The 72,089-nt window shown below is 33.3% G+C and overlaps 2 protein-coding genes and 2 pseudogenes across 3 annotated transcripts; all 4 read right to left on the bottom strand.

Moving 5' to 3' along the window:
* Positions 1-9,691: 9,691 nt before the first annotated feature.
* LOC144551412 (beta-1,6-galactosyltransferase GALT29A-like) lies at positions 9,692-15,674 on the bottom strand. The gene is made up of 2 exons (XM_078299369.1): positions 14,565-15,674; positions 9,692-10,226 (listed from the first exon to the last, which is right to left on the bottom strand). Exons 1-2 carry the CDS (start codon positions 15,398-15,400, stop codon positions 9,875-9,877), a joined length of 1,188 nt encoding a protein of 395 aa, XP_078155495.1. The 5' UTR covers positions 15,401-15,674; the 3' UTR covers positions 9,692-9,874.
* Positions 15,675-19,596: 3,922 nt separating this feature from the next.
* LOC144547618 (uncharacterized) lies at positions 19,597-29,547 on the bottom strand (annotated as a pseudogene).
* Positions 29,548-31,253: 1,706 nt separating this feature from the next.
* Positions 31,254-36,528, bottom strand: LOC144551398 (putative purple acid phosphatase 20). The gene is made up of 4 exons (XM_078299346.1): positions 36,231-36,528; positions 32,821-33,112; positions 32,002-32,399; positions 31,254-31,906 (listed from the first exon to the last, which is right to left on the bottom strand). The coding sequence occupies exons 1-4, from the start codon at positions 36,378-36,380 to the stop codon at positions 31,466-31,468; spliced, it is 1,281 nt and encodes a 426-aa protein (XP_078155472.1). The 5' UTR covers positions 36,381-36,528; the 3' UTR covers positions 31,254-31,465.
* Positions 36,529-41,570: 5,042 nt separating this feature from the next.
* On the bottom strand, positions 41,571-46,919 carry LOC144551390 (purple acid phosphatase 22-like; annotated as a pseudogene). The gene is made up of 6 exons (XR_013510816.1): positions 46,685-46,919; positions 46,067-46,359; positions 43,441-43,684; positions 43,018-43,345; positions 42,012-42,100; positions 41,571-41,918 (listed from the first exon to the last, which is right to left on the bottom strand). The product of XR_013510816.1 is annotated as a purple acid phosphatase 22-like (transcript).
* Between the last annotated feature and the right edge of the window lie 25,170 nt (positions 46,920-72,089).

Here is a 72,089-nt window from a genome sequence, read left to right on the forward strand (position 1 = left end):
CACTGGAAGCAAAATAAAATGTATCACTTCATACCATAGTATCCCCTACCACACTTTTTCAAAATTCATAAGAGAAATATAACCTACATTACACGATCTGATCATCCCAACATTACAAGAAACACAAACCTCTTCACTATCCATTGTAACCTCTATCAGCACATGTACGTACGCATTTCTATGGTTCTAGGAGTTATTTCTTTGCACCGTTCGTGGCGTTTGCCTGGGCCCCACTTGTATTACCACCAGATGCAGCTTGATGTTTCTGTTGCAGTTGCCTCAGTTTCATCTGATCAAACAGGACTTGGTTCTCTTCGCTTAGAATCTGCGTCATCTTCCTCAGCCTCTCGTTTTCTTTTATCATGTACAAGTTTTCCTTGTACAGCTTCTTTGCTCTTTCCACTGCTTCCAATCCTGGTAAACAGACAAATATGATAAATAATATATATAGTGGTGTAAAAGTGAGTCGAAAAAAGTAAAAGAACAAAATATTAAATATGGAAAATTGATCAATATCTTATCACCTACTTTCCATTGATATATATGTTGACCTCCACAGATGGTTTATCAACGAGTGAATAGAGAGAACGAGAGAGAGAGAGATTATATAGAAATACTTTGCTTTGAGTGTGGTGGGTCTGAGAAGCTATTTATAGCTGCAAATAATTTGAATCACAGCAGCTCTCTCACGTTCTCTCTCCTTCTCCTTCTCTCTCTTGAAAAATCAAATGATGAGGTTGGCAGGGGGCGTCACGCTATGGTCGTGCCTAGCAGGGTTTTTTCGGTATTCAACAGTGTCATGTTATATCTCTGTGTTAAATAGGTGTCATGATTAGCCGCTGGGCTCTAAGATACGCAATGATATTCACAATTTTTTTCATTTATTGTTTCTAAAATTTTCAAAGCTTTATTGATTTTGTATTGAACCGTTGGTAAATTTAATATTAAAAAATCAATTAATTGAACAATGGACCTAATATCTGACCACTTGCCCAGCAAACGATCAGAGAACAGGTGCCAAGTGTTTGACTTTTTAGCTCCCTCTTTTGCCAATTTCTTCTTTTCGAAAATGGAATTAACGGAATTTATAATTTGATATTTACAAAGTACTAAGCTGCAAATTTATTAAACAATAAAAAAATCATAAAACCCTGTTAAATTAAATTACGGAGCATCGTTAGAGACCGGTTATAGATGAAATAAATGAATTATGTCATATTTTATTTGGGAAAACCTGATCCATCAAATCAGTTACTACTGATAGAAGTAATATAGGATAAATAATATAAGCAAATAGCTAACAAATATTATTGTTTTCATATGACAATTATTGAATAAATTTGAATCATTTAAAAGCAATATTATGAATCTATCTATCTTAAATCACGAGTAAGGTTATGATAATGTATATCACAGAGAAGTTCGTGCTATGAATTCATATCGATCTAAACTATTCAACATAGGATTCTCTTTTACTGATTTTTTATATTGATAGAAAATAGTAAAAATAGTTCTACAAAATGTACCATTTGGTTTCCAGCTATATTCTATCACTAATTAATTCGTATTAATGTATGAAATTCAGTAAAATTCAGATTAAATCTGCGAAGTCGGCCATGGTAATTTTGATTTTCTTTTTAAAAAATAGCTCTTGTATACTAGTTTAGTTTTTTTTTTTAAGTTGGTGAAAAAAAATCGGCTAGCGTGATGTAATTCAAGATATTTATTTTATGACAAAATTTTAAATCTACTTGTAGCATAGTAGGCAATGAATTAGTTTATGGAGTTAGTTTCAACTTTCAAGGTGATAATTCGTGAGCGGGGCCATGTCTCGGCCTGGTTGGATTTTGTAGCCGTTTCTGAGACAGGGAGAGGTTTGTCAGAGAACAATCAAAGCATATCATTACTCCTTTACCAAAACAAGCATTTGATGAGGTACTGACCGGTGGCTATTTCGGTCTTTCTCCATATTTCAAAACGAGATTTTCTGTAAAATTTGAGTGCTTGTTTGTGCTTTGTACCAATGTAACTCAAGTAGTCAAGTGCTATGATAATTTGTAAAACTAAGTACCGAATAATATTTTTTCGCTTGAAATTATAATAGCAACATCCACCGTCTCGTACGGAAGTCATGAAAGTTTAAAAAAAAAAATAGATTCTGCTAGTTTGAACCTTTTAATATTCTGTTAGCTTAGAATTAGATCACATATTTTATTTTATGTAGAGTACCTCACAAAAATAATACTTAAAACATCATCATTTCTCATTTATTCTTCGAAATTTCCAAATTTCACTAGTTGTCTTAATATTCTTTTTCTATATTGTATCAAATTAATTAAACCATTAATTAGTATGCGGCAAAAAAGAAATGATTTTTTTAATTATGCCGGAAACATATAGTAATAAAATGCCAACGATGTATTTGATATGGATGACATGAAAACATTCATAACAGCAATATTAATTATTTGAGTGCTAATTTTGTCAATTAGCAACGTAGAATGAAGAAATATGAATTAATATTACAAGCACAAAATATCAATTATAAGGGGCATATTTGGTTGATAATGGAGCTTAATCGACCTCATTTTTGCATTAAGTTGTTATTATTATTTATTTATTTTCTTGAGTAGAAAAGTGAAGGTAAGTTTTACATTTTGTTTTTATTTTTTATTCAGGAAACATTTATTAATTATTATATATCAATTTGAGCATTACTTTTGTATTAAATTCTCTACTTCGATCTCAATACTTATATAATTATAAATATTATTAAATTAATAACTATATAACTTTAATTTAGAAAAACAATTGACCATTGAATAAATTTATGCATAAGCTCATGCCATTTATATTTAGAAACATCATCCCATGTTTTATTTTGTTTTGTCAAATTATGTTCACGGGTACAAGTAAATAATTAAAAGATTAAATTGAAAATTGGAAGACTTTATTTTTATTTTTATTTTTATTTTTATCTAAAATAATTTGGATTTGATTCAAGTACAAAAAATTCACGCATTTATTTTATTTGAGATACAATTAACAACCTCAGTACATATTGTGCACGCAAAATGCAAAAAGTAATTTACTCTATGCAAACTATATTGTACCGCAAGAAAAAAAATGTCCACTTGATATGTTTGCATAAATTTACAATATTAGTAGCTTTCTTCTTCAACTCTATAAAAGATAAGATTTTGTAGATAAATCAAATAAGGTTTTGTAGATAAATCCAATGGGCAAAGATTCATTATCCTAATAAACAACTCATATGTCACTAATGCAGAGAAAATTAATTTACCAGTAAATAAAGAACTTTATTAACAGCCGTTAAAATTTAAAAATCCTTGACAAGCTATTGAGTGGACGGAATAAAAGAAACACAAAAGACAATTAAAGAATGTAAGAAAGTAAGAAACTGAGTGCATAGTGACAAATGAATTATTCGGGTTCGGTTCGGCGAGATTAAAAATTCGTGATTCGGGTGTAATTCGGGTATAATTCGGAAATGATTCAGAATTATCCGGATCAGAAATCTCAGTCCTGCAAGAGAGCAAAAAAACAAAAAAATAAAAAAATAATTGTTCTTGGAAAAATTCAACAAAAATTCGTGAATAATTCGTAAAATTCGGGAAAAGTTTGTAAAATTCGGGAATTATTCGGGTTTAATTCGGCGTTCGGTTCGGCATCACCCCAAAAAAGAATTAAACGGATATAATTCGGGTATCTTGTCACTATGACTGAGTGCGCCGAATACACAACTTTAATTGGTGCACGGTTTTGGACACAAAGGATCCGAAGTATTGAAGTGTACAGAGTTTTCTCTAGGTCTCTGCCCTGACGAAAATGAGTGAATGGGGTCACATGATCAGGGATTGAACTGCAGATGGTACATTGGGATTTATGCGGCGTCAGAGCAGGTACATCCCGGAGATATTCTGATGTTTCCGAGAAGAACAAATGATGAGCCGGATGTACCGGTTTGAATAAAATTTACAAGCACGACATTTATTATTGACTCGAAATTCAAATAAGTCAAAGTTGCTATCTCATCATCATCATTCCTTTTGAGTTGCTGACGTCTATTTGTCTCCTATGACATCTCATCATCATCATTCCTTTTCTAGCTGTATCTTGTATCCACGATTTTCGTTTCGCTTTTTTATTTTATTTTATTGAGCGAGGCCATGTAATCTGTAAAGTGTATACTGTGTACGTGGCACACGTCAATATCAGCTTTTTTACTTGCAAACCAGTATCAGAAATAAAACCCAAAACCTACATTAACAGGTGGATTGTAATCTAATTTGTAAAGCTAAATACATAATTAAATACGAGGTAAAAAAATAAAATAAATAAGATATAAGGAGAAAATTTTCCAATTCATGGTTCATCAGTAGCTTTTGTTTTTGTGTGAGGGCGAAGATGAATGTCCAAATTTCAAGCATGGGCCGTCGTTAACTAGGTTTTTTCTTTTATTTTTGCTCTCTAAACTCAAGCAAAGAGCAGAAGGAAGGGACGAAGGGTTAAGTTTTTTTGCTCTTTGACTTTTTCTTTTCTCTAGACATTACAAAGTCATTTTTTTTCTTCCGAATCGAACCAATTACTCTCTGACTCAGCTTAATTCTAAAGTTCTATGTTTTTTTTTTCCTCACCGCACGAATTTTTTTTTTTTTTTTTTAAAGTTCCTGCTGAGAAACGCTAGGTAAAAAAACTCGAACTCGTAACTCACTCATTTACAGCTCGTTTAACTCGGTTCATTTACAACTCGTTTAATAAATGAGCTGAGTTCGAATTGGCCCCAACTCGCTCATTTATAACTCGAATTACATAAAGTTACATAGTATTGGTCACAATAAATCTCAAAATAATCAAACACTAATCTCTAGACTGTTATTTGTGCTTTGAGATTCGTGTAAAATATGTTTGAACTTGTATTGTAATACTATCACTGGTTAAACGAGTTGTGAGCCAACTCGAGTTGATAACGAGTTGAGTTTGAATTTGTGTTGTAATACTATCACTGATTAAACGAGTTGTGAACCAACTCGAGTTGATAACGAGCTGAGTTCGAGTTGGCTCTACAACTCGTTATTATCATCTCAACTCGAGTTGGCTCGCTCGTTTATTAAACGAGCCGAATTTGAGTTAGAGGTAACTCGCTCAAACTCAGCTCATTTACAGCCCTAACTCCGTGTAACGAACTAGGGATCAACTAATATTTTGTATTTTATCGAAGCAAAGTAAAGGATGTCTATGCTTCTATTTGCACTGGGCCAATTACTTTTAATGGGCAGACATGCATCTATTTTATTATTTTTCTGGATCAGAGTTGGACACAGTTTTAAGTCAAGAGTAGACACACTTGAAAATTTACACTGAACTAAAATATTTTTTCAAATTCAGAAGTAGACAGATGTCTACCCTGAATCTTAGTAGATCTGTCGATGTGTATGAAATAACATTTGACCTTACACGTAACGCGTCGCTAATATAAGTTTCGTGCACCAAAATTATATAGGCACGCGCAGGACAATCATCTGCAAACTGTGCTGCATGGATACGGGTATAGATATTGTATCGGATACGATACGAATACGGCGATACGGCAATTTTCAAAAATTAAAGATACAATACGTCTATTATATATATTATTTTTTATTTTAATTATATTATTAAAACACTTATATACATTTAATATAATTTTGGAGTTCAAGAATAAAATTAAATATAATAAAATTTTGGATAAATACAATAGCCTAAGTATACAATAAATATAGAGGAGGGTTCAAATGCCTCCATTTTTTAAAACTTTAATAACTCAAAATTTAAAACTTAAAAGTCAAAATAAAACCGTTGGATATGATCTACGTCATTTTATTTATGCACTTGTAAAATATTATGTCATTTCAATTTTATTTTGATTGTCATCAAGAGCTTGTAAAAAATGCATTAATATGGATGATTTCTAGACGTTGATTTTTGAACTTATTGATTCACATAAAAACAAAATTAAAATGTGATAGTTTTTTATGAGCACATAGAGAAAATAACATAGATCACATCTAACGGTTTTATTTTGACTTTTAAGTTTTAAATTTTGAGTTATTAAAGTTTTAAAAAACGGAGGCATGGTGGAGACACAAAAAATGGAGGCATTTGAACCCTCCTCATAAATATAATAGCTACTAATTTCTAACAACAAATGTGAATTGGCCTAGTGGTCAAGAGGCATGTTGTTTGGGTCACAGGACCTTGGTTCAATATCGTGGTCGTATTGGACGCGTATCGGTATCCGATACGTGTTCGATATGGGTACAAGCCCTTGTATGGCGTATCTGGATAACATAGACTGCAAATAAGAAACCGAATTATAAAATAATGTTAACGGGAGCTCCTTATTGCAACAAAACAGAGCCCATAATCACCGAGGTATACCCATGTAAAACTAGTATATTACATCAGAACCAGTGTTGTAAAAAACGTTTGTTTAGGCTGATTAATCGACCGATTAGTTGTTGGTCATACCTAAACCGTCACGGAATTTTTTCCACTAATCGGCTGATTATTTTCAATTATAACTGATTATTCCTGATTACTTTTTATTAATTATTTGACAGTACTTGTCCGTCCAACGACCGCATACCATTATTTACAACATTGATCAGAACAACCGAACGACTTACGGTATTATCATATCATACCAAAAGTCAAAAGATATACCAAAGAAGAATGCAATGTCCAAATAAAAAATTCTATTATATTATGCAAACTTTTACACGAACTGAGTAATTGAAAATTTGAAATCCTCTGAGTCTCTCAGAGAAACGGGTAATTTATCTTTAGAACTTGAATTTTGTCCTTCAGAAGTTGGAATCGTGCAAAACAGGACTCTATTCATAGCTTATAGGAACGTCAGACAGGCCCGTAAGCGCTTTCTTTGAGAAGCCCATCGGATAAGGGGGGTAAACCACCTATGAATTGGAGAATGAGAGGCCCATTGGATAATTGAAGGTAAACCGTAAACCACCAAGGAATTAGAAGTCACATTTATGATTTATCATAGAGAAAAGGTTTCTGTCCACTGGGTTTTGTCCACCATCTGTCCACAACACTATCCATTTCCGGTTTAACTGCCTTCAACTGTCTCCCCGCTATCTAATTTATAACGGCCTATTTAAACATCGACAGACGATGGGACCTTTCTTTTTTTGAATTTCATTTCCGATATTTTCAAATCCGATCTGATTTTCTCCACATTTGGTGATTGCCTTCCTCTTTCACGCGACGCCAGTTTCAAACCAATCCGGCCTTCGCTTCTTGGAGGATGCAAGATCGATTTCTTCTCGGATGGCTTCGTTCGACCATTTCTGGCTATTCGTTCTGACTCAGTACGTCATCTCCGATGGTTCCATTCAATGGATTTCTAATCAGATATGGACTGTATGAGTGACGGGCTTGATCTGCTTTTAAGTTCTTATTTTGTCCAGGCGATTTCTAATCAGATATGGATTTCTAATCAGTACGTCATCTCCGATTGGACCATTTCTTCTCGGATGGTTCCATTCAATCGCCTGAGGAAATATCGCCATGGAAGAGTGTTATTCAAACAGAGTGTTATTCAAATTTCTTTGCTCAGGTTTAATTAGATCAATCGTGCAGATCTGAACGGCCTCCTCTCCTACAGTCCATTTTATACATAATCGCAATGGAACCTTCAATCGTGGAGCGCAATCGAATAGAAGTTATTTTTGTTGAAGAGCACGACAAAATTCAAATCTAGTAAGTTATTTATGTTGAATTTGTTGTTTTCGTTGTATATAGTAACAGATCTAGCATTTCAAATGAAATCTGGAGGAAAGAGATGATAGAGAGGCAATATGGAGTATTGATCTGTTAATTTTACTGTATTGCCCCGTTAATTTTACAGTGTTCATCTTGTCATTTTACAGTATTCATCTTGTGAAAATCTGGAGGAAATAGATGATAGAGAGGCGATATGGAGTATTAATATGTTAATTTTACAATATTTATCTTGTAATTTTACAGTATTCATCTTGTGAAAATCTGGAAGAAAGAGATGATAGAGAGGTGATATGGAGTATTAATCTGTTAATTTTATAGTATTGTCCCGTTAATTTTACAGTATTCATCTTGTCATTTTACAGTATTCATCTTGTGGAAATCCGGAGGAAAGAGATGATAGAAAGGCGATATGGAGTTTTGATTTGTTAATTTTACATTATTTATCTTGTAATTTTACAGTATTCATCTTGTGAAAATCTGAAAGAAAGAAATGATAGAGAGGCTTCTTATTCATCCGAACAATATTCAATTGAAAATTCTACTGTATATAAGATTCAATTTTACAGTTCTGCTGATTCAATTTTACAGTATACAAGATTCAATTGTAAATTTTATTGTGTAGAAGATTCAATTTTACAGTATACAAGATTCAATTGAAAATTTTACTGTATACAAGATTTAATTTTACAGTATACAATATTCAACCCAGTGCGGACGCTAATAACTAACTCTAACTGCAAATAACTTCCTATAACTGTAATTTTCGAAAGTACAGTTTGAAAGTACATTTATTTTGTCCTGTTGTGCAAGTTGCTAACTTTTTCTAACTATCATGGGACCACTTCAAATAGTTGCTGGATGTTTTGTGATTAACTGATATATTTTATGTGATATATTGTATAATTATACAGCATGTAGAAGTAATTTTACAGTATTCGCACAAGTCAAAGCTGTGGACAAATGGTGGACAATTAGACGCTTCCTTTATCATATATTTCCAAATAAAAAATGTAGTCCGTAACTTCCGTTTTAGCACATCATTTATTGGATTTTTTTTATTTATTTTTTGGTTTAGCACGTCGTTGTTTTCATCATTTCAAATTAGGTCGAGAAAGCATAGGTAACCTTCGTAATAATGTCCCTGCTGTTCATGAACCACCATTTTCTTCTAAAACCGGTCTACTTTTCCCATTTCCACCTATTAAGTTTTCTCATAGAACTGTGTCATATCCTAAGTTGAATTTAGGATATAACTAGAAGAGAGAGAATAGAAAGAAGGGAAGAGAAGAAGAGAAGAGGGCAGAGAGAGAGAGAGAGAGAGATGCAGAGAAGAGGAGAGGAAGAATTGAGAGAAAGAACGAATTTCTGATTAATTGCTTATCATTCTTACAATGACAGCTTCTTTTTATAGCTGTTATAAACCATAGGGAAATTACATAAGTATCACTCCCTATAACAACTATTCTAAGACATTACAAACTGGAACCAGGTCAACCAAAAAACAGCACGGATATGAACTAAAATAACTTCTCTTTCCTATCAATTCAAGCTAGAACATCGACACTTCAGCAAGACAACGCTACATATTATGTAGCTGAAATAGCTCTCATGTTATATTATAAACCTGGTTACAATTTTTTTGGAAGAGAAAAATTCATTACAATCCCTTCATCCTATTCTTTTTATTACTTTTTTTTTCAGAAAAAGAAAACTTATTTTGTTATGGTCAAGAAAAATAAAGAAATAGCAAATTAATGGTAAATAACCTAGCACAAAAACCTGAATACCAGTGAATGATCCATATTAGGCCAATCGATCAAACTGCAATAAAGCATACTTAAAGCCTCTAAAAATGATAATTCAGCTTCAGAAAAACAAGGACAACAAAACTTGACACAAGTATTATTAAATTTGAATCGTGTCCTATCTGAACAATACTCTAGTCTAAACTATTTACAGAACTACCCTTCAAGGAATCTAAAATCATGCTCCAAGAAATTTCTCCCACCCCATTTTCATTTACTTTTGGAGAAGCAAAGTAACCTGATCAACACTCGTAAGATACTTAATGGTAAAAAACTAAAGGGGGAGCGCGAAATCCAGCAAGGAAAGGGATTGTCTTGGGCTGTTTAATTAAATGCTGATAAATCATATACTCAGCCTCATAATCATGCAAATCCAGTTCAGCTTTCTGATTGGTGTGGTAATGGTGCTTCGCACTCTTTATTTTACCGAACCCAAAAGCGCTGACACGTTTGCAAATCCCAAGAGCAAGCATGACAGCTTGGAACCCAGATGAGTAGTGGAATGTAGTCTCATCATGCATCTCATTCCACCGTGTTGGGCTCAGGCCAGTTGAATATGCAAACCGCTTCAAGGAGTAGTACTTGGTGATCCGTGCACAGAGGTTGTCAAACCTGTTGTTAGTAATGAACAATTTAAAAATCAATAAAAAAATTATTACTAATCAACCAACATGAATTTCAGAAGAGGCAATTTTTTACATCTTGTGTAATGTGTTCCTAATCAAGAATTTGGCACAGGATATTAATGGTTCATTCCTTCCTTTCTTTCCCTTCTATTAAAGGTCCTGAAAGGTGCTGGTATAATGCAAAGACATCCTGGATTGTTGATACCAACTTGTTACCAGCAGGACACTACCAGCAGAACACCAGTGTGGTTCATTCCCTCCTTCCCTTCTTTTAACTTTCTGGCTTCTTACATTTGACTTCATTTTTTTAGGCTTAATAGTTTTGTAGTTCTCATTTTTCACAGGTGTATCCTTCCCCCTATTACCCCCAGTAAGCACAGCACTACAGCAGTGTGGATCCATACAAGCAAATGCAAACCAGTATTGGTGCTTGGGCAAAATTACACTGCCTGCACTATTACCCCCAAAATCGTTTGAGGTTGCAAATGACAAGCCGTATTCTGTTCCTTCTCAATTGGAGGATGAACACAAAACATTAACCCCTTTTGAAAAAAATATGTCTCAATCCAAAAGGCTGGCCAATAGCATTATCTAGTGACTTGATGATCAATTGGATGATACTTTGGTCACTGCTTAAATTAAAATAAACAAGTCTTTACTTCTATTTAGACATGAAAAACGACCGGCCAAAAATTTGTTGTTTTTACTTTGCATTATCACTAAAATGGAGTTTCTATTACCATCCCCAATTTTTCTTTTTCTTACAAACATTGGAAGCACATTTTCTTTAGAGAAAAGGACAAGACAGGGAATATTAATCTTCACGTCCAGCCGCAGTTACCCATCATAACTTATATATATCCCCATAAAAACATCAAGATTTAGATATTTACCCATCAAAAACTTGAAATTAGCTATTTCCCCATCTAAACTCACTTAATTTATTAATATCCCCATTTCTTCATTTAATCAATTTAAAGTACATATTGATATTAGGGAAAATTTCTAATCTTAATATCCAATATACCCATAGAAATTTAACATTCTTTCTTATATCCCCTTTTATTCATTAAATCTATTATTTAATTATTTTGAAAATTAAATTTACAACTATACCCCTTCCTTTCAAATCTCTATGGAGCCATTGCTAACTTGGGAAGCTTCGAGGTCAGCTGATCTCTCTTCCTCTCTCTATACTCAATTTCTTCATTCAATTAGTTAGTTTCTTTTTATGTTGTATGTTCAAAGGATTTCGAGGTCACTTTCAATTAGTTAATCTTAATATTTTGAAAAACCACAAAAGATAAAAATGGAAATGCTAGGCAGATGGCAGAGACCTTGTATTCGCAGTTCTTGTCATATCATGATTTAATTCATGTGAGAGGCATCAAGAATCTTTTGGATGAAATATGGACCGCAAAAATTTAAAATAGTCGAAGCTGATCTCGAAGCTCCAACAGGTTATTAGTCAAATCTCTCTTCCTCTCTCTATACTCTGGTGCTTTGATTTGAATTAGGAACATTCAACCAGTCCGGGACTTCCCTACTGGGCAGGCCAAGGTCGAAGCTATTGCGAGTGAGAACTGAGAAATAGGTACTTCAATGACAAAAGATCAGTTTCTGGTGCAAGAGTCACCGACCATCCCACTTGCTCGGTCAAAAGTACACAACTTTATGGTTGAAAGTCTTGCCATTCGCGTTCTTTTAGTAAAGAAGAATAATCAGCAGGTATAAAAAAAGAATCCAAAAAAGAATTGCAAGGTTGTTTGAGTATAGAGAGAGGAAGAGAGACTTGATTAGCTGACTTCGAAGCTCCCAAGTAAGCAATGGCTCCATAGAGATTTGACAGGAAGGGGTATAGTTGTAAATTTAATTTTCAAAATCACTAAATAATAGATTTAATATATAAAAGGGGATAGAAGAAAGAGTGTTAAATTTTTGTGGGTATATTGGATATTAAGATGTTTTGATGGGGAAATTGGCTATTTTGAAAGTTTTGATGGGTACACTAGAAATTTTCCCTTAATATTAATAAAAGAACAAAATGACAATTCTATCCTTCCCTTCAAAATACCTACACTGTGTCCCTCCCTCTACCTTCTTTTCTCTTGCACCTCCTTTACCCACGATGTGTTCATGGTATAGCTTATAGCTAGGCTTGCAGCACAAATTAATAATAAATTTCAACTTTGATATTGAATAGATGGCTTATGTTGGCGAACATAGCAAGATTTTATTTTGGTGCTCAATTAATTATAAATACTCAACCCAATTTCTGTATGCATATAATTAAATAAACAAAAGGATATGATAATATGTCTTTTTGTCTTGATCATAACAAGCATCCACATTTCCACTGACATATGTTTCAGTGCTTTCGGATTTGCCTATAATTAAATAAACAAAAGGATATGATAATATGTATTTTTGTCTTGATCATAACAAGCATCCACATTTCCACTGACATATGTTTAAGTGCTTTCGGATTTGCCTCTAATAGTAAATTTTTCGTGAAAAAGATCATTCATTATTTGTCTTCATTTACTGTTTTTAAACTTGCATAAGTCTTAAGGACACAGAAGTTCATGCTACCTTAAAAACAGGACAAAGAAGCTCTGTGAAAGTAGAAGAGAAAGGAATCAGAAAAAGAAACACAGAGAAAATCACAACAGACGAGTTTTCTTGAGAAGAGGATATATAAGAGGGGACATGAAAAAATTTCAGCTCTTTGGATGCTTTTTTTAAGTTTATCTCAATCAGCAAATGAGAATGTCGAATTATTGGCATCAAAAGAGCTAGCAGCTCAGAGTGTAAATTTTTGAATGAAGAATACAAATTAATGAATAAACATGATGGAAAGTTGAAAAACATAAACTAGATTAATGAATTTACAAGTCTGCAAGACAATTAGCGATCTGGTAGCCTTTTGGTGGATTTGCGATCATATATCTTTTTTCAGTTTTTCTACAACACCAAATACGATATAATAAGATTAGTATTTAATGATTCTGTTTGGGTGACATAACATGAAAAAAATCCACAAGAAAGGTACTGTGATCTGTTTATTACCCACCTATAAGAAAAAAATTCATGATAGGCAAAACAATCTTCCTAAATTCTGAACAGCTAAAAAATAAAAGGTTGACCTCCAACAGCTTGATTTTTTCAAGATTTACATGATTTCAAGATCTAACAAATCAAGCTACAACAGAGAAGTCAACATGTCAGTCCTCAAATTCTTTTTTTTTTTGTTATTTAATATTCATTTACAGTAGAGTTTGAAGTTTCAAAATTATGTAAATACATCATGCTTGCTTTTTCTGAAGGTCTCTTTGACATTTGTACTATTCAATCTAGAAACCTTCTGGGATGCTATTCCATCAGTATTAGTTGTCGGTGCCTCCATAATTCAAACAACTACAAGGACTGAAGATATAAATTCAAACTCATGCACAAAGGGATTTGAAGATATAAATTCAAGCTCTGAGTACATCAAAAGAGTAAACATTTGAACCCACAAAGTGGTTTGCAGTGATAATGGGCTTAATGTGTTTGGTGCCATCTGATTTCACCTTGTATTGTGATGTTTTCCACTCGTTTTGCCCGGGAGGGAGGTATATGAGAAGAGGATAACTGGATGCGAAAGGAAGTTACATGTGACGAGGAGAAGAGAAGGGGAAGGACAGAATTGTCATTATATATTTTCTATTAATATTAATATGCATTTTTAATTGATTTAATGAAGAAATGGGGTTATTAATAAAATAAATGAGTTTAGATGGGGAAATAACTAATTTTAAGTTTTTGATGGTAAATATCTAAATCATGAAGTTATGATGGGAATATATATAAATTTCTCTTATAACTAAAAGAAAAATAATAGTTATACTGAAAAAAAATGGAAAGATTACTCGTGGAAGCCTAGGAAATTTAATGGCCATAGAGTTTCAAAGAAATTACATTGTATAAGGTAACAGAAGTTGTTGACTATCTTTTCTTAGGGTTGCACATCAAACAAACAGCTCACAGAGGAGCCCTTTAGCCAGCGATGCAATTCAAAGGGCTTTGGACCACTCAGCTTTCATTACGATTTACAATTAATTGGTAGGAGCAAAGTATCCTTGCTTTACTAACTTTTGTGTCCTAAACAACACCCACAAGGCCACAACTAAAAGAAGTCCCAAATTCAAGGTATGGTCAGAGCTGAGCTGTTAAACCTACTCAAAATGAGCTTCATCGTGTGCCAAACTCCATTCTCAATGCCACTTGAAAAATCATACAAGTATTTATTGACATTAAGTTGTATAATCAACAAAAGGTGTACCTTGGGTCAGTAATGAGCAATGGCGCCTTATGCGAAGAATTGCACACCACATAGTCAAGGAAATGCCTGGGTTGACACATGTACATTGCAATGGGTACATTCTCACCATATGGGTGGCACTGGCACCCAACCCGCCTTGTGCACAGATGAAGTATATTACTATTGACAAATGAGAGAGATGTCTTTGACCCAACATCCCTCACATAGCCAGTAACCCTTGCATTGTTCAATCTAATCACAAATTCATGGCTGTTGATCAACTCACCGTGGTTGGATCCAAGTAGTATGCCACTGTTACCTACCACTGCGCAGGTGCTGTACGGTTCACTACTGTCTTTCAGTCCGTTGAAAATCTCGATTGGTCTTTTTACGAGCTGGATTAGCTCTGACATTATAGAAGAAGAGAGCTCGGCATTATGAGAACGGGCCCACGTGGTGAGGGAATGGCGGAAGAGAGGAAGGATGACCTGGCGATCTGGCGGGTAACGGGTCCCAGTCCGTACGGGTAAGCGGATCCTGGCAAGAGATCGAGGCCGGACGGATTCATCAGAACCAGTCCAGCGCCACAGAGAGAGTGTGCGGTACTTACCGCCAATAGTGTCGAAGGATTCGAGTGATGCTTGGAGAAGATCAAAGATGTCGGCCTGGAAAGACGAATTGGCCGGCTCGTGCAATGAGAGAGAAAGGAGAGGGGCATCGATGTGAATATTGCGGTTTTGGGGGTTGGATTGGCAAAAGAGGAAGGAGGGGAAAATAACCGAGCGAAAGGCGAGAGAGGCAAGGAGGAAGAGGAAGAGGAGGAGGGGGAGGGACAGAGAGCGAAGGGAGCGTTTCATCTCATCTCAGCCGTTGGATTTATGTGGAGATGAGATAATGGACGGTGGATGGAGGGGATTTAAGAAGAGACAATGTAGAAGGTTCTGAATTCTGATGCCGGGAAAGTAGAGTATGGAGTATGGAGTGAGAGAGAGTGTTTGAGATTTTGATCTCCTGTTCTTTTGGAAATTTGTTGGTTAGGTTTAGGTTGGTGGGAGAAAGAGTCGAACCCTTGGGAAAAAGACACTCGAGTCTTCTTCCAACTTCCAAGCAACTGGTTGACCAAATACCAGCAAAAGAAAAAGAAAAAAAGCTTTGTTGACCACTATCCTCTCCATTATAACTCCAACATGACTTAACTAGAAGCTTTAGAAATAAAGAATTCGATAACAACCATTGTTAAAAAAAAGTTGTATTAATTAAATTAAAATAACAGGGATTGTGGTATATTGAAAATAAATTTATTTATGACCGATCAAAGGATTATCAAAGTTTGAAAAACAAAATTGCACGTCTTTTGTATAGATTAGATAGCTTGTACATTAAAACAAGCAATTAAAAATTTAAGAGGGAATTTAATGTATATCGTTCAAAAACTTTGAAATTACGTATTTTCCACTGTAAAATTCATAATATTATTTAACCCTTATAAATTTTAAATACTCCCAAATTTATCCAATTTATTGCATTTTTCTTTTAAAACACATTTTAAATTTATAAATTTCTCATTTTACCCAATTTATAAAGTTTTAAAATGTTCAATTTTGTAATTGGTTAATTACCGAGGACAAATGGTTCATTTATCTTCTTGTGACACATGCATAGTGACATTTAGGCAAGTGCTTATTTGTGTATCATAAATGAAAAATAAAAAAATTGCGCTCATAATTGACCAAAATAGTGGACTCAACATTTCTCTTAAACATATTACATGTATGCTTTATTTTTTTTAATAAAGAATAAAAATATATACTTTATAAATTTAAAATGAGTTTTAATAAAAAAATAATAAATTATATAAATTTATGAGTTTATAAAACTTAAAAGATTAAATATGATATTATGAATTTTAGTTTTTAGAGGATAAATATGTAATTTCAATGTTTTTGAAGGGTATACATGAAATTTCCCCCAAAATTTAATAAGTTACTCATGTACAGGGGTGTCAACGAGTACAGTAAGGATCGGATGAAAGTATTTTCATACCCGTACCCGTTACAAATTGTTCTTATTTGTACTCTACCCTTATCTGCTAAGAATAACAAATAAATAACAGGTAATACTATTATATTAAAAAAATTATTATTTACTAAATAATACATTAAGACAAATTCATTTCACAAATATATCTAAGTGTTTCAAAGGCCTAAAGTTTATTGGAATTTGCTAAAATTTATGTACGTATTTTAATAGTTAATTAAGCGTAACACAACTATTAAGAATAATTAGAGAATTGATATTCATTGCTCATTAATATATATATATATATATATATATATATAGAGGTGGGCTACGGTGAGTTGCGAAGTAAAACGCATTTTTACTTCATGCCGTATTTTTATTTTGAAAGTCCAAACGACCGATCCGAACCGTTAGATGTTTAATCCATATTGAAATGTTCTTGGAGACCAAATTTTATATTTTTTGGAATTTTTTTACTATTTATTAAGCATTTTTGAAAATTGTTGTTTTGCTGTGAACAGTAAAAAACAGTAAAATTTTTTGGACCATCAGATCAGTGACTTTCAAAATTGCTTAATAAATAGTAAAAAAATTCCAAAAAATGTAAAATTTGGTCTCCAAGCACATTTCAATATGAAGAACAAGATGAACAGTTCAGATCGACGTTTTGAACTTTAAAATCACAAAATATGAGCGTGAAGTAAAATAGTCGCTTTACTTCGCAACTCACCGTAGCCTAGCTCTATATATATATATATATATATATATATATGAGTAGAACTAGAGGATTGCTCTCGGGTAGGGTACGGGTACCCGGGTACACCCGGGACGGGTAACGGGTAGGGCGGGTACGGGTAGGACGGGTAGTCGGGTAGAACGAGTACAGGTTGATCGGGTAATTTTTAAAAAAAATGTACCCTACTGTTCGCACAAAAGTATGCTTACAAAGTCTCAGGTACAGCTAGCTGTACCCGTTTAAAAACCTTGAATCAACTCTCGTCTAAGACTGCAAGTGCACAGTCCTATCCGTATAGTATAATAAGGTATCGATCCTCAGGGACGGTATAATTCGACTCTGGATTCCTACTAATCTGAGTTAGGTACTAGAAGTGAAGAGTTTGGGTTGAATACGTTTCAATTTCTAAATTCAATAACAGAAGATTGCAAAAGAAAATAAATGTTTGTTTCAGTCAATTTTAAAATGATGTTTCCAGGGTTTCAGATTTCATCCTCAGCTTTGCCTCTCTGGACCCTCACTCGACTCGCATGCTCTCACATGCGACCCTAGTGACGCGACCCGCGTGGTCCTCGAGTGAATGTAGCATTGCACCTGTTTTTGAGTTATTCGATTGTGCAAGGTTTTACTGACCCTACCTAAGATTCCTGAGCCTCAACTCTCGTTTATTAGCACCAGAAACCTAGTAAGGAATTGCAATTTCACCTTCTTAGATCTACAACTTTCAACTCTCGTTTATTCGTGTTCAATCTAAGTCAATTGATCGGTTTGCTAAAGGTATCCACTATCTCTCAATAGATGGAAATCTCACCTTTCGGTTCAATTGATCTATCTTTTCAGATTTCTAACCTACCTCAAGTGCTTGATTAAATTGCAAGAAGGATCAAAGTCAAGATATTAGAAGAGATACAAGAAACATTCAACAATAGACAATCAAGATTCAAACAATCAAAATCAAGCAATGAAAGAATAATACTCAATCAATTGATCACAAGAACAACTCAAATTCAAATTCAATACATACAATCAAAGCTTTAGACTACATCAACCCTAGAAACAAGAAAGATCTACTCAAACAACATCATAAAAGAAGAGAGAAGAGAAGAGATCATGATAGAACCCAATGTAGCAATCTAGCAAGGATCTTCCCTTCTTTCTTGATCAACACTCCAATTCTTGAGGTTTTGAATCTTCAAATTCGGAACTCCCTCTCTGGTGGCAAGGGTGGTCTATTTATAGACCTTTCAAAACGAATGCTTCAATTCTGGGCCCTTATTGGGCCTTTGTTGTCTGCTCTGGAAGCTCGCGATGCGACCCGCATCGAAGGGTGATGGATGCGCTTCGCATGCAATGGTGCTGCAACCTGCTGGTGCGGCTCTGAGTGGTTGATGCGCCTCGCGTCAAGCCTGATGAGGGTCGCATCAAGGTCTCTGAACTTCAGAAATTCTCTCGATTTCACCAATTTCCTGCAAAGTAAGAATGAAAGCACAGCAGTACCAAATTCTACATGTAATCACTATAATATACGTTATTTGATGGCTTAGAATACATGTTTTGGTACTGAAATTGGTCGGAACAATAGATCAAATATGGAGATATCACCTACCCGTGCCCGTCTCGGGTAACGGGTACCTCGGGTAGGGTACGGGTATTTTTTTTTCAGTTTTTAATACTGTTTTTTCTGTTTTTTTTTTCGTTTTTTTAGTTTTTTTTTTTAGTTTTTTTCCCATTTTTTTCTTTTTTTTTAGTTTTTTTTTAGTTTTTTTTTCTGTTTTTGTTTTTGTTTTTGTTTTGTTTACTGTTTTTTAATCTGTTTTTCAAAATTAAAAAAAACCGGGATTTGACCCGGGTGGGTCCGGTCGGGTTTGATTTGATCAGTTCGGGCCTGGTTTGTCTGAACCGGCGGCAAAACATATTTGAATTTAAAAAAAAAAGGTAAACGGGTAAAGGGGTAAAGGGGTAAATGGGTAAACGGGTAAAGGGTAAAGGGTAAACGGGTAAAGGGTAAACGAGTAAACGGGTAAAGTTGGTCGGGTAAATGGGTGCGGGTATGGGTAAAACGGGCGCGGGTAGGCAGGTTTTGGGTACGGGTCAAGGGCGGAACCAGGATTGGAATTTGGGGGGGCCGAGCCGCTGAAAGACGAAAGAACAACTGCAAATATAAAAGTTAATTAAACAATAACCATCTTAACAACAATATTAAATACTAAATAGATTCAAAATTATAACATCTCTATTACCAAAAGTATGTTGTATGCATAACAATTGTTTTTTTGAAATAAAAATTAAATCCTACATTTATATTAATTTCAATTTAGCCCTACGACTTCCTAACAAATCATACATATCAATAATTTCGTTGGAAGTGAACTTCGCTGCAATTTCCTTTTCAATATATACCACCAAGTAGTCTCGAAGAAAACCATCCCCCATTCTGTTTTGCGGCCCCGTCTTGATGAGCTTCATGGCTGAACATGAACGCTCCGTCCTTGTAGTAGAGACAGGAAGAGTTATCACCAATCGCATTATTCTATCAACCATCAAATACATTGAAGCTTTACCAGTTTTAACCAATCCAGAAGTCAAATCAGCAAGTGAAGGCAGATCCAGATCGCTGTATATATCAAGCTGAAAATGTGGTAGTTGACACTCCAATTGAGCTCTCTCTTGATCAGAAAAGTCAGCAGGATAGAATTTTTCAACCAAAATACATATATTGGAGATGTTAAAGGAATCATATCTTGGATCCAAAGAGGCACTAAGTGTCAAAAACTCTATAGATTGCTCACTAAATCGAGTATTTAACTCCTGCAATTGTTGATCTATTGCAACCGCAAACATGTCCACTCCATAATGATGCTCTACTGTAGTGTTATCGTGCTTCTTTCGAGATTTAGTGAGATCAACATACCTATAATTCATATTAAAGAACTCAATATCATGCTCTATACAAAAAAAGATGCAATCTTAAAATTATAAAATCAACATACCTACGATTCATATCAGGGAGCTCAACTTCATGCTTTGCACAAAAAGATTTGACCTTCTCAAAAAGAGGTTCCCAACCGTTATTTCTCAAATCTTGAATCAACTCCTTAGTTGTTGAAATGAGACGTATAGCATTTAAGATGTCCAAAGATTTTTGTTGCAAAGCTTGACACAATACATTGGTGATTGCCATAATCTCTTTCATTAAGTGCATAATAAACACAAAGTCAAATGAGAGAAGCCTTTTGAGAGCACCACTAGCATCTTCCCGAGATGCAGACGAGATTGAACGATCATGCGTTACATTCCTTAGGACTTCAGTTGTAGCACCGAACATCTTTGCTAAACTACAAATGGTCTTGTAGTGAGAACTCCATCTGGTGTCTCCTGGCCTTTGTAAAGACCCAATCTGATTTGCTCCTCTACCGGTATCAAGTTCTCCCAAATCAATATCACGCACAATTTCAGCAGCTCTCCTAGCTAATAACTCATCATTCCGCTTAGGAGAAACACTAACAACATTTACGATGAAAATTGCATCTTGGAAGAAGTTATGCACCTCGCGTACCTCTCTTGATGCTGCAATAAGTGCTAATTGTAATTGATGAGCCATACAATGCACGTAGTATGCATAAGGACACTCTCGGAGTATAAGAGCTTGCAGTCTGTTCTACTCCCCTCGCATATTGCTTGCACCATCATATCCTTAACCTGTAATATCTTTCACATTCAAGCTATTATCCAATAAAATAACACAAATTGAGTTCTTGAGAGTTAACGCCGTAGTATCTCTCACATGAATAGGTCCAAAAACCGTTCCTTTATCAATCCTTCTCTATCGACAAATCGAAGAACTAGGGCCATTTGCTCTTTTTTAGACTCATCTCGAGCTTCATCAACAAGGACACAAAACTTGCTTTCATCAATTTCATCTCTAATTGTTGTCTGCAAATTTGTATAAAAAAGTTGTTAAATTCGTACAAGAGAATAAGAAAAGATTATAAATATTGAAAAATTGAAATCCTTAACCCTATACATAAAAAAAAGTCAGTCTTACCTACACTTTTCGAGCCAAGATGTGAAGGATTTCCTTTTGAACCAATGGTGAAGTGTACTTTGCATTTTTTGGAGCATTATCTAACACAACTTCATTCACATCTTTATTGTAAGAGGCCAAAAGCTTGATCATTTGGAGAAAATTTCCCTGATTTAATGATTATAGAGATTCGTCATGGCCTCTGAATGCACATGCTTGAAATGTCAACCACCTGATGGAATCAATCGAAACCTTGAGCCTAAGTCTCGAAGCGAGCACTACTTTCTCATTTTGCCTTACCATCACCTTTTCAATATGGCCCATGTTATTCTTGAGATTTACAAAACACCTTACCGCAAAATTATGTGCCGAGTTTGAATCTTGACCCATATGAGTTAGAAAGGCACATTCTTTTCCTTCATTAACTTTCCTCCATGTTTGGAAACCCTTGACGGTAAATGTGTATGAGCCGCACTTTCCTTTTGGCTTTGTTGTGAAAAGAAAACAAGGCAAGCAATAGGCACGATGTGTGTGAGGTGAATACTCTAGCCATGGAAAACTTTTAAACTAGTGAAATTGAAACCGACGACGGTGACTTTCTGATCCTGCTAATGGATACTCTTTTAAGTGTGGTTGATATGGTCCTTCGGTTATATAAAATCTTCGAACTGCATCTCTTTCGTTTTCAGAGTACTCCCCAATTGGACGGCGTTTGCCTGGATCTCTCTCATACATTAAAGATCCAATTCTAGATTCTTGTGCAACCGTATCAGATGTAGCACGATTTTGTTCAGGTTCTTGCACTTGAGTAGAGTTAACAACTTCTGTGTTCGCCCGAGACTCAGATTGTGAACTTGTACCGATTTCGATCGGTTTGAAAAAAAATTCTATTGTTTTTCGCTTCATTATTGAAGGTTCTAAATCTGAAAAACAGAAAAAAAAAGTTACAAATCATAAAAAAACTCAGAAAATTATATTTTGTCTCAGACTTGATAAAAAAAGCTATTTACAAAAGTTGAAGTGAATTCTTCAATCCAGACAGAAAATTGAAGTGAAATTTCTAGCACTAGTGATTTCCTTTACTAGCAATAAATCAATTTTTTTATGAGGGGCGAAATCATACCTCTGCTGGGCGGAGTCGAACCAGGGCGAACTTGTAGAGAGAAAACTTGATGAGCAAAGAGTCGATGTTCGAAGGAGAGAGCGGAGTAAATCAAAAAATGTTGAGGCGGAGAGTAAAGTGCAAAGCTAGGGTCCAAGAGGCAGACAGAAGAGGGAGAGGATGCGCTAGAGGGATCAACATTTTGGAGGGAGGTGATTAGGTGAAGAGACAGGAAACTAGACTAAATTGACGGAAAGAAAAAAATTTACCAAAGTCAATCTATAAATTTTCCCGAATGTTTCCCATGGCTATGGGCTATTTGGGCTACAAGCAAATTTTTTCCTTAATGGGCTTTACAAATTAGTACTTAACATTTCCTTGATGGGCTACAAGCAAATTATTTTCCTTAATTTTTTGGGGGGTGCCACGGGTCCTGATCCTTCTTTAGATCTACTGAAAATTCTGATTTTATGGGGGGTGCCTGGTCCCCCCTTGCACCCCCTCAATTCTGCCCCTGGTACGGGTACGACGTGTTAGTGTAATAATCTAGAAGTCAATAATACGATAATTTATCATAAAGATTTGTTCATGAATTGGATGATTAATATCATTTTGTTTCCTTGAGTATTATTGTATTTATGAATCATTTTGAGTTCATGACTGGAATTGTGAAACTTCATAATATAGATGATATATACTCTAAAAAGTCACTGACCAAGGTAATTAGCAGGAACACTAATTACCACGATAAGGTTAGTATGTGGATTAAATGATGATCAAGTTTTACAGACCATAGACAAGGAGCTGTCATTTTAATCACATAGATATATGTTCCAGGAACATGATATCTGACAAACCCCGAATGGAACATTATACGGAATTGTGTTCGTGTCATTAATGCTTTCATTCAGTGTTAAGTTCTAAAGTATGAGGTATTCATTTTTCCTACATAAGAGATGTATCTATGACTGTTACCTAACGCTATCTGTAAAAAGTAGCTATAACGGTAGCTTTTCGGCATACATAACTTATGCTGAGGAAGTGATGATTTACCAAAAGTACTATTGTCCCTCGTATTTTGTACGAGTTATAGCATCACTGGGCCCCTTGGTAGAGTTAGATTATCTGCATGCGGTATAATTACAAGAGTAATCATATTTGATAATCTGCTCAAGATCAAGAAAAAATTAAGTTAGCAAGGATGACACACATCTACCTTGAAACTGATCTGATAGCTATGTGACAAAAGAACTGACACAAGTAAATTGTTTACTGGATCGTGATATTGTACTGTACAGCATCATCTGTGTAATTGGATGGTCATGATGCGTTTTGCCAGATGACTCTCATGATTATAGAAGTTAAAACAGTTTTAATTCTATTTACCAACATAACACAGATCCTATTGGGTCACACCATATAGGAGTTAATCGGATAATCTTATTGTGATTGATTATAAATTGGTTATGATCAATAGTAAGATGATTATAATTAATTATACGTGTTATAATTAAATTATAAATGTCATATAAGATGACAAGCAAAAACAACGGTTAATTTCTAAACGTACACGGTACGTTGTATAAAAGTTACCGAAACAACAACCGCAATAACTATAATTGTTCAGAATAATTATATGGATATTGATTTCGACCAAGGGCATTTTGGTCTTTTCACATGTCATCCTTATTCGCATGACACGTCATCATCCTTATCCACATGACACGTCATCATCCTTATCCACCCGAGGTATTTCGGTCTTTTAGCAACCGACCCTTAACCCTATAAATAGGGGTGGAGGGGTAGAGAGAAAAACCACTAATTCACTCGTATCGTTTCGTGTCGAAACGAATCGGTATTTTCTCTCTTTCTCGGTTTCTCTCCCAAATAGTGTTTCGGTTGAGAAAAGAAAGTTATATGTAGTTGACGTATAATCTTGCGGGTTGTTGTGAAGTATATTTACGGGATTGATGAATAGTGTTTTCTCGAATTTCGCGGTATTTCAGTTTTGCTTATTTGTGAAACTGAGTAACCAAAAATTCGTGTTTACGGGTTTTTGTCTTTTCCCCGTGAATAGTGTTTTTCTAGAATTCTGCGGTTTACGGTATTTCTGGCAAAAGAAATAAATCGCTCTCTAGTTAGTCCTGGTGGATAACCTATAGAGGCACCATACGTTTGGTTCTCCGAGGAGAATCATTCCCATGATGTAGCTCTACTTGCTCGGTCTGCATTCCAACTGTGATTTGGAAACAAGGTATAAATATGTTATATTAATCTATTTAATTGGTAAGTAGATTAAAGTTTTAGAAATCAATCATGGAGTAGATCTGTTAAAGGATTAAATTGGGTTTTGATGCCAAAGGAATACTGAAGGTGGACCGCCTTGGAAAGTTTCCTGACATACCCCGTTTAATTCTTGGCTTAAGTTAGAAGTAAAATTTTTGTTTTACGTTCTTTCCGCAGCTTAAGCCTAAACGAGTTTTGGTTACCCCAAAATCCAACAAGACGGGTACGGGTTGGACGGGTTTTTTCCCAAATCTTTGAGTATGGTCCGTCTCAAACCCGTACCCGTTTACCCGCCTTTACCTGGGCACAGGTACAGGTACCTCGGGTAACGGGTATGGGCTGGGCAAAACGGGTACTACCCGTTCGAGTTTTAGCAAATGTCTAAGTAGAACTAGGGTGTTCTTAAGCTCACCAAAGTGTTTGGTGATCTTAACTCCAAAACCCTTTAAATCGATTTCAAATGACGAATTTGAACCGTTGGAACCCGCCTATCTTACGTGTGATGCGTCTACATGTGAAATTTATAAACATTTGAATTAGTTTAGTATAAAGTCAATCGATCAAAATTAGAAGGTTAATAAATTAATTTTAGTACATTCATTTTTTGAACGTTTTTTGACCGCTTGACTTTATACTAAATTAATTCGAATGTTTAAAAATTTCACATGTAGACTCATCACACGTAAGATAGGCGGGTTCCAACAGTTCGGATTCGTCATTTGAAATCGATTTGATAGGTTTTGGAGTTAAGCTCACAAAATACTTTGGTGAGATTAAGAACACCCTACTTCTACTCTCTCTCTCTCTATATATATATATATATATAGAGAATATATATATAGAGAGAGAGAGAGAGACTAATGTGCATTCGTATGCATACGGTCCAAATTTAAAATTTCTAAACCAAAACGTCAATCCGAACCGTTCATCTTGTTCTCCATATTAATATGTGTTTGGAGACCAAATTTTACATTTTTATGAATTTTTTTACTATTTATTAAGCCACTTTGAAAATTGTTGATCCAACGGTGGCTTAACAAAACAGTAAAATAAGCAGTCACCGTGGGATCAACAATTTTCAAAGTGGCTTAATAAATAGTAAAAAAATTCAGAAAAATGTAAAATTTGATCTCCAAGCGCATATTAATATAGAGAACAAGATGAACGGTTCGGATCGACGTTTTGGATTTTAAAATTTCAAATTTGGATCGTATGCATATCGGGCCATATGTATACGAATGCACATTAGTCACTCTCTCTCTCTCTATATATATATGTATAATATAATTCTTTTTATAATTACTTGTACCCGTACTCTTACCAATTTAGATAATGAAAATAAATTATCCGTACCTGTACCCAATAAATTTACGATAAAAAACTATTCATATCTATCTTATCGAGTACGGTACGGATCGGGTAAATGGATAAAAGGGTGAAATTGACACCCCTACTCATGTACAATTTCATTTTTTTTTTCAAATGGTTAAATATTGGTTTCTTATATTTTATTAAACTTAACACATAATCTGGACACGTACCTCTCCCCATCAGCACAGGCACTACTAGATCTGACTGTGCATTTTTCAGCAAGCAGAAAGGTTGAACCATTATTGATACGAGAAAGCAATGACACCACCTTAATTATATATAATGGTTGCTTTGAAACAAAATATGTTTGCAAACTAATAAAACTTCATAGTACGCAACATAGCCGTATTGCTAAAATTAGTAGGCCCAGAAAGTGAATTTGCAAAATACATCCAATAAATTCGTACTAATTTGCAAGAAAGATTCAAAATCATCTTATAATCCAACTAACACCAAATCACTTTCAGATTAAAAACATGAATCTTTAAAACAAAGCATCAGTACGGGCTGTACCCAACATTTATATCTCCTTGCCTTGGCTTGATTTTATTTCACTTTAGATAAAAAAAAAAAAAAAACTTCATCAAATATAATGGAACACACCTTGTCAATGTTACACTTAGTGCACCTCTAAATTGCTCAAAAACTGAAATTAAATTGCAATTGAAAGTAAATAGATGAGTTTAGAGAAATTTGACACGCAGGATGTTAACAGAGTTTGGAAAAACAAAAGCTTACGTCTCCGAGGCTTCGCAACCTCTTGTGGGTGCGCCTATGAAAGGATTACAACTTGTGAACCGTTGAGCCCTTACACACCAAGTGGGAAGTCAAACGGCCAACACAAAGAGATGAGAATAAGGTCTCGATTGTCTAGAAACTCAAGAGAAAATACTCAATAGATCACTCTAACATAATCTAAATCAAGATTAGAGAAGTGAGTTTGAGGTTGTTTGAGGGATTTTGAAGTTTTAAGCTCTCACAAGAATGGAGTAAGCTAAGCAAGCTCTCATAAAATCGTTTTTTAGAAGTTTAGGGTCGGTTGAGATGCTTTGGGAAGAAAGGCCAAAGCCCATTTTATAGAAACAGCTCAAAAATGAGCTAAAACGTTACCAACATTTTAGTTCAAAATGCGATTTAGAATTTCAATTTTCTAACAGCTTAGTAAAACGTTACATAATGTTTTGCTTTGTAAAATCTTAATCAAAAACAGGAATTGTTTGAAACTCAGTTTTAATTAAAACGTTGTAACTTTTTGTGAAACGTTACAACGTTTGTAATTTGAATTTTGAATTTGATACAGCTATATTTATCGTTCTGACAATCCTAAAACGTTACAATATTTTCTAAAAACGTTACAACGTTTCATGTTGTTTCTGAACAGCTGTTCTTCAGCAGTTCTGACAATCCTAAAATGTTATAACGTTTTGTAAAAATGTTACAACGTTTTAAGTTGTTTCTGAATTTGATCAAGCTGTTACTTCAGCATTTCTAACAGGTTTAAAATGTTACAACGTTTTATAAACGTTACTAACATTTTACCTCTGTTAAAACAGCTTCAAACTTACTTTACCAAGTATCTGATTTTACAATTTGTATTCTTGATAAAGGTCTTCATGATTTCTTCAGTCCAAGTACTCCATAATACAATTCCATTTGACTTGAACCTGCATATCTTTGAAAAAATAGAAGAAATCGTAAAATTCAATAATTGTATGTTTTTACCAATTAGTCAAATTGACGAAAAGGATTTTTGCTCGAACAACAATCAATACTAATAATTAAAAATTGATCCTAGAGAAATGAGAAGTACACTGTGTATAGAAGAATAAATCAGAAATATCATATTGTACTGTAATACCCAAGAGGCTAAGAATAGTTCAAGAGGAAAAAGGAAGATGATTGAAATGTGAGCCAGATTTTACAGTATAATATTTTCATTTTCAGAATTGAAAAAAAGGCAACAACTATGAATAAGGAAGAAAATAAGGAAATGAATTAGTGTTGATGCATCTTCAGTATTGATAAAGCAATATGAAAAATAGGGACATAAATAAATTGAATATAATATTGATATATCGATATATAATTTATTTCATATAATTACCCGTTATCTAATGGATACGAAATAATTTTTACTCGTATCCATACCCGTTTATCTAATGAAAAAAATCTTTACCCATACCCATATCTATTAAACTAACGAAAAAAAACCTTACCCATACCCATATTATCGAATACGATACGAGTAGGGTAAACAGATATCATTGACACCCTTACTACTATGCAACTGAATAAGCTAACTTTCAGCAACAAATCCTACACAGCATTATCAACAATTCAACATCACTAGTCACTAGGATCGTGTTTGGTTGTGGAGTAAAGTTAATCCGGATTAAATTTCTTATTTCAAGCTAACGTAGATTAAAATAATCATGTTTGGTTGGAGGTTAATTGGAGTTTGGTGGAGTAAACTCATGAAGAGAGATAAAATTATAACATTGTGTTACTCTAATTGCGGGACCTACAGGTGGAGTAAGTTACTTCATCTAGAGAGATGGAGTAACTTAATCTAACAATCTGTCCAATGTGCACATTGACACCTCAAAAATAACTAGGAGTCTACAATCTTGACAAAAAATAGCCAAATTTAGTAGTCACCCACTCCACTAGTTGCATGTTTTCAGGGTGACCACCTGCAGAAGAATGGCCTCTAGGTCCTCAAGGAGCAGTATTATTAGACTTTGTGATTTGTGCCAAGTTAAAAAGAACAATTCAGATCCAATAATTCTAAAAGATTCTCTAATACGATACTGGGGATCTAAATTTCCCTGATATTATAATAGAGAATCTTTTAGAATTATTGGATCTGGACTGTTCTTTTTAACTTGACACGAATCACAAAGCCCAATAATATTGCCCTCTATGTTAGCCTGAATCTCAAAGCGGCTGAGAGTTAATCTCAACCGTGAAGGAAATCTTTTACAATATTGGAAATGATACTTGTCCGTAACGGAGAGGCCTCTGAACTATTCTTTAGTGGGCTCTTATGGTTATAATGTAATGTGGTACATGTGTAGCTGGTAATAATTTGTTAGCACCGGTAATGCTGTATAATACTTTGATTTTCAATTTAATGGAAATCAGTGGCCCCTTCTTTAAAAAAAAAATGGTTATAATGTTATATTATATACATATGTTTTTTTTTTTGTCTAAATAGCCCTTAGGCCCTTTCCATTAACAGAACAGTCTTGTTACAGCAACAGTTGAAATTGCACTGGAAAAACACTACTAACCACTAATGCCCTGTAATACCCTTACCCAACAACAGCATTTATACCAGTAGCCTCAGTTGAGATGGCAAGGCTCCGGTTACATCCTTCTTTTCTTCTGTGGCCAGTGGCCATGCAAAATTAGCAATAATTGCATGCCAGTCCACAATAAAGTGAAAATCTGAACTCTGACCCATTGAACCCTATCCAACTACTACCAAAAACATCTACAGGTGGCTGATACAAAAGTTCTGAAGTCAGCACCTTAAACACAGAAATACCAGAGGAGATAATTCCCTCCCAAGTCAGTCTAACACAAAATTAGGGAGGAAAATATAATACAACTTGCAAATGATACAACTTCTTAGCATGGTTCCAGAAATCGGCCGATTCCGAGTCAACTCGGAATCGTACGGAACCGGGTCGAGTTTTACCCGAGTCTCGCGCCTGTGCGAGTTTCTCAGCAAAACTCGGATGAACAGTGTTTGACTCGGCCGAGTTTTCTGATTTACCGGCCGAGTCAACCTAGTTACACTAAGTTTTGTCCGAGTTGAGCTGATTCCAAGAAAAAACTTCCGACTCTCATTAACCTGGACTGTGCTGTGCTCTGTCGTAGGAGGTGCCATTCGAGTTTCCTGAGGAGAGTCTCAATCGGCGCAAAAATTCAATTGGCCAAGGAGAAGAGATTGGCCGATTTTCAGAACTCTCCATTGACGCAGGAAAAGGTGGAGTTCAGAAGTCGAAAATCTCCATTTGCGAAGCTGGAAAGAAGAAGAGTCGGGAGTAGAAAGAAATGAGATGAGGAATAAAATGAAAATTTACAGTCGGTCCCTCTCATTTTACTATTTTACTCTTTCTTTGATTTTACTAGGAATTAGAAATGCAGTCGGCCCCTCTCTTTTTTTTAAAAATTTACAGTGCAGATTTTGTTTTTTCTCGTACAATGCAAATTATTTTACTCATTGGCGCATGCTTTTGTTTTTTCTTGTACAGTGCAGATTTTGATTTTATTCATGTAAAATAATTTAAATAAATCATGTGACTCTACATATTTTATTCATGTAATATTGTCTTAATTAATATAGTTTTTTTACAAATTATTTTTATCAATTTTTTCTATTTTTGACTACAAAACAAACTTATGTGAAAAATACCCGAGTTACCGATCCGATTCTTTCAATTCCGGCCGATTCATCCGATTCTGACTCGGCGGTCAAAAATCCGATTCCAATTCCGATTCCGATTCCGATTTCTGGAAACATGCTTCTTAGATATATGCTTGTTAGTGTGAACGTATCCGTTTCAAATAACCGAGGTACATTTGGGTGAAAATCGAGTTTCTAAAAGGACAGGCCCTACATGTGGTTGCCATTTGCCAAGAATGAGCCCAAGAAAACAACCTAACACCAATAGCTTTTATACGGACAGGCCCCACATTGGTTATTAACTTTTTATTTTTTTTATTATTGAGCTTAGAAAATGAGAGCTACACTGATTTAGTTCCACCAAAAGCAGCTTCCAGCAATGACTCTTTTTATAATCTAAGCCTTCTTTACTGGATATCGTAATACTTCTTTATTTCACATTAATGCCCTTTAGTCACTCTTTTATCTCTAGTAATATTTTTCCAAAAATTTAGTCACTCTTTTATCTCTAGTAATATTTTTTCAAAAATTTTAATCTCTTACTTTTAACTGGATTTTTTTAAAGTAAAAGTTTGAAGTTAAGCTATCCAACTATTTAACATCAAAAAAAGAATTCTCTCGTTCGGATTTCGAACCTGCACCTAACTGGATTTGAATTCATTTCTTATATATGGAACTGTAGTTTGTTCTACCTTGCTTCGTTATATGCAAAACTTGAAATATAATCAGATGCCTAACAAAATGAGGCAAATTTTAATTAAATAAACATCATCTATTTTGATCCTTGTAATCTACATATATGGACTTTCAGTCGGAGCATTATGGAACTACCTTTTTTCTGTAACTAGTCTGGCCAGATGCCTCTTTATTCAATATTCACTATTCCTGTGTATGACTATTCTACATATGTATATTAAATCCTAAATATCTTTATAACTAGTTTTTTTTTTTTTTTTTACTTGATAACTAGTTAATAAGTAGGATCTGATGAATGGCTGGTTATCCAGACCTGATCAGCTATCACTGCCACATCATCATCATTCCGGTGCCATGCCCACAATGCATGTGTCGCATTCACTACATCAAACCTCCCATGCCCGAAACTACCTTCCCTGAATAGCGAAATGGCTGGTGGTGGATCCTGATAATTCTTCGCCAGGCCTTCTTTGTTGCCTCCGTCACCAATGGTAATGTGCACCGGCCCACGTGGGTCCATTTTGTGGTTATAAATGCCCGTGAACCTCTCGTATGCATGCACATGACCCGCGAAGACCACATCGACACGAGCCCCATACAGCAGGGTCTCCATTGCCTGCCTCATGTCCTCCCCTTCCTTCTGGTGCGCCTCATTCGTGTTGTACCACGGTGCATGGATCAATGCTATTAGCCACGGTGTCTTGTTTCGGTCTATCTGCATGCCATGAAATAAGCATGTTTGAATTTTAATTAGTAGTCCTTCTCTAAACATCACTAAGAAATATGGCACTAAAATATTAAATGAGGCACCTTGGCAAGGTCAGATTGCAGCCATTTGTACTGGTCAGAATCAGTCCCGTAGTCTGCATAGGAACCGAGCATGATGACATGAACTGATGATGCAACATCAAATGAGTAGAAGAGGTTTGATGGCGATGATGAGAGAGAAAATGGCATTGGCCACCGGGAATTGTAGGCAACGAATGACTTGGAGTGTACCAATGGAATTTTCTCTACGTCATGGTTGCCTTGAGTGACCATCCATGGCCGCGCACTAGCCAATGGCTCGACTAGTCGGCCAAAGCTGTCCCAGAGAGACTGGATATAATCGGCATATGACAGGTCACCCGGCAGAAGAAGCATATCATAAGGCACTGCGGCGATGTGATCCAGTGTTTTTTGGGTCCATCCCGTTTGGCCCAAATCACCTGTTGATTAATTTCATTGTAGTTATCGTCCACTATAATTTGTTGAGAGAAATTAAAGAAATGCAGATGTCATTTTGGCATCAAAGCTGTCTTAATGAGAAAACAATTAATGCTACCTAATTGTTTTTCTTTTCTCCAATCATGCATCTTTCAAATTTATATCATAAGAACTTGTTGGGTGGAGACTGTGCAGTCAACTACAGATCAGTATAGCATAAACAGAAACCGGCAAATAATGTGTCCAAACAGAAAAAAGTTTTTCATTAATTTGCTTGTACTTAATTTGTAGCAGAAATCTAGATAAGAAGGCAAAGAAAAGGAACTTCCAATCATTCTTTTATGTCTCATTTGTAATGACAAATTGTTATAAAAAATAGCTAAATTTCAAAACTTTAAAATAAAAAAAGATGTATAAACTTACCTACTACAACAAACTTGATGGGTAGATCAGAAGGTGGGGACTTGAAGGAGAACTCTTTCGATGAACTACCGCTGCATCTGTAGTAGTAAACCGTATCAGGATTCAATGGACCAATGACGACGTCATGTATTTGACCTGATTTATATATCAAGTATGAGTATGAGGTGGTGTTGCCATTTGCAGAAAAGGAGTACTTTCCAGGGGAAGTGCCGTATTCCACAGTGGCCGGTGCATCCTTGTTTGTGATCCATGAGACTCTCATGTTGTTGGTTCCAACCAGCGAGATGTGAACCTACCATACAAGAAGTTATCAAATGTGATTTATATATCAATTATAGCCTCATTCCAGCTCCAGTTAAAAATTGATTTTTAGTCTAGACAGTGGAGGGCTATATTACTGCCATTATATCTGCCATAATTTTGGTTGGCCTCTCTCGTTAGTATGATCTCCTAAGTTTTTTTTAGGCAAAATTGGTATATCAAGGAAAGGAGGTCAATTAATGGTTAATTACATTATTTATGATTAATGTACTAAATTCTAGCAAATATAAATAAGTTAGTAACATTTTTTGAACTATTACAAATAAATTGAACCCTGTAATTTTTTGTTGTTGTACTTTTTTTTAAAAAAATTTCTCAGAGTACGGACTATTCATGCTTAAATAGTAGGGTATTATAATTCAAGTTCGGATACGGGCCATGTTGGTCGTCCGTAATTTCTAATTCAATCTGTGCGCTAAATTTGGAACATTCATGCAACATGAATACATGATATAGACCATCCGGCCATGTATCGTTATCTGGATTACAATTAATAACAGGGCCTGGATATCTTGAAAAGAGAAAAAAAAAAGGCCTGTACCCAATCTGACGTGTGGCCTCAGGTCAGGTTTAGAGGAATACATCCCTTAAAAGAAATCACAACAATGATATCATGAACTTTTGATCTTGTTGATTAAAGGAATACGAAATGTATGGCTTATGTACCAGGTTGGAAGAGAAGCTTCATTCCGTGTTAGACAGAAATTTCTAGATATTTTTTTAGAGTTTCAAGTGTACACTGAATTGCCTCTGATAGTGAGGTTTCATCTAAATTAGGTTTGAAATGTTCTACTGCATAAGTTCAATGTTTTGCACATCTGCAAATAATTAATAGGTCATTACTTTTTATGCCACAGGGATTTTATATGCAAAGAGGAGCGAAATTATAATTTTTTTTCAAAGTGAGATTAAATAAAAAATAGTACTTAATAATCATCATATATTTTACTTACATTAAACAAATATATTTTTAGATAAGACAATATTGTGCAATTAATTTACACCTTGCATGTTTGGTCTTTTTGTTTTTTGAGCTATCATATTGGGGAAAATTTTCTCAATATATATATCTTGAATCAGGATCAAGCGAATTAACCATGGCTTCGCCTCTATATTATTACAACAAAACTCATATTTTGATCTAGATATAATTTTTTTTTTTCTGTTGGTAAACAAAATTATAGCTGTATATTATTACAATTTTTATGGTAATTGTATATTTATTAATATTATTCATTCAAAATAGATATTAACTTAACAATCTTGATAACAAAGAACTGTCGTGGGCTTAGTGCAGTGGCACGAGCTCCGTTTCTCTATGGAGATAAGCATGTTCAACTTTCGAGAATGACATATAAAAGATGTTGGAGTGTCTCAAAACTTTTTAATAAAAAAAAAATCTTGATGACATTTCTTATAATCAATCCAAAAAAAATTATAGACATGATGCTAATCATATAAGTTTCATATGATTTCGAGTGTTATTTGATATTATACATCAAGTACATAATGTTGCAAATTCAAGTTGTCTTATTAATAGCAAAACTGAATTGAATTTCATAACTTTTAATGTGCATGATATATAATAAAGCATATTCTAATGTTGAATTTTGAAACTAGAAGCTATTTTTTATTTAAAAGTAATACACATCAATGAATCACAAATTTAATTTTATTACCATATTAAGTTGAATATTATTTCTATTAGTATTATTATAGTTAATTAAAATATTATTATTATTTGAATAATAGATAATATTTTTATGTTCAAATTACCAACAATGTTTACAAATTAAAATTAGATCCGTTAGATTTAAAGATTATGTGAATTTCTTTTTGAGGGTAAGTTGGCAACTTGCCAGATTATGTGAATTTCACTCCAATCCATACCTCAGTCAAGAGGATTGTCTCTGCCCAGGATTTCTACCAGGAATTAAGGAATAGTTATTCCTTTAATTCTAGAAAGAATTACTTTGCATTTTTCTTTTAAATCCTTCAACTTGGGAAAACCAAACGGAACTACAAAGATAATGTTGATATATATTCTTTGAGTGTTGAAACTGGATCAGGGTTATACTTGGGGGTTTTTTTTTTTATTAACTATAATTAAAAAAATGAATTTTAGAAAACCAATTTGCTTGGTTTTTTTGTTTTACAAAAACTATAAAAATCATAAGTATCAAATAGACTATTCCGTATGTGCCATTTAAATGCAAGAAGTATCGCATAGTCTATTCGGTACTTTCCATACCATAATATTTTACTACTAAAGGGAAAATTAAGAGACACCGAATAGCTTATTTTGTATCTCTTGGATATAAATAGAAGGTACCGAAATTATCTATTCATTACTTATGATTTTTGTAAAAAAAAAATCAGTCAAGTTAATAATCTAAAATTTATTTATGGTTTGTTAAAAAAATTCACTTGGACCGGACGAGCTGACGGAGGTCCCCAATAAAAAGTGTAAAATTAGTTGGGTCTGGTTGGAATTTAGTACTACAATAGCACCAACTTTTGGACTGTCTACTGTTTGCTTACCTCACTTGTAATGTTTCATGCAAGAAATCAAACAATTCATTATTCAAGGTTTGAGACCACGGTGCGCCGTTTCACGAATTCGTATCCTCTGCGTTAGCTCAAAAGGAAATCTTTTGAGTTAATCAATGTCAATCGTCTAATGTACTTTAAAATTCGTGCAGATTAGATCTACACTAATATTGAAAGAACCCTCATGTTATAGGCAAGTGGCGGATTGACTCCGTTTAAAATCAGACGGTTAATATTCATTAACTCAAAAGATTCCCTTTTGAGTTAATGCAGAGGATAGCAATCCCGTTTCACATAGCAGAGTAACTATTCAAAACAGGAGAGGCATCTGCGACTTCCTCTTCTCTTCTTCTCTTTTAATTTTGTGTCAAATTTACTATTCTTTTAACAAAATAATAATTGGGGAAGCATTTGCCACTGCTTCGTCGATTCGACTTTTCAACCTTCTCTCTTCATATGTACCGTCTTGAATTTAAAAAGATTATACCAACATTCAACAAAAAGGGGAGAGAAAAAGGGTAAGTATCAGAGAGAGGTACCTGTTGAGGAGAGGTGCCATCGGTATCCTCTGTTTCAGGAATATATACCAAATCTCTGGGCTGAGGTCGCTGGTAAGAATAGGAGCACACCACTATTGCAAGAAATAGAGAGAGAATAAGGGCCACAGGTGGAGAAAACCAAACCGCCATGGCTTTCAAATAAGGAGCGAGAGGGAGGAGAGGAAGAATGAAATGAGATGTGGTAAATGTGTATCAATATAATGGGAGTATGATTAACCGCGCGGTGCTACTATCAAGTATCAATATAATGGGAATGGGATTTATTGGTAATATCAAATATGAAAGTAGTGGTACTAGGAGACAAGCATTGTCGACTTGTGGTACGACAGGACAGGCATATAGGTAGGACAGTCGATGAATCATAAATACAAATTCATTAAATTTTAAATGAAGTTATATAACTAATTATGATTTTATTTTTGTAAAAGTATGTGATACATATAATTTTTAAATAACTCAAGATCATATTTAATATAATAAAATAACAAATATTACTTATCGAATCCTTTAAGAAATGAACCAATTTTGGATTTCAACTGTGCAAGATTCAAATGCATTTTAAAAAAAAAAATTATATGTGGATTAATTTATGCAAATATAAATCTGATTATCAAATTATAAATATTTTTGACACCTATTATATAATTTAGTTGGGTTAACCAGAGTTAAGGGGCTACGACAGTGGTTACGTATAGTACGAGCGCAAATCAAGTGTTCGACGATTTGCATTATTTGAGAATACAACTCACGAAATTGCGTCATGACCAAGTTTACTTTTTAAATTTTAATCATAATCTTAATAAGATAGCTTATAGTTGATGTACTTATCTAACAACTAATATTTGAGACAGACTAAACTAGTTTAATTTGCTCATTATTCTAGAAAATTAAACTTAAAATTACTAGCTCATTCATCTGAGATGATACACAATTTGTAGTTAAAATTTTAAAGTTTTCAAAATTAATTTACAGATTTTATTAGCAACTTGTACAAATTTAATGATAATACCCGGAGTCGAATTAAATAATTATTGACAACTTTTATAAATATTACTCATATTATATCTGATTCATTCCAATTTTCAAGAGTTTTATGATAATGGTTGATGTATATAACACTTAAAAATTGTGAAATTAGCATATTTTCCAATTAAATTTTTGTAATTACATATTTATCATAAAAAAATAAAAAATACAATAACTCACATATTTACCCAATATAACTTTAGTATATATCAAATATACCCAAAACTCAGATTAATTATGTTTAATTTTCTTAAAACTATAATTAATCAAGGATTAATTTAGTACCCTATTTTTCTTTTCTTAGAACCATTCTTCTTTATATCTAATATAAAATATTAAAAATAAATATTTCAAACTAAGCTAATACCAAAACACAGATTCTCAAACTCAATTACTACTTTGATAATATGTTGCAATATCAATGTCGAATTCAATATGAGTCATTTTATTAGAAAAGTTGGAGTGGTTCCCTTGTTTTTAGATGATCAAGCTGGAGTAAAAATCCTTATATCCAAGTTTGCTGCCCCTTCTCTCTGAGTTTAAGCGGGAGAGACGAGATTATTAGAGAGTTTAAGCGAAAATGAGAAGTTACGTTTAAAAAAAAAGAGAGAAATATGTGTGCAAAAGAGGAAGAGACAAAAGAGGAGAAGAGACTAAATAACTTATTAATTGTATTTTATATAATTCTAAACTTAATTAATCTCAATTTTTTATTAATCGAGTAAATATGTGAGTTATTAGATTTTTAAATGATAAATATGTAATTATAGAAATTTGAATAGTAAATAAGTAATATCATATTTTTTGAGTGGTATATATGAAATTCTCTCAAATCGGAACTATTCACAAAATTTATAAATTATTTTTTTTAATAACATTAATATATTTCAAACCGCCAAATTTCAGATTTGTTATTATGTGTATGCGTCCGATATTTCCTAGGATTGGGTTAGTGCGTTTAGACAATTGAATTGCTTGTTAGTTTGGAATAGAGTTCACGTGGCGGCATTTGGTCGGTTGTGCCACGCGGTATTGCGGTAACCAATGCAGTATATTCGATTCACGCCAGTCGGCGATGCTATCGTGCAATTGATGATCATTGAACCTGCTTTACCTTCTTGAATAGATAGATAGTATGTGCGTGGGATGTAATTTACATTTCTTGCTAAATTGGCAGCCTCTGTCAATCATTCAAAAAAAAAAGAAAATACAATGTAACAAGTAATAACTCATGCATTCAAAATTTGTTTTTGAGTGACGGAGAAAATTCTGATTCTTTTTAACGCCATGTTGCGATTGTATAAAAAATATCAAATTCAGACCATTGAATTTTGTATCCATCTTAATAAATATTTAAAAAATTCAGAAAATTTGGTCTCCAAGCACATATTAATATGAAGAACAAGATGAACGGCTCGGATCGACTGTTTTAACTTTGAAAATAAAAATATGTTCATTTTACAAATAGGTCCTTATGTCCATAGAAGCCTTTGCCATATAATTAATGTAGTGATAATGTTCTAGAATCACGTTTGTGAGCAAGTTGAATTGAAGAGATAAGGACCATAAGGTGATAATACTAATCACTTATGATATATAGTGATAAATGTGTTGACCCCTACCAAAATGAATGATGAAACGAAAATGATGATATTGATGATGTTCAAAGGCTACAAGAGATCCCAACCGGCCTCAATAGACTCCAAATCCAAACAAACACTTGGTTTTTAGAATTTTGTTAAACTAATTCCTCGAATTTTCAAACAAACCCAAACAAATGCCAAATTTATGAAAAATCCAAACCAATTAAAGTTCATGAGATTTATCAAAATAATCTCAGGAATTTACCAATTTAATTCTAAGAAAATTGGCAAATCAAATGCTTACAAATCCCAATTTCATGGAAATTATCTAATAAAAAAATACAAATTTTATGAATAAAATTCATAATAAAACTATGTAATTTATATGGCATATTTAAGAGAAAAGAGAGTGAATTTTGTAACAACATAAAACAAAAACGAAAATAAAAAGGAGCGAGAAAACAACCTAGAAAAGAAAGAAAAAAAACAATGGAAAAATGAAAATGTCTGACAGCTGGGGGCCCGCTATCCGATCTCACGGCTCATGAAAGGCCGCATCCATCTGCAAAAAAGAAAATTGCTCCATCAAGCCCTCGTTTTATTTTTATTTATTTTTTCCAATAACTTCTCCAGGACAATCCACGTTTACTTGAGGCTAATTAATGCTTAATCAAAATTATAAAGTGTTGCTTTAATGCTTTTGTTTATTTACAATACTTAAAAACGACATCATATCCTTATCCGGTCTTTGCGTTTTCTTGTTATTTTTTTTTTCAATTTAAGAAACATGATTTTTTATGTTAATAAAATAAAAACTTTCCATTAACTGTGACATTAAATTTATTTTAATTTGTCTCTTATAAAATAGAATCTTTTTAGAGAGACGAAATTCATCATCATTTTATATGCTTGGAAAAAATAACCTAATTTACCAAAATGAAAAAAAAAACGAGAATATGTTAACTTTTATTGATATATATTTTGTATGAGGAGGGTTCAAATGCCTCTATTTTTTGTGTCTCCATCATGCCTTTATTTTTTAAAACTTTAATAACTCAAAATTTAAAACTTAAAAGTCAAAATAAAATTGTTAGATGTGATCTATGGTATTTTTTCTACATGCTCATAAAAAATTATCACATTTCAATTTTGTTTTTATGTAAATTAATAAGTTGAAAAATCAACGTCTATAAATTATCCACATTAGTACGTTTTTTACAAGCTATTTATGACAACTAAAATAAAATTAAAATCTCATAATTTTTTGTGAACACATAGATAAAATGATCTAGATCATATCCAACGGTTTTATTTTGACTTTTAAGTTTTAAATTTTGAGTTATTAAAGTTTTAGAAAATGGAGGCATTTGAACCCTCCTCATTTTTTATATCGATGAACAAATTTCGAATTTGCAAAATCTTTATTCTTATATTAAGCACCTAGATGTCTTGATCCGCCAACGGCCTATGATTAAAAGATGAAATTTCAAATTGAATATCAGGCCTTCGAATAAATAATCTGTCTTATTTTGATTTTATGTATCTTTTTTTTTTTTTTTTATGTGTATAAGTCTAAATTTAATTAGATGTGTACTCGCCGCACTTATTTGCCACAAGTTTATTTAGTCTGTCTTCTTTTGGTCCTCATTTATTTTCATTTTATAAATGTCATTTAAGGAATTTTTGATTGATTGATAATTGATCGGTCATGTATCTTCATTTCTTTTATTTTTTATATCATATAAGAGATTGAATTTGTCATTTAATAATCTCATTTAAGTAGACTTTATTCTTTATTTTAGATACATCAATACATATAAATCCTAGAAAGATGGAGATAACCCTTATAACAATAACATAACAGAAGGTGTTGTAACATGACAACAACAAATAATACAACTTATTTTCAGTGATTTTTTTTCCTCTTGTTTCCTCATAAAGTAACATGACAAAAAAATGTTCAGTAAAAAAAAAGAGCTCATAGGTATGTAACTAGTATCGTACCCGTACGTTGCAAAGGAAACATGTTATAATAGAACAAAAAAAATTCTTCTACAAAATGAAACTCTTTTACCAAAAAGCCTAAATAGATCAATGGAAGAATAATTATTCAACATTTGGAACCAAACTGTTGGAATAATTCGCAATACTGCACTGCATTATACCAGTATGCAAAAAATAGAAGAGTGAGACAAGTATAACAGTGCAAGTGTTTTTTTTTTTTTTTTTGGAAAAACAAATGGTAGTTTCCTACAAAAGTTGAGAATTATTTGAGGTCAGATCGGAACATACTATTCAATTAACTTTATGTGATTTCAATTCAAAAGAATTCATAGAGATGAGTTCCAATTCAACTTTGTTGATCGAAATCACAATGAAAAAAAAATATATACATAGATAAATATAAGAATGAAGATTAATAAATGGACTTTATATTTGCATGAGAATATATTGGTCTATTTTTTTTATTGGTCTAATTTTTTAATTTTTTTAAAATATGTTATTTTGTATGATAATTTTTATTTTTATTTTCTTATAGTATGTTTTCGTTGTTGTAATCCACATACACAATACTAGTTTATTATAACGCCCACAACTTTTGTGGTAATACTAACAGGAAAATAGACCCCAGCTATTTTGCACACAGTCATACAAAATATTAAAAAAAATCTGTCAAAAGCACTGACAGGCAAAGTGAGCACCTAACTTGTTTGTATAAGAATTAAGATCATATAATGGTCTTCCAATCCATTATCAGAGCAACATCTATACACAATACATATTAGTCTAATTTGAAGCATTACAATAAAAAACAATTACACGTGTTTCATTCATCAAAGGGATCTACAGCTCCTCCTTAATTTTGGTCCCATCATGACAAGCACTTGACGAACTAAGGCTCTCCAGCCACACCTCATCTCGCACCGTCGCAACCAAGTCATTGTTTCTGTGCCATGACCAGTGTGCCTTCTTACCATCAATAACCCGCAACCGGCCATGACCAAAGCTTGCTTCACGGAACAAGGATAGTTTTGCATACTTGTGGTTGGCATTAAAGCTTCATAGCCAATTTAGATAAAGAATGTTAGCCGACTGGTCATAAATTTTAATGGATATGGAGTAAGCTTAGACACGAAAGTTAAAATCTTACTCGAGAGCAAGGCCTTCTCGGTTACCTCCATCACCAATGGTTATGTATACTGGGCCACAGCTATTTTCTGCTTCATTATAGATCCGTGTCTGCAACAAAATATGGTTATGCATTACCAAATCAGATCTCAATTGTTTCCTAAATGTTATGCGAACTTAAATAAATCATAGCATTTACCTTCTGCTTCCAAATTTTATGCAAAACCTGGGCTGAACCAAATCTATCAAGTTGATCTATAGGTATAACCATAAAGGGTCTAACAATTTTAATTGTTTTTCCTGTAGCTTTTCCTTAGCATTTGAGGAAGAACATAAAATTTTTTTTTGGTTAAAAGTTCAGTTTCTCTTGTCCAACCATAAAAATTTGTAGAGATCCCTAATTATTTTTGTTAACATAATACTTTTTTGTCACAGATTGCTCATTTTTGTTTAACTCGCTATTTTAGTACATCACTATAAGCGGATGGGCCGCCTTTAATTGGCTTCACAGCATCCCCAGGACCAAGTTCTCGATAAAAAAATATTATCCATATATCCGATACAACATGCTTAACCAATCCACACTAATACTATCAGAGAATTATAATGCTTAAATTAAAAAAAATAGTATACACATGATAAGCTACATACAGAGGTTACAGTGTTTTTATGTATTCATATGGTAAGTACTGAATCTTCCCTCTAACTTATGTGGTCATGATAGTTAAAATAACAAATAATTGACTCTATTTTTTGTGCATACTTAATGCAACTCTTGTACAAATTATTTTTTAGTGGCCATTTCTATTAATAAAATATAACCAATTTTCATTCAGGGTCTCAACTCTTAAGCCCAATAGTTCTACCTATCTTGTCACCTACAGTACATGTACCTCATCATAAACCTAATAGGAAAATTTTATCATATGCCTTACAAGATGATCCACTGAGTACGGATTGATTCAGTGTATGAACAATCAAATTTACTTGGCCTAAACTAGTAAGTTGAAGGAATGCAATGAACTTACGAAGCGCTCATAGGCATGGACATGACCAACAAATATGACGTCAACACGGGCTTTGTACAGCAAAGCCTCCATGGCTTTTCTCATGCTCTCACCTTCCCCTTGGTGTGCTGTGTTTGTGTTGTACCATGGTGCATGGAACAACACAATCAGCCATGGTGTGACTGATCTGTCAACTTTGGCCAGATCCGCAACAAGCCACTTGTACTGAGCCGAGTTGGATTCAAAATTAGTGTACGAGCCCAGCATGATGACATGCACCGAACTGGCCACATTAAAGGAGTAGTAGAGGTTTGAGTCTGACCCACTCTCCTCATAAGGCATCCGCCACCTATATTATTGTAAGAACACCAATGTATTTTAACCAGCATGATCAAATTCAACATTTATTTCAAAAGTATGTAGAATATCAACTGGCTGATTAACCTGTGATTGTACGCAATGAAGGGTGTCATGCCGAAGAAAGTCAACGCCTCGATTTCATGATTTCCCTCAATAACCATCCAGGGTCGGGTGCTCGCATAGGGTTGCATCATACGGCCAAATGAGTCCCACAATGGTTGGTGCCAATCAGCATATGAAAGGTCACCTGGCATGAGCAGCATGTCATAGTCCAACATACCGATGTGTGCTAGTGTTGACTTTGTCCACTCAGTTTGTCCTAGATCACCTACAAGACCACAAGTAAAATCTAAGATGGTAGCAGTAGCACTTAATGTTATTTCCTACTATTAATGTTCCTACTGGTACACAAACAAAAATATCATTGAGGTCATCTGTCGAACACCTTGTGCGCATAACAGAAAAAAAGAAGAAGGAACTACAAGGTCCCCACAATAAGTACTATGTAGTAACGTTCCTCTCGACAAGTGGTCAACTGCTGGCAACCGAAGCGCTTTTCTCTTCTCTGTTTCTTCTTCTTCTTTCTGATTGCTCTCGTCTCGTCCCATCTATCTTGGTACTCCATGAGCAGATCAGAGGGGCGTCCGCACCAAGAGAAACTTCTTTCCTTCATGCTAGTCAATTTTTGGTATCGAAAAAATGGGACGCACAAGCCCAACATTTTAATGATTTAATCCATACGAACCCATCATTTACAATTTTTAATTTAATTCTTTGGGGATGTAAAAATTTCAAATAGCTCTTAATTTTTTTTTAAAATAAAATACTCTTCTTCTAAAATAATTAATAAAATGTTCTTGGAGCTCTCAGTTCCCCTTCTCTCCCTCTCTCTCTCCCTATCTCTTATTTACTCTCAACAAGTTTGACACATATTTATCTCTTATTAGAGTTTTTTTTTTTTTTGAAAAATAGTGGTATATACCACCGATTTCATTGAAATCATAGCATATCTGACTTGGTACCTAAAATTGATACCAAAATCAAATCTCTTATTAGAGTTTAATGAGTGCATTAAAGATTTTAAAAAATATATAATTCAAACAATAAATTTTTTGTAGATATACAACAAATTTTTTAGTTAGATAATATATTTATCGAATACATATTTTTTTCTTAAAGTATTTATACTCATCTGTATCATGATAAAATTATTTACATTATTAGAAAGATAAACTCTTAAATTTATATTTTACTTATTCGAGAAATAGGATTATATATGTGTTATTTTTTTTTAAAAGTCTCATTATAATAATCATATTTGGAGGAATTTAAATTATTTGATTACTGATGAGCATATATATGCATTAATTTGATATATTATGATTCAAGTTTACAAAAACGATTATGTCATGAATGCAAGAATTAAGCACTAATATATATTCTCATTTCTATCTACTAATTGGACATCATCAGTACCGGAGATAATTGTCATTTTCATATAACCAATGTCTTATATTGTATCTCATATTTTGTATTTCTTATTTACATCTCAAAAATATTTATATTTTTTAAGTAAAGTTTTCACTATATTTTTTAATGAATATAGGAAAGTTTAATTAAATGAGACAATGTAAAATAAATAAAATACTAATTTAAAAGTTTATCTTTAATAATGTACTATATAATCGTGTAAATAATTTTATCGTGATGTAAATTAGTATAAATACTTTAAAAAAAGAGGTAGTCTACAGTGAGTTGCGAAGTAAAATGCGTTTCTACTTCACGCTGTATTTTTATTTTGAAAGTCCAAATTACCGATCCGAATCGTTAGATATTTAATCCATATTGAAATGTGCTTGGAGACCAAATTTTATATTTTTTTTGGAATTTTTTTACTATTTATTAAGCATTTTTTAAAATTGCTGTTTTGCTGTGAACAGTAAAAAACAGTAAAATTTTCTGGACCATCAGATCAGCGACTTTCAAAATTGCTTAATAAATAGTAAAACAATTCCAAAAAATGTAAAATTTGGTCTCCAAGCACATTTCAATATGAAGAACAAGATGAACGGTTCGGATCAACGTTTTGAACTTTAAAATTGCAAACTATGAGCGTGAAGTAAAATAGTCGCTTTACTTCGCAACTCACCGTAGCCTAGCTCTTAAAAAAAATATGTATTAAATATATATATTATATAACTAAAAAATTTGTTGCATGTCTACAAAAGAAATATTGTTTGAATTACATATTCTTTAAAATCTTTTATGTACTCATTAAAACCTAATGAGAGATAATGAGGTGTCAAACATGATGAGAGTAAATAGAAGGTAGGGACAGAGAGGGGGAAGAAAGAGGAAAGTGAGGGTTCCATAAGGACATTTTGTTAATGATTTTAGAGGAGTGATATTTTGTTTGAAAATTTTAGAAGGTAAGACAATTTATAAAATTTCCGGTCTCCTTCCCTTGGCATGTCTCAGAGTTATTGCTCCTTGAACGCCATAATTGAAGGCCTTAATATATGTGAAGTTAGGAGTCTAGTCGACAATTGGTATTATGCCCTGTTCCATAATATTTCAACTAGTAGCTTTTTGTCTCTTCTTTCACATGATAATCAAGAATGGCTTTAGGAATTCTCGCCAAATGGGAAAACTGAAAATTTGTCAAGAAAATAAGAAAAAAAAAAATAAATGCTTGAAGGAGAATACCAACCAACTATGACAAACTCGACAGGAAGTGACGCCGGGGTTGTTTTGAAGCTAAACTCATCTCCAACCCCACTGCATCTGTAGTAATACACCGTGTCCGGTTCGAGTGGCCCAACTTTGACATTGTGGATTTTACCAGATAAGTACACGAAAAAGAAGTATCTGCTGCTCTCTCCTTGGGCATGCAACTGCGTTGTATTTACCCGACACCTTGCCGTACTCGACCTTTGATGGCATAGATTGATCATCAGTTATCCAAGAAATTCTCATGTACTTTCCTACAGCTGACACATGCACCTGGCATTGTATTATTGCCCCCAAATAAAAGATATTAATATATTGAAGATATGTAGAAAGCATGATGCTTCTGAATTAGTTCAATACTAGAGATTTGCTTTCTATTTTCAAGATTATTCCACAAGACTGAAGATTTTTAATTCGAAGTTCCAAACAATATGTCATTCTCCAGTCACAGAGAGGCAAATCTTGAAGCATTATTGATTTTCATCATAACAGGAGAAGTGTATAGACTAATTGAGAACATAACTTAGATCTCAAACAAGAAAACAAAAGAAATTAAAAAGTGCAACAGGGTTGTAAACAGTAATGATTAATCAAACACCTGTTGTGGGAATGAACTAGAATCTGTATGTTGGGTCAGTATGATCCGACCGGGACCCGGCCTTGTGTAATCCCTTTCCAGAGCAGTAGTCTCAACTCCACAACATAACAAAATAATTGTCGAGAGGCCCTGCACGAAGACCGACCATAAACTCCCCATTTTCATAAGCTTGGATTGTCAAAATAGAATGGTTTGGGGTCTATATTGATCTATATTGATCTATATATGGATGATAAAATGGGTTTCGTTATGAGAAGGAGATCCGTTAATTTAGTTTTGTTTGTGTGCCCTCACACTCAAGATGATTTTTTTATGATATGCTTCTTGAGTATTGTGTAATTTGCAAAGTGCACACCCTCAAATTTGTGCAGGTCCTTGATCATTAGAATAATATAGTACAACAACATAGTAGACACTTTTCGCGAGAAAAAAAGTACATTTATGACAGTACTTCGTCGCAAATAGAAAAAACAGAACAATGACGGTACTCTGTCGCAAAAAATCACTTTTTTATCTTCGCAAAAAGTCACTTTTTTATCCTCGCAAAAAGTGTCTCATTCTTGTTACCCAAAGTGATAGACTTTATTGAGTAGTACTGTTGCTTCATTATGATAGTTAAAAGTCAAATCCAAATTAGAAAGTGTTCGAAATATAATTTGCAACTTTAGTTAAAAAATTTTATGCATTGAAAAATAAGGGACTCAAAATTCTATACTTCCGTACCCAAAAGAAGGAAGCGTTCAGAAAACTATTCTAAATCCTAATTTTTTTTAAACTGCATATAAAAGAGGAATAAAAAAATTTCATGAATATTTTTCTTGTTGCTGTTACTGAGTCGGCAAAAAGCATAACAAATTTCTTGATCAAGATTTCGTCTTATAAGCTTCAGAAGAAATTTTATCTATCCTTAATTTTGTAACTAATTGTTTATTTTTTTCTTTGATTGTGTCTAAACAATGAAGTACCTACATTTGAACTTACGAGGAATCAACAGGAATATTTTTTAAAATGAAGTACCTACATTTGAACTTGTGAGGACTCAATAGGAAATAGCATTTTATAAAAGCATGGAACTTATTACTGCTTAATAGTTTATAATCAGGTTACTTCTCTGTGCCAATTTGACTTTTGGAAGTTTGGTTCATGGCTTGCGTGCAAATTTAAGTTTCAAATAAAAGCATAAGAAAGAGAATATACCAAGGATCTACACCTGTCATTGTATAATATCGAGCTCAAAACAATTAATTTAGAAGAAGAAGAATCATAAATTTCCAAAAATACCATTAACATTTATGGTCCTTATTGTTTCTCAAAAAAAAAAAAAATACCATTAACATAGTTGTCTTATAGGAAGGCAATCAGGCAAGAACGTTGACTAATTATGTTTTTTTTTTTTTTTTTGATGAAAAACCCGTAGGTACTAATTATGTTAATGACCACATAAATAGGTGAATGCCATCTGTCCACCTCGACATGTTTCTTTGTACGGTGTACCTCGTATTGGAAGGGACTTGCATAGTTGCATATCACACAGAGATTAATATAAGCATTTTTTTTTTCAATTGGAATTGGACATAAATTCTTCGAAACACCCGCATTTACTTTTCTTGGAAAATCAGAATTTAATAGAAAAACAAATAAATTAATGACTCCTAGATTTAAAAGTGTATATGGAGAAACCAGTAACATATAAAGTGATTGTATTTGAAAATATATATATAAAATAATGCAATAAATTTCGAACATATTATATCAAAATTGTGTGGATTGAAGCAAATATGTGTTGCAACTGAGATATCAGGAGCCAATCATTTATTAAAGAGGGCCCAACGTGTTACATTTATTAAAGTGTAATTATAAATTTCGTAATTTTGACCGTTAAAAAAAAATGTGATTGCCTTAATATATCGGTTTAACAGATGCACTCTTACTGTTTTCTTTTTCCGAAATTTTTTTTTTCTGTTGATTTTTAATCAACGGTATCAATATGATTTTTGGAGATGATCGATACAGCTGACGCATCTCCTTAAATTAGTTTTGTAATGGCTTATAGTGTAAGCTGTAAGAGCATATTCTGTGATTGTGCTTCTGGAAACTGGATATGCTAAAAAGTCAACTGGCAATGTGTAAGGGGTGGATTTCAAAACACAATACAGAACCAGAACTTGAAACTGAATCAGAATCCGACTCCAACGCCTCGTTCTCAGATGAAGAGTCTAACATAGTCGGCATGGAAACACATGGTGACAACTGTTCAGATTGTAGAAATCAGAGTACTTAGGGGCAGGCTGGTAATATTGACGTGTGGTGGGGGCGGTGCTGTGGTTGAGACCAGGTAGGGGCCCGGCTTGTTTTGTCAGGTTAAATAGATCAGCTTTGATCGATGGTGATGACGCAGATAATGATAACTTACCCACTTCTTATATGATAGTGATCTGAGCCACTTTTTGGTACTCGTATATATTTCCAGTTTTCCACAAATATATTATAATCAAAATAACTGCTCAAATTTATCCGCCAAATTCAACATAATTTTATTAACAATTGGAATGAGCAGTTATTTTAGGGTTTAGGGTTTATGACAAAGACACCTACCTAAACCGAGATTATGACAAAGACATCTCTAATATAAGATGCATCCTTAAACATCTTATATTTAGATAGGTGTCTTTGTCATAATCTCGGTTTTGAAGATTCATTATAACTTTTGAAGTTTTGGAACCAGTATAATCATAAAAAATTAGGCTGAAATACTTTTCATATTCTGATTTGCATTTACATCATAAAATCAAATTTCTTTTTGCATTATCTTACTTGTTACTTCTTTACTTTGTCAGTTCAAGATAGGTGCTGCTATAAGAAAAAAAATCCCCAAATCAGGGACAACAAAAACAGAGAAAGAAAGAATCTCAATGGTAATTGAGTAAACGAGTTGGACTCGCTGTTAGGTTCTAAATTTCTAATTGCGTCCCAAAGCCATATTTTGGGACGCCATATATTTAGCGTGATGCATTAATGTTTCCATTGATAGGTGTTCCAATTCTTATAATCATTTCAGATTCTCTCTTCCAATTTCCAAATTTCTCTTCACATTCATGTTAGTAGTCGATGATTGGTAAGTCCAATACGTTTTTATTATTTTGGTGGCCTGTTCAGTACTATACTACTACTGGGGTCCATTTTTTAGTGGCTATGTAGTGAGAATAGCGAGAACAGCGAGAATAGTGCTGTTCCGATCCATCCAAACATACTCAGCGAGAATAGCGCTGTTCTCGATGTTCTCGCTATTCCTACAAAAACATGGAATAACAAACGTACTCTCTCAAATGTTCAATTCCTACAGTAGCTATTCTAAATGTTCAATCCAAACAACATTCCGAATAGCTTTGAGTTAGCGCTATTCTTAAATAGTAGCTATTCTAGCTATTATTAACCTACTATTCTCAACAGTAGCTATTCTAGCTATTCTCTAGTGCATCCAAACGTACAATATAAATAAGCCAGAAAATTTTGGAATAAATGAACGTGGATTCTCATTTTATGAATTATTTTCTGACGGTGTCGTAGTTCCGCATTTCTTTTTTTGTGTTTTTGTCATGCATGTGAATCTGAATACTGAGATTCTCAAAGAAATTTATTGTGATTGTGGTATTGTTTCTTGTCTTTCTCATATTGTAAAGCAATCTTAGTAAAAAGAAAAATAAGAAAAATTCAAATAAAACAAAGAAATATATTTCTTCTTTTTTTAACTCTGCCAAAAGCACTGACTTATGTGCATAGGATCATATAATGGTCTTCCAAAGCATATGGAGTCCAATCCACTATCAGGACAACATCAAAACACACACATATTAATTTCTAAATTTAAACCATTACAAAGAGAAGCATCTGCACTTGTTTCATTATCTAAAAAGATCTATAGCTCATCCTTAATTTTGGTCTTATCAGGACAAGCACTTGACAAACTATGGCTCTCCAACTGCACCTCATCTCGCACCGTGGCAGCTGAGTCGTCGTTTCTGTGCCATGACCAGCTTGCGTTCTTACCATCAATAACCCGCAACTGTCCATGTCCAAAGCTTGCTTCACGGAACAATGAAAATTTTGCATACTTGTGGTTGGCACTAAACCTTCATAGCCAAAATTTAGATAATTAAGCATGTTAACTAACTGGTCTTTTAATTTTTATGGAAATTGAACAAGCTTAGACATGAAACTCATAATCTTACTTGTTAGCAAGGCCTTCTCGGTTTCCTCCATCACCAATGGTTATGTATACCGGGCCACATCTATTTTCTGCTTCATTATAGATCCGTGTCTGGAACAAAATATGGATATGTATCCGTACCAAATCAGATTTGCTCAATTTCTTTCCGAATGTTATGCAAACTTGGATACATCATAGCTTACCTTGTGTTTCCTAATTTTATGCACCACTTGGGCTGGACCAAATATATCAAGTTGATTTACAGAGGTATAAGCATCAAGGGGTCTAATTGTTTTCCCTGTACCTTTTCATGAGCATTTGAGAAAGAATTTGATATATATATATATTTTTTTGTTACAAAGTTCAACCATCTTGTCCAACTCCCTAATTTTAGTCTTGTTAACATAACTTTTTGTTGTTACAGATTGCTCATTTTGTTTAGAGTAAGGCTTGGGTGCTATGGATAGCATAGAGGTCTACAGTGCTACGGCTCAATATTCGAGTTTTTAAAATTCTAACGGTCGATCCGAACCGTTCATCTTGTTCTCCATATTAATATGTGTTTGGAGACCAAATTTTACATTTTTTGAAAATTTTTTACTATTTTTTTAGCTAGGTAGAAAATCACTTGATCTAAAAAATTCTGCACCATTCAGATATTTGATTTTCTACCTATCTAAAAAAATAGTAAAAAATTTCCAAAAAATGTAAAATTTGGTCTCCAAACACTTATTAATATGGAGAACAAGATGAACGGTTCGGATCAACCATTAGAATTTTAAAAACTCGAATATTAAGCCGTAGCACCGTAGACCTCTATGCTATCCATAGCACCCAAGCCTTACTCTTTTGTTTAACTCAATATTTTAGTACAGCACTATAACTTGATGGGCCGCCTTTAATTGGCTTGATGAGAGATTCAACTAACTTTTGCTTGCTAAATAAGAAGGTTAGCTCCAAAGGACCATATCTAACATGATATGTCTAACGACATATTAATTTAAATTTGAGTTATGATACAATTGAAGACATGTTCAAGTTCAATTATGATTAATATTGTGGTGCTTTTAGCTTATATTGAAGTCAAATGGTCTAATTAAGCAATGCAAACCAATGGCAAATTATTTTAATGAACTGTGACTGCTAGATTAATAATAAAGCTTGCATATCACCTGTCCATATCCCAAGCATATTTCTGTGGGCCTCGTAATGGAAGTAATCAGTTGCATATCAAACAAAGATTAACAAAATACTTTTTTTCCAATTGAAATTCAACATTTATTTCTTCGAAACAGCTCCATTTGCTTTTCTCCGGAAATCATAGTTTATTAGAAAAACTATAATTAATTGGTGACTCCTTAGATTTGAAAGTATATACAATAGTGAGAAGTAAATCTATTATATTTATACTTGACTCGAGTATTGCATTTTTTTTGTGAAAACATTAACTACCTTAAGTTGGATTTGGAGATGAGTGGTGAAATATTTCTAAAGGAATTTAGACTTATATTGGGGATTTTCAGTTAATTTCCAACATATTATATCAATATTGTGTGGATTGAAGCATATATATATGCTTTGCAGCAGCAATTTCAGGAGCCGATCGACAACGTACTAAAAGAGTACATAACGTGTTTCGTTCATTAAAATGGTATTATAAATTTTAAAGTGCTATTATAAATAGGCGTTCATACACACAAAACACTGTACCGGACTGGTACATTCAGAGCAATCAGTACCAACTTGAGGAAGGTGCACTGAGACACACAACAAACCATACTGGACTGGTACTGGTTAGGGCGGATGCAGCTTATTACAGAGTAGAGCAACTAATTTACACGAATCCAAAACTAAATATATATATACACGAATTAGGTTTTGGACCTCTGCCCTAGCCTAAAAAATGATATATATTGCCCTACCATGAGTATGTGATGTGAGCCAATAATTCTATATATTTTAGGTAGTCAAACAAATTAAATAGAATCTAATATATTTTAGAGCCCAACAATTTAAAACATAGCCCACCCAACAAATTAAATAGATAGCCTTGATTTTTATCATATTGTATCTAGTATCTGATTATCTAATGAATATGAATCTGATTCGATAATTTCTTATCCTATACTAATGAAAATCTTGCATCCGCTTCTGATACAGGTAGAACAAACCAATAGAAGAGTAAACATAAAAAATATAAAATGTGGAAACTCCAAACAAACAACTAAGAGAGTTGTAGCTTCCTCTAGAATGGAAACGAATGACCATGACCAAGTGCATAATTTTGCATGTGCATTCATCATTCACGAATTACATGGATTTCAACAGTTTGGATTCGTAATTCAAAATCAATTCGATAGTCTTTTGAATGTGTGCTCACTAACTCTTCTTAGTGAGCTCATCACACTCTAATTTTGATCACATATTAAATATAACTACATAATAAAAACTACTATGATTATGAATTTGTATAAAACAGTTTTTTTTATGCAAAACCATGCATGGATTCATACTATTTATATTTTAATTTTTTTTTATAAACAAGATTTCCCCTTGTATAAATGATAATTTTCTAAAACTATTCAAAATTATGAAAGAAAACGGGGCCTCAGTGTTACTTCATTTTCTTGAATTCTTTTGTAGGTAAAACTCCCTATTAAGCTTGAAACCATCTCCGGCCCAATTATGGCCCAATAAAAGGTGACAAAATCAAAGACCAAATGGATTTTTAATGGACCTTTGCTGGATTTTTAATGGACATTATGTCCGTAATGTGTTCTAAACTTCTAGCTAACCGCTTTTTCTAAGCGGCGAAAAAATGGCGAAACTCCAGACGAGTCTGGAAATACAAAGAAAAAGAGAAAGTTAAGGGTTTGCAGGTCGCTCAGCTCTCTTTTCTTCGTTAACTAGCAATGGCAGCACAAGATGCTTTTGTCTGGTAAATTTGACTACCACTTTCAGTACTTCTGTCTAATAGATCTGGCCACTGTTTATTGCTCCGTTTTCGTTCGAGCAGTTGATTCCGTCCAGTAGATCTTATCACCGTTTTTCGGTGCTTCTACATAGTAAATTTGGTCACCGCGCTTTCCTTTCTCTTCTGAGGTTTTTATTCGACAATTAATTCGTTTTTTTTTCTCTTCTTTCGAACTTTTCTACTTCTCTTTAGTAGTGGAATAGTGGGTGGAACGAGCTGTACATATATTTATTTATTTTATATAGTTGTTTATGTTGGTGTTTGTTGTGCTCTCTTTCTTCTCCTACTCTTCTCTTTTTTTTTTTTTCTAGCTTTCACACTGGCAGTTCTTCATTGGGATCTCTACGCGGTGATTGTTCCGGTCCGATTGATTCAGTTTTTGGTCCGATTTGATTCAGCACCTCTATTGAAACTTCTGAGTGGTGACTGTCTCGGTCTGATTGATCTAGTTTCGATCCTTAGTGCCTTTTACGATGAAGTGTGTCAGCATGACAACTTTGCGCACAGAAAAAACAATCGCTAGTTTCCTGTCATTTCTATTAAGCAAGGATGATCAAATTTGTATTCATTAAATACACATATTATGTGCGTATTTAATTTAATTAATTACAACTGAATACTTTTTAACTTTTTAAGTAATCATATATATCAACTAATTTGGAACTCTTTAAATCAATGAAATCACCTGCAGTTGTAAAAAATAAGCCTCTAACTAAGATTATCCGAACAGAACCACAAATTAAAAAAAAACTAACATAAATGTTGCTGTGTTTACTGTTCAGAAAATGATAGTCCAATACTACCGGAAGTTGATATAAAACTAAAAAAAGCTTGTGCAACTTTTTATTTTTTAGAGTTTAGCTTCGATGCAAGCAAATGAGGGTTGGTCTGAATGTTCAACGACGTACAATAACATATTTCAGTATCTCTATGGTGGTCAATACGACGAACACTCTCTTCTCTTATTTTCCGTGAAGATGAAGTGATGAAATTATTTATTTGGATTTTTAACTTGTAATTTTTTTTACACAAAAATATTGTTTTTATCACCGGATTAAAAATTAGTTCTCTTATCTAGTTCTTTTTAATTTTAATTTTCTTTTAATATTAAATATTGACTGTAGAAAATCAATGCATTTGTTTCGCCCCTTTAAGCTGAAAAAAGAAAAGAAAAGTTAAATAGGGTCTGATTTTTTATTTTGTTTTGTTTTTATGGTCAGCAGCAAAGTTTGCCGCTAACAATTATACTGTTTTTTTATTTTGACCGTTTGAAACACATTAAGTATCATGCGGACGATATATATTAAAATTCACCATGTTAATCTAAATCAGACGCATAAGAATTTGGTTTAGTTCCAATCAAAGTGCCCTCCCTTGTCTGTTGTTGAGACATGCTTGATCTAATTAATTGAGATGTCTGTGTGCAGGGGCGGAACCATGTTCATTAATTCAAGTGGGGCGGTTGCCTTATTTTGAAGGTTGCCTCCTCTAAAATAGATTTGCCCTTTCCTGATCCCCTCCTCACATAAATTTTGTATCCGCCTATGTTTATTATATAATTCTTAAGATACTATAAATTTAAGAATGATAAAAATACATGAAATGTAATGAAGAAAAACAGGGAAAGTATTCAAAATTATAATTTCTGAAGTTTAAAGTAACAGAAAATATATATGAGAAGACAAAATCAGACCTGTCAGACGTCAACAGTGCTGCATGCGTGCATCCATACATACTTTGACACGTGGCGAACTATATGGAACCACGTTTCGGTCCCTTGCTTTGTCGATGATTTTTTTCTGATACGGCCAAACTGGCAACTTGTCAAGCCCTGTCACGTGTTTTCTGCTAAACAGTGCACATTGCCGCTTGATATGCACAGGAATGAATGGACTGTTACCTAGCTAAGTTGACCCGTGACAGTGAAGTATAAAAAAATACTATGTGTTCCACTTCCAATGCGCATGTTTTGAATAGATGATCACGGGAATCAAACGAAAGAACTTTTTGTTAAAGTAATAAAAAAAAAATCAAGCAAAAGACCGGACATGGGAGATTCTATTCGAAAAAAATGCTTCTTTGTGTTGGCCATTGTCTCCTAAACTAAATTGCAAGTGGTGTCCACGTGTCGTCGTGTTGATCTACTTTGCTATGTAAGTACCTGTTTTTTCATTCATTTTCTCTAATAAATTGATATTTAATAAGTGGCACCATGTAGTCATGTACTGAGCTTGATTGGGCGTAGTCGCGTAGAGAGCCGCATAATGATTTCTATTGTGTAACTGAAAATTTGTGGTTCTGACTCTCCGAACGTAAAGAGCGGATAATGCAGACAAGCTACCCTGTCAATTGGAAACAATGCAGCCTCAGTGCCACATCAGTTCTTGTCAATACGGCCTCCTTTTTCTTCGTTAGTCAAGATTCAGATAAAATTCAATTACCTAAAGTTGTTTATCCGGATCTTTTTGCTCCACCCTCTACGGCTCTATCCCTTGATTTTATAATTTTACCCACCAAACACCTCAAATAAACTATTGCATAATCCACCAAACACCTCAAATAAACTATGTAACGAAATCATGATGCAATATGCCTACCGAGGTCTACGAATATTATTTAAAAATAATTTACTTTTATAATGCATATAAATAATATCAAATATTCACTACAAGATTAAGACAAATCCGTGAGAGTAAAAAAATAAAAAAAATACTATTGTCAAGGGTATATCGACTGAAATGTGCTATTTTTGAGTGTATCGGTATTAATGACATGAGTCTCCGCGACGATGCTGTCAATAAAAAACATGTACTTTTATCCTTAGCAGATATTGTTCCATTCTTGTATTGATTGATTTTTTAAGAAAGATTTTTTTTTAATTTAAGGTTGCCGGTGAAGTATCGCCAACAGGAAATAAAATTTTGCAAATACTACGTGGTGAATTGTAAAGGTGTTGGGACGTGTTAAATCTCATGTCAATGCGCATCCAGTATAAATGTCGTGTCGTGTGTGCTGTGCCGAATAATACTGATTCCGGATATATATATATATATATATATATATATATTGGCAGGAACGTCATGATATTTCGTGTTTAAGAGTGCCGAAACATGCTTAGATATGATGTGCCAATAATATAATACTTGATAAGTAGCGGGTCGGATCGATATGTGTGGGAAATTAAGATGTACTGTATTGTATTCTGATGTAGAATAGGTTACTATATGTCTCAATAGAATTATTATGCTTGATATGTAGCGGTTCCGATCGATATGTATGGGAACTAAGATGTACTATATTGTATTCTGATGTAGAATAGTTTACCATGTCTGAATAGAATTATTGTAAATTTATAATGATTGCTTCGTTGCAATTTATACATGTAGAGGCTTCTCATTGTCTTTTGATTTTGTTGGAGTTATGTTTATCGTTTATTTCGTAAATGTTTTAGCAATTAATAAACCGAAAAATCAAATCTAATTCTGAATTTAGATTAATTAAGTATCAAGATGTTCCCGTTCAAAAAGATATCCCATTCTCGTTGGTAGGAAGTGAAAACTTATTGTTTAAGTTAAGATTAAATACTTTAGAATTATTCAAGTTTTGATCCGTGTCTTGACGTGTCCTAGACGTGTCATATCATGTGACATGATCATTCCGTGTTTATCGTACCGATTTTATTCAACTTCAAACACAACACTTCTTTCAACATATATGGCACAAACACATCTTGACATGATCGACATGCTTAACACCAGATGTCGTGTTCTGTTGTGTTTCAATCCGTATATGATGTACCGTGTTCACGTGCTACATGTTTTGTTTTACAATTCACTACTACTACGGAATAACAGAAATATAAAAACCAATGCACAATTATTGTTCAACACAAGGATACGCATCTGTTGTTATTCTTGTGCATTAACAGTGTTTCTGCTATCCCTGTTTTTTCAAATCCAGTCATTGAATTGTTTCAAGATGCGTCTACAAAAAAGTTCTGAAAAAAAAATCGCTTTGAAATTTGTTCTAAAAATAAATTAAACAGTTGAATTCGAAAAAACAGAGATAGTAGAATTACTATTTATAGGAAAAAAAAAAATAGCAGCAAATTTGATTCCTCAACACAAAGGCAACAATCAATCTTAGCGAACAAACTTTTATCTTCTCTCCAAACAAGTTGTCTTTTTCAATCTCATTTAACGATGCAAGCGCTCTCTGACAAACTTTCGAACAAGCAAAATGTGCTACGTACACCTTACTAATCCAAGAAAAGAGGCAGTTGTTTAATTTCTAGACCAGCACAGGACCGTATGGGTCAGCCGAAACAGTCGACCAATTGGGCCTGTTTCCGTAACAAATACTCAAATTAAAAAAGAGGAGGGTTCAAATGCCTCCATGTTTTTGTGCCTCTATCATGTCTCCATCTCTCTCTGTCATTTTTAAAGTTGAAACAGTCAATCCGAACCGCTCAACCTAACCTCGATACTAAAATATGTTTGGAGACGAAATTTTATATATTTAGGAATTTTTTTACTATTTTTTTAGATAGGTACAAAATCAGTAAATCTGAACCATCTAAAAACAGTATTTTTGTACCTATCTAAAAAAATAGTAAAAAAATTCCTAAAAATATAAAATTTGGTCTCCAAACATATTTTAGTATTGAAGTTAGGTTGAGCGGTTCGGATCGACTGTTTGAACTTTGAAAATGATAGAGAGAGGTGGAGGCATGATGGAGGCATTTGAACCCTCTCATTAAAAAATATTATTATTTAATTAGGAATGATTTTAATAAAGATTGTATTGACTCCACCAATCATTATTATTATGCTTTAATATTTACAACACGTTGATATTATGCAAAAAAAAAAAAAAATCAAGTGTGTATGGGATAAATAATGTCAAATAATGGTTCCACACTGAGGGGCGTAAGATCTAAACTTATTTATTATAAATTAATTTTGAAGGATTCTAACTACTCAACCAATCTGAATATATACTTTACTTTTTTAGTTTTTATTTTAATAAGAATTCTAAATAGTTAACTATAACTATGCAATAGTTTCGCTATAACTTTTTAGGACCTTAAAAGTCAATAGCGCTATCAACTATTTTTTATGAAATAACTAACTGTAGCTGTACTATAGTGTTTTTTTAGATTTTATGTAATGATGCGATAAAAGCTATTTTTAACCTTATTTATAATCTTCATAAAAAAATAAGGAAAAGATCAAGTGTGTTTAACATATATATCAAACGATGATTCTAGCTATCACCTGCGGTATTTTCACTATATATATATATATAGAGGAGGGTTCAAATGCCTCCATTTTTTGTGTCTCCACCATACCTCTATTTTTTAAAACTTTAATAATTCAAAATTTAAAACTTAAAAGTAAAAAATAAAACCGTTGGATATGATCTACATCATTTTATCTATGCACGTATAAAAAATTATGACATTTTAATTTTATTTGGGTTGTCATCAAGAGCTTGTTAAAAACTTACTAATGTGGATCATTTCTAAACGTTGATTTTTGAATTTATTGATTCATATAAAAATAAAATTGAAATGTCATAATTTTTTATGAGTACATAGAGAAAATAATATAGATCACATCTAACGGTTTTATTTTAACTTTTGAGTTTTAAATTTTGAGTTATTAATGTTTTAAAAAAATGGAGGCATGATGGAGGCACAAAAAATAGAGGCATTTGAACCCTCCTCATATATATATATATATATTAACTACAAGAGTCGTGCCATGGCGTCTTTCTTTGCTTACTCACTGCTACCTAGTGGGGGCCTAGATATCACGACTAGCGTATCAACCCTTCCCCTGGGATTTAGGCTACTGGTGAGACAAATAGAGTCGTTGAGAAGTGGGATAGGTTTGTCGTAGGAGAGAGATCGGGATTCCAGACAGGGCTAGGGTTTGGGGCTAGTGCGGATTAGCTAGGGAGGAATTAGGTTGGGCGCAAAGAATTGAAGAGAGGAGTTGTGAAAGTGAAAGTGAAGAGGTGATGACTTCCGATACCACACATCTCGCATCCTCTGCATTAATGCAACGTTTGAGTTCAGCTCTGGAATGTCTGATTAGAATCCGGACCAATTATGTTCATGCATGTAATGTACGGGGTATTTTTAAAATCAGTATTAATATGAAGGAATGGATCGGATATCTATACTCAAACAGTGCGTTAATGCTGAGCATATGAATTTCACATCTCTACCACTTCATTATGGAGTCTGTGTCCCCCCAGGTACGTGATGTACAATCTAACAAAACATATAGTCCAGATTAATCTCAGGCTCAGCTAGGTCAAATTTGATCCGGTGCCTATTAAAACTATAGGGGATTTGCTTTGAGATGCGTGCCAAGTAAAAAGAATGGTCCAAATTTGGCACTTGCACTTCAGGTACCTGAGTGATACGGATTCTTCATTACGACCACGTTTTTAATTTATTGTTCTTTGCGTACTAGAACTACGAGAATATGTTCGGATCCCTTTAAAGAATAAGTGATTGCTAGAACTTAATTATTAGTGGTGCATTGCTTCGGTGCATATCTTTAGTGAGAAATACAGTATTCTAGCTTTCAATCAAAAAAATGTAGCTCTTTAAGAACTTTAGACTCTCATATTAAATCACTAGCTGTTTTATGATGCAAAGTCAGAAGTGATGATAATGATCGATGATAATGATCTTTCAGGATAAAGTTCTAAATATAAGAGCATCTACATCCCTAAACCTCAAAAGGATTTCTAAATAATTGTTAACTATTTTTTAGAAATTTGGTCTTTAAAGTTTCTAACTCTCACATCCCTGAAACTCATTTTAGAGTTTCTATTAAGCCACATCAGCAACAAATTAAAAAATAAAAACAATTTGAGCTAATCATTTGACCAACATAGAGTTTATAAACAGTTTATTAATAAGAAACTTTCCTGCATAGTTTCTAAATAAGAAACTCTCCCACATCTCTGAAACTGGATTAGAAACTGCCACGTCAGATTAGAAACTCTAATAGTTTCAAAAATGTAGATGCTCTAAGGCTCCAACTCTTTGGACTTGAAAAAGACAGGGGACGCTTTTTAAAATATTTTCAACGATAAACTTTTTAATTAGTAATTGCTATTGCTATTGCTTATATTTTGTGAATTGTTTTTACTTCTGCCTAGAACCGGTGCATTCACGTCTTTTGTTTGTGATAGATACACAACAAGAATGAGACACTTTTCGCGAGGATAAAAAAGTGACTTTTTGCGACGGACCACTCTCATTGTTTAGTTTTTTTTTTTGCGACGGACGACCGTCATAAATGCGCTTTTTCCCTCGCAAAAAGTGTCTACTTTGTTGTAGTGATACTCTCTAAGGACAGGATATTAATTCGAGAAGAAATAGGGTGTTCTTAAGTTCACCAAACTTTTTGATGAACTCAAATATAAAATCTGTCAAATCAGCTTTAAATAATGAATCTGAACCATTGAAATCCGCCTATCTTACGAGTGATGTGTCTACATGTGAAAATTTTAAACATTCGAATTAATTTAGTATAAAGTCAAGTGGTCAAAAAATGCTCAAAAATTGAATGCATTAAAAATTTAATTTATTGACCTTCTAATTTTGACCGATTGACTTTATACTAAATTAATTTGAACGTTTAAAAATTTCATATGTAGGCCCATTAATTACTCGTAAGGTAGGCAGATTTCAACAACTCGGATTTGTCATTTGAAGCCGATTCAATAGGTTTTAGATTTAAGAGTTCACCAAAGAACTTGGTGAACTTAAGAACACCCTAGTTCTACTCTACTAATTCTAAGGAATAGAACTAGGGTGTTCATAAGTTCACCAAGCTCCTTGGTGAACTCCAGTCTAAAACTCATCGAATCGGTATTAAATGACGAATCTGAACCATTGAAATCTGCCTACTTTACGAGTGATGCTTCTACATGTAAAAAAAAAATTAATTTTGAAATTAATTTTGCATAGAGTCAAATGGTCCAAAAACGTTCAAAAAATAAATGCATTAAAATTAATTTATTAACCTTCTAATTTTAACCGCTTGACTTTATACTAAATTAATTCGAATGTTTAAAATTTTCACATATAGACGCATCACTCGTAAGGTAGACGAGTTTCAATGGTTCGGATTTATTATTTGAAGCCGATTTGATTGATTTTAGACTTGAGTTCACCAAAAAAAACTTGTTGGTTTTAAGAACACCCTAGTTCTACTCCTAAGTAAGCTTTATCGCTTAGTTTTTATTATTTTATTATTTTTTTTGTAAATGACAACGCGTACAGTTGTTTGATATCCAATTTAGACTCTATTCATTTTTTAAAATGAAATAGGTGAGTTTTCTCACTTTTATAAAAAAAAATGTTATTAAAATAAGTCACCAAATATTATTACTAAATACATATCCCTCAAAATTAAAAATATCTCACATTTCTCATCATTTGAATTAACCTGCTAATAGTTGCTAAAATAAATTAATCCATGATAATATGTGAATAAATTTTAAATTACTATTTACTCCAGCTTCATCTTTCTTAAGTTTTCATCCTTGACAGCCTAAGAAGAAAAGCATTTATTTTATAAAGAAAATGATTTTTTTAAGGCAATATCAACATGTAATAAATTCAAAACAAATAATATGTATGGAACTAATAGTAAATAATAGTAATTTCAAACCATAAAAATAACAAAAAAAAAGATCTGATTTAAAAATTAAGACAGTGGAATCTCATAAAAAAAAAAACGCTTCAAATATAGAACTCATATTATATAAAAGAATTTGGGGAAATATGAGAGGCATTTTAAGTATGGGTGGAGATATATCTAATATTAAACTTTTGTTGGGGGAATAAGATAATTGTAATTTTGAACATATATTTAATAACAAACGATTTAATTCACAAACGTCCAATTATATATCCCTTTAATTTTTAGGACACCCACATATCGATCGGCCCATCATTTCGTGCTTAGTTTGTACATGTACAGATATCTGTATCGGGCAAATAATGCAAGCATCTGTCATTTTCATCGAAGATATACAATATTCTCCCGAAATTTTTATTTATACCATATTAAAAAAAAAATCCAGAAATTATGTTTTCTGGAAATTAAAAAAATATATCAGTGCCGTCCAATATCTCTACAACTGTAAAGACTGGAGACCGCTCATTGCTTTTGTAGCCCCAGTCCAAAGGCCACCCAATGCCCTTGCGCACACCACCCTCCCCCCTATTTTAGAATTTTTTTCATAAACCATAATTAATAAAACGAATTTTATGGAAACAATATGATTGATTTTTTTTTTCAAAAACTATAAGGACCGTACGGTCCCTACGGTCTCCAAAATTGCATTTTTTTAGACCGTATGGACCATACGGTCTTACCTTTTTCTTTTTCTTTTTTAAAACATAATTTTTTTTATTTTTTGTATTAAAACATTAGAAATATTGAATATATTTCTTTGAAAATAGATGAAATATAATATAATTTGATTTATTAGAAAAACTGTAACAAATAACCCGGATCAATATTTTTCAGATCGGATTTTTCGCGGCTGTAAGAAAAATTAATATATTTCTTTGTGTTATTGGAAAAAATTAAAAATGCTTAGATTCTGAGTTATTGATCCCGGTTCAAAAGTCACTTCTAGATAATCTAGAAAATATTGTGATCCTTCTAGGACATTTAATTTATAAAAAGTTGTATCTGTTTTGACAATTCTTTTTGAATAACAATCATTAAATAACTTAAAGTTTTTGGTTTTTTTCAAAAATAGATACAACTTTTCATAAATTAAATGTACTAGAAGGATCACAATATTTTCTGAATTACCTAGAAGTGACTTTTGAACCGGAATCAATAACTCAGAATCTAAGCATTTTTATTTTTTTCCAATAACACATAAAGAAATATATTAATTTATCTTACAGCTGCGAAAAACCCGACCTGGAAAATATTGATCCGGATTATTTGTTGCAGTCTTTCTAATAAATCAAATTATATTATATTTCATCTATTTTCAAAGAAATATATTCAATATTTCTAATATTTTAATACAAAAAATTTAAATTTTTTAAAAATTTATGTTTTTTTTTTAAAAAGGTAAGACCGTATGGTCCATACGGTCTCAAAAAATGCAATTTTGGAGACCGTAGGGACCATACGGTCCTTATGGTTTTTGAAGAAGAAAAAACCCAATCATATTGGTTCCGTAAAATTCGTTTTATTAATTATGGTTTATGAAAAAAATTCCCTATTTTTACTTAACATAAATTGTATTAATTTTTTTATATAGTTTATCTATTATGTTTAATTGTTATTTTTTTTAAATATCGTTCGTTAGTCGGATAAAATTTTGAATTTGTTGTTTATTTTTAAAATGTCATTCGTTTGAAATGTTGTTTGTGTACGAACAAATAATGATATAATAAAAAAATAAATAATAAAGCAACAAAATAAATAAGTCATAGTATCTGACAAAACATCTAGCAAAGTACAAATCAAGACCTACGAGTTTGGACCAAATACCATCTTTGGCTTCTTCTTCCTAAATCCCTTACCCTGCTTGGAGAGTGCCGTCTCGTCAATATCTAAGTCATCATCCTCCGGATGGACATCCTATTCATGAACCGGCTCATCATGAACCTCTTCAATTTCGGATTTCTGTTGGACTCTAGGACCAAAAGCTGTAGTCTGTCCAGACTCACCTTGCGTGAATCAGAGTAACAGGCTCGAGACAAACTATAATAAATACCTTATGGTCTGTTAAAACGTCACCACCAGTATAAATGGATACCATAAAACTCATTTTGAACCAATACACACAAACCTAAAATTAAAAATTAACTAAATTAATTATTAACCTGTGAAAAATAAAAATAAAATTGAAAAGGAAGAAAAAAATAACTTACAGATTAGAAGAGAGAATAAATGAAGATGAGAAATGAAATCGTGTCTCTGACAAGGTATATATAGTAAAATAGGGATCTCCATGTCAATTGGCGACCTCTAGACTGGAGCCGCAGAGGCAATGGGCAGCCCCCAGTCTTGAAGACCACAGAGACATCCGGTCCTGGTAGATATGAAATTTCCCATAAAACATAATATATATATTTTTTAGGGATCGATTAACAGTCCCCCTACTTCAGTCCCCTATCTGTCCCCCGCACTAAAAGACAAAAAAAATAGTTAAAACGTGTTAATTACCACCAAAGAGCAAGATTAATGCTATCTTATTAATAGTCAAAACGTATAGTATTCATACCTACGAATTTATAGTATTCATACTTATTATCATAACTATTTGTCATATGTAAACACAAGCTGGAGGGGACCAGTAACAACCAGGGGGACCGCTGACGTCTTGTGACAGCCTGGATTGGGGACCGCAATCGTCTGAAAGCGACATTTGCCAAGATTGGGGACCACTACAGCGAAAATATATATCATTCATATCTAAATATAGAAGTATTCATATCTAAACAAATGAAGTATTCATACTGACGATTATGAAGTATTCATACATGTTTGAAATAATTTATACAATTCAAAATTCAAAGTCAGATTCATCTCTCACCCCACCTCTTCCAAGAAGTATTCATACTGACGATTACGAAGTATTCATACATGTTCAAAATAATTTATACAATTCAAAATTCATTATCAAATTCATCCCTCACCCACATCTTCCAAGAAGTATTTATATCTAACATGAAGTATGCATATATAACAAATGAAGTATTCATATTTAACTAATGAAGTACTCAATATATAACAAATGAAATATTCATATATATAACTATTCATATCTAACTAATAAAGTATTTACACATGACACTAACAATATTCATATCTGACACTAATAATATTCACACTTGCCCAGATTGGGACCAAGAAATATTCTCAACATACTAGTATGCATATCTAAAACAATGAAGTATTCATATCTAACTAAAGAATTATTCATACTGACGATTACGAAGTATTCATACATGTTCGAAATAATTTATACAATTCAAAATTCAAAGTCAGATTCATCTCTCTCATCCCACCTCTTCCAAGAAGTATTCATATGTAACATGAAGTACGCATATCTAACAACTGAAGTATTCATATCTAACTAATGAAGTATTCATATGTTGCATTGTGACAACCTTCGCTGGGCTAGCATGGACCCTCTCCAATGGTGCACCACGCTCTCCCCGCCGAATCTTGACGGTGCACCATGCTCTCCTCGTCAGATCTCGACGGTGCACCACGCTCTCCTCGCCGGATCTCGACGGTGCACCACGCTCTCCTCACCGGATCTCGACGGTGCACCACGCTCTCCTCGCCACGTGAGAAGATTGAAGATTGAAGAGGGTAGATTTTGACCACGTGAGGGAACAAAAAAGGAAAGTTGTTAGGGGGACAGATAGGGGACAGATTCAAGGGGGACAACATCTTTACTCTCTTTTTTAATATGGTAGAAAGTAAAATTTTCGGAATATTGTCATCTCTAAGTCATGCAATGACTTGCGTCTTTCTATCAAAATTTGAAATGTTATTTACATAAAATTTATCAACTATATATAAAACGTGCACATCTTATTTGAGAAAATCCCGGGCTCCACGTAGAGCTGTGGCAACCACAAAAAAACAAACAATTATGCTGTAATAAGTTCGCCAAATTTTTGAAATGGTTTCAGTTTTCTTGATAAAGAAGCATACAGCAAGATAAATACTTCGGAACAAAATTTACTTAAATCCGATTTTTGTAGTTTAGAGATAGCTTTGTATGATTTTAAAAAGGATCCTGATAATAATTTCCGCAGCTTTATCTTCACAAAAAATTCTGCACAAAATGTCAAAAAAAATCATGGGGGACCGCTCAATCATTAATAAGCGTTCAGAAAACTGTTAGTATTTAACTTGAAACATCAAAGTATTTATCTTGAATTTGCAAAGTATTTATCTTAAATTTGCAAAGTATTAATCCTTCTGCAATGATCTCTATTTATGAAAGAATAAATTAATTCATTAGTTGTATCCGCACAAAATTTCTTTTTTTTTTAATCGTCCCTGCACAACTGGGAACCATTAAATAAACAATCCCCTCATAAATACTTGTCATTTATTCCCGCACAATTTTTTTTTTAATCTTCTCCGCACAACTGGAGACCATTAAATAAACAATCCCCTCATAAATACTTTAATTTTCTCTTTTAAATGAGATTCATGATGACATACTTTCGGTCTTGTCGTCACACAAGTATTTATACTTATACTTGCAAATATTTTTTACATATGACATTGGCTAATATCTGAAAGTATTAATATTAAGTATTACAAGTATTTATGCCTATGCATTGGAGTATTTATACTTATGTGGTCAACTATTTTTGTTAGATAAATGTTAACGCATGGACAATTTAGGAAGGTTGATGCGGGAATGCGGGGTCCCCACTATTTCATTTGATGAAGGTTGACGCGGGGACTATTGAGGGCTGGAAAATGGATGGTCATATCAAGTTATGCATACAAGTATTAATTTCTTATATTTTAGTATTTATATTTATGAAGGTTAATGCAGAACGAATGTGGCAACTGGAAAAAAGGGATCATATAATTAGTAAGGACCATAATACAATTTTCCTTTAATAGACCGGTGCGGAGATAAATGGGAGATAGAGGTGTGGGAATGATTATAATTATTCTATTATAATATAGATATCATGTTGAGTAGTTCAGTTTAATAATTTGCACCTTTAAAGTCTGAGATACAAAATATGAGACACAATCAGGCATTTGAACTCTCTAAATAAAATTACCGCACTATCAAGGTCCTTATTCCATTAAAAACTTAATTTATCGAATTTAGCCGATAGATACAATTAGATATTATTCCATTAAAACTTCTGATGAGTATCCATTTAAATTTCACTATTATTTAAGGAATTGATCAGTAATGACAAAATTATTCAATAATCATATTAACTTAAAGGGTAATTATAATTTCTCCCACCTATCCATCCCCCATTTCATCCCTCAACTAACTTTTTATTTTGGAAGCGTCTAATTGTCCACAGCCTTTTGTCCACCATTTGTCCACAGCTTTGACTTGCGCGAATACTGTAAAATTACTTCTACATGCTATATAATTATACAATATATCACATAAAATATATCAGTTAATCACAAAACATCCAGCAACTATTTGAAATGGTCCCATGATAGTTAGAAAAAGATTGCAACTTGCACAACATGACAAAATAAATGTACTTTCAAACTGTACTTTCGAAAATTACAATTATAGGAAGTTATTGGCAGTTAGAGTTAGTTATTAGCGGTTATTGGCAGTACTGTAAAATTGAATCTTGTATACTGTAAAATTGAATCTTGTATACTGTAAAATTGAATCTTGTATACAGTAAAATTTTCAATTGAATCTTGTATACTATAAAATTGAATCTTGTATACTGTAAAATTGAATCTTTTACACAGTAAAATTTACAATTGAATCTTGTATACTGTAAAATTGAATCAGCAGAACTGTAAAATTGAATCTTGTATACAGTAGAATTTTCAATTGAATATTGTTCGGATGAGTAAGAAGCCTCTCTATCATCTCTTTCTTCCAGATTTTCACAAGATGAATACTGTAAAATTAACAAATCAATACTCCATATTGCCTTTCTATCATCTCTTTCCTCTACATTTCCACAAGATGAATACTGTAAAATTAACGGGGCAATACTATAAAATTAACAGATCAATACTCCATATCGCCTCTCTATCATCTCTTTCTTCCAGATTTTCACAAGATGAATACTGTAAAATTACAAGATGAACACTGTAAAATTAACAAGACAATACTGTAAAATTAACAGATTAATACTCCATATCGCCTCTCTATCATCTATTTCCTCCAGATTTTCACAAGATGAATACTGTAAAATGACAAGATGAATACTGTAAAATTAACGGGGCAATACAGTAAAATTAACAGATCAATACTCCATATCGCCTCTCTATCATCTCTTTCCTCCAGATTTCATTTGAAATGCTAGATCTGTTACTGCATATAACGAAAACAACAAATTCAACAGAAATAACTTACTAGATTCGAATTTTGCCGTGCTCTTCAACAAAAACAACTTCTCATTTGTGTTATAAGTGGCATGATAAATGCAAGCTTTGAATGCGGATGAGAATTTAGGTGCTGTGGAAAACAACTTGTGCAAATTCATCCAACTTCTTTATCTCAATCTAATAATACAAACGCAGCAACCAAAAAGTCAAAGACGCAATCAAGTAAAATTAGAGAAAAAAGACACTTATTCATCCGCCATAGTAGATCTATTGCCCTACGCCTGAACAGTCCGAGAGGAGGTGAGAGGCATGAATATTAAAGAGATGAGGCGAGAGGAGAGATGAGGTGAGAGAGAGGAGAGATGAGGCATGAATATTAAAGAGAGATAAATCTGATCGGATTGCAATCAAGGAGAGGAGAAGAGGCGACGGGCAAGGAGAAAAGAAAGAGAGAGAAATTCAAAAAAGAAAATCTGATCGGAAATTTGAAAAATAAAATTCGGAAGGTTCCGCCAACGACGATATGTTTAAATACAAGTTAAACCGTTAGAAAGTGAAAACCGGATAACGCTGTGGACAGATGGTGGACAAAACTCAGTGGACAGAAACCTTTTCTCTTTTATTTTAACTATAACTATAACTACTATTTCTAACAACTTTTATTTATTTCGTCTTTCTCCCTTTCTCTTCCAACTCTATTTTCTTTTTTCACCTCCATCTTCTTCTCCCACCTCCACCTCCGCCTCCCTCTCCCACCTCCCTCTCCCACCTCCGCCTCCCACCTCCCTCTCTCACCTTCACCTCCCACACCTCACCTCACCTCCGCCTCTACCTCCCTCTCCCACCTCCGCATCCCACCTCCTCCTCCGCCTCCGTTTTTCCATCGATAAGCTCTCCTCCCTCTCCTACCTCCCACCCTCTCCCACCTCGAAATGATAAATACAATAAGCTCCCTCCCTCTTACACTTTCGCCTCGATTTTTTTCCCTCTATGCCTGCTGCTCCCGCTCCAGCGAACGTTCTGCCGGAGATCATCCGTCACTCCATCCCAATCAAGCATGCGTGCCAGAAATGAATACTTCAACGTGTATAAATGAACACTTCAATGTGTATGAATGAATACTAGAGCACGTCTCTACCGGGTCAAATCTGTCACTGTCGATAGTATCAAAATAATTTTGTATATGTATATACAATTCATCATTTTCATGTTTATGTTCCCCTTCCTCATGAAGTAACGGGTTTTGCAAAGAACAAAACTTTATTAATGGTGAATTAGGCCACTGCTTATTAAATAAATGACATAAAAATAAATTTTGAAAAAAATAGAGATATATGAATGAATATTTGATGTCTTAGAGATGAATACTTCAATATGCTTAAATGAATACTTAATATCTTAAGGTGAATACTTGCGTGACAAGATATTAATACTTGTGCAACAGACAACTCGAAAATATGTCATCATGGATCTCATTTGAAAGATAAAATTGTGTAGAAAACGTTCGTGATTTTAGATTTGCAAAATTCTTCACAGATCGTCAGAAATATTGGTTAGATTGAATAGAGAAAAAAAAACCCACTTCTAAAAACGTGTAAAAAATAGATGAATGATGTGTCCAGTTTTTATATTTACACTTACACAATGAGGATTAATACTTTCTCGATAAGAGATGAATACTTGTGCAACGGACAACTCGAAAGTATGTCATCATGTATCTCATTTGAAAGATAAAATTGTGTAGAAAACGTTCGTGATTTTAGATTTGCAAAATTTCTCATAGATCATCAGAAATATTGGTTAGATTGAACGGAGAAAAAAACCCACCTCTAAAAACGTGTAAAAGATGAATAAGTGATGTGTCTAATTTTTATATTTGCACTTGCACGACGATGATGAATACTTTCTTGATAATGATGAATACTTGTACAACGAACAACTCAAAAGTATATCATCATGGATCTCATTTTAAATATAAAATTATGTAAAAAACATTCGTGGTTTTAGATTTACAAAATTCATCACCGATCGTCAGACATATTGATTAGATTGAACGAAGAAAAAAAATCCCACCTCTAAAAACGTGTCCAGTTTTTTTTTTAAATACTTGATATGTTAGGTATGAATACTTGATGTGTTATATATGAATACTTGATGCATTACAGATGAATACTTGCGCGCTCTAGTTGTAAAATCTTTCAAATATTATGTGGTCCCCAAATAGTAAGTGGTCCTCCTAGGTAGTTAGTAGTTATTGAAGTAGTTAATGACTGGGGGATGAAATGGGGGATTGTTACGGGGGGATAGCTAGATGCTCCCTAACTTAAAAAGTGGTTATCAAAATTGAGAAAAATAAACCTATAGATACGCACTCTATTATTTAGATCGATGATATATAACCATAGTGACAAATGAATTATTCGGGTTTGGTTCGACGAGGTAAAAAATTAGTGATTTGAGAATAATTTAGGTATAATTCGGGAATGATTTGGAATTATTTGGACCAGATACCTCAGTCCTGCAAGAGAGAAGAATAAAAATTCTGAAAAAAAATCGCGAAAAAATTGGAAAAAATTCGTGAATTATTCGAGTTTAATTAGGTCAAAGTTCGATCAACCGAATAATTCAGATCACCAAAAAATAAATAATTCGGATTGAATTCGCGAATCTTGTATACAATGATAACAGTCGAATTTTGTTGATGATTGATTAGTGACCAAACTATTCTATGATTATATTAAATTTGGCAAAATTTTAATTACATAAAATTCTAAAAAATAAATACATCTATGATTTACTTTCTTTGATTTGACAATTATTTCGTTAGTTATGACAATTGCCAAATAATTTCACTCTCTGAATTAATAACTATTTCATCAGTGATCACAATTGTCAAATATATCTCTTTCTATTTTAAAATACTCTAAACTTCCCACCGCTTACTTTATCTCCTGTTTGTAGTATGTTACATTTTGAGTTCCCATTGGCGTTGCTTAGTGTTCAATGGGCACCTCTCGCTGATTGTATTTCACTGATTTGAGAATTGTTGTTCATTTTCCTACTGTTGCTCTACAGCGTTAGTTTTTATTTCATCTGTTTTTTAAGTTGGGAGAGAAGATCTTTATT

This window comes from Carex rostrata, chromosome 1, assembly GCF_964058835.1.
Source record: "Carex rostrata chromosome 1, lpCarRost1.2, whole genome shotgun sequence".
NCBI lineage: Eukaryota > Viridiplantae > Streptophyta > Magnoliopsida > Poales > Cyperaceae > Carex > Carex rostrata.

What these genes read in the sequence shown, in the direction of transcription:
- LOC144551398 (XM_078299346.1), bottom strand. Translation starts at nt 36,380, where the DNA reads ATGGCGGTTTGGTTTTCTCCACCTGTGGCCCTTATTCTCTCTCTATTT. An exon ending in ATGGCACCTCTCCTCAACAG is followed by an intron (nt 33,113 to 36,230) that starts GTACCTCTCTCT and finishes CTTGTATGGTAG; the next exon opens with GTTCACATCTCGCTGGTTGG. An exon ending in CATCAAGTTTGTTGTAGTAG is followed by an intron (nt 32,400 to 32,820) that starts GTAAGTTTATAC and finishes ATTAATCAACAG; the next exon opens with GTGATTTGGGCCAAACGGGA.
- LOC144551412 (XM_078299369.1), bottom strand. Translation starts at nt 15,400, where the DNA reads ATGAAACGCTCCCTTCGCTCTCTGTCCCTCCCCCTCCTCCTCTTCCTC. An exon ending in TTGCTCATTACTGACCCAAG is followed by an intron (nt 10,227 to 14,564) that starts GTACACCTTTTG and finishes TACTAACAACAG; the next exon opens with GTTTGACAACCTCTGTGCAC.